At 42.1% G+C, this 52,422-nt stretch overlaps 1 protein-coding gene across 1 annotated transcript; it reads left to right on the top strand.

Moving 5' to 3' along the window:
- The first annotated feature begins 308 nt into the window (after positions 1-308).
- On the top strand, positions 309-52,064 carry MED13 (mediator complex subunit 13). Its single transcript, XM_005525700.3, has 30 exons — positions 309-1,858; positions 3,712-3,946; positions 14,020-14,188; positions 26,292-26,437; positions 27,395-27,592; positions 28,441-28,635; positions 29,450-29,612; positions 29,925-30,035; positions 32,021-32,704; positions 35,225-35,441; positions 36,272-36,356; positions 36,699-36,820; positions 37,984-38,074; positions 38,253-38,467; positions 38,888-39,084; positions 40,258-41,174; positions 42,571-42,738; positions 43,814-44,037; positions 44,583-44,772; positions 45,259-45,724; positions 46,361-46,580; positions 47,154-47,345; positions 47,466-47,689; positions 48,138-48,280; positions 48,403-48,561; positions 48,657-48,842; positions 49,022-49,170; positions 49,394-49,567; positions 50,621-50,721; positions 51,359-52,064. The coding sequence occupies exons 1-30, from the start codon at positions 1,793-1,795 to the stop codon at positions 51,489-51,491; spliced, it is 6,540 nt and encodes a 2,179-aa protein (XP_005525757.1). The 5' UTR covers positions 309-1,792; the 3' UTR covers positions 51,492-52,064.
- The last annotated feature ends 358 nt before the right edge of the window (positions 52,065-52,422 follow it).

Here is a 52,422-nt window from a genome sequence, read left to right as displayed (position 1 = left end):
ACCGACTCCGCCAGCGGCAGCAGCGGCGGCGGGCGCCGCGGCCCTGTGTGTCGGCGGCGCCGGGATTTGCGGGGCTCCGACCCCTTCGGCCTGAGCAGAGCCCGGGGCCCGGCCCCCCCCCCCCCACCCTGCTCAGGAGCCTCGGGGAGGGGGCCCTACGCCCACCGCCCCCGCGGGGACCCGCACCTGAGGAGAGCGAGCGGTCTCGGGGCTCCCCTGCCCCCCCAGGACAGACCGCTCCGGCCGAAGACGATCGTTTTTTATAATCCTCCCCCCCCCGCGCCTTTTTTTTTTTTTTTCCTCCCCGCTGGATTTTTTTTTTTTTTTGTTTGGTTTCTTTTTTTTCCCCCTTTATTTTTAAAGGACCGGCCTCGCAGCTGAGCTGGTCCCTCCCCGCCTCGCCGCCCCCCCGTGCCCAGGGGTCTGGCGGGGGTCGCTTCGCCCTCCCCGCGGTGACTCGGCGGGGTCCGAGCTCCCTTGAAGAGACTTTGCGGGGTCCCTCGGCCCCCGAGGACAGCTGGTGGGGACCAGGCTCCCCGAAGACACTCTGCCATTTACCGCGTCCTCCTCCCCCGAAAAGGCTGGGGATCGGCCTCCCGGAGACTCCTCCATCCTTCCCCGAAGAGACTTCGAGGGTCACCCGCAATTTCCTCCTTCCACCCCTCTCCCCCCCCCTCCTTACCCCACGGAAGGAATTTTTACCCAACGGAGGATATTTTGGTTTCGCCCTCGCTGCGAAGAGTATTTCGTTTTGGGGAGGGGGGGTTTCCACACGGGAATTTAATCCCCCGCTGGGCTGCTAAGGAGACTTTTGCGGCCTTTCTCTCTCAAGGAATACCTTCCCCCCTCCCCTGCCCCCGCAGATGTTTTTTTGGGGTACACCCCCGGAAATTTTTGTTGCTCTGCATTTACGAATTCTTCAGACTGGCCTTGCTTCTGGCCCCTGAAGTTTGTTTTTATGATTTTAAATTTTAATTTATTTGGAATATTTTTGGAGCAGGGGAGAAGAATCTGACCCCCCCCACACCCTGTTGCCCTCGGACTCCGAAGAGACGAGCCTGGATTTTTCTCTCTCCCACGGCCAATCCTTCCCAGTCATTCCACAATTTGCCCCTTTCTCATCTGATGACTAAAGGAACAGGAGGAAGAGGAGGGGGGGTTCTGGATTAATTGCCCCCGCTGGATTATTTATTTTTTCCTGCTTCTCTTGCTTGGCATCTGAGAAGAGAGGAAGGAGGGATGTCAACTGATTTTTACCCCTAGCCCCCTGGATTAATTACCCCATTTTTATTCTCTTGTTGGATCAATTACCCCTTCACCTTACCTCCTCTCCTCCCCTCCTTATGCGAACGAGAAGACAAGAGGAACAGGGAGGATTTTGATCTTAATCTCCCGTCGTTGGATTACTTACCACCTCCCTCTTTCTGTTCTCCCCTTCCACGGCGGCTTTACACCCCCGATTGAGCTCCAGAAGACGAGAAAACGTTCTGAGTTCCTCTTTATTTTTTTTTTTAATTTTTATTTTTTAATTATATTTTTACCCCACTCTCCCACACCTCTCTGTCTCTCCTCGCGGGTTATTCTCCCTGCCACTATTTCTCGTGCGTGTGTCTGTAAATCCCTTATTTAATTGTATTATTATTTGTGCGTGTGCAGAGCCCCCCTCCCCCTTTCCCTCTCGCTGTCTGTCTCTCCCTCTCTCCCTCTCTCTCTCTCTCTCTCTCTCTCTGTCTGTCTCTTTCTTTCTTGTCGGAGGCTGTGGGATAATGGCGTGTGGGTTGTGGCTGTGAGGATGAGTTCCTGCTTCGTGCCGAACGGGGCCAGCCTGGAGGATTGCCATTCCAACCTCTTCTGCCTGGTGAGTGTCGGCCCCCGGCGCACACACGCCCGGGGCCACCGAGGGAAGGGCTCGGAGCTCTGGGGGAGGGGGAAGGGGCAGTGGAAGCAAAGCAGCCATTTTTAGCAGAGCTTCTGCTGGATGAGCCCTCGGAGTAGGCCCTGCCTGGAGCAGCCAACTCTCCCATGCCCCTCTGGTTCCCCTCCATCGCTGTCTGTCTCGCCTTGCCCCTCCCTCCGCTTTCTTCCTGGATAGTAGCCTCCCCGCAACTCGCCTTTTCCTTCCCTTTCCGTGCCTTCCAACTTTTCCTCCTTTCTCCCCTATCCTTGCCTCTGAGCGGGGTATTTCTCGCAGGGGAAAGGAGCTGCTGCTGTTCCCAGCCCCACATCTCTGGGAACTTTCTCTTCCTCCCCACTCGTGGCATCCCAGACAAATCCGAGGCGAAACCTCCCTTCTTCTTCGCTTCTAAACGGATCCCTTTCCCTGCTTGTTTTTATTCTGGTGATGCCCTCCCTGTCTTGTGTTTTGATGTGCTCCATTTTGTAGTCCTTTTTTTTTTTTTTTTTTTTTAACCCAAGTATCAATTCGTTCACACTGTTGAATTTTGGTAGCTCCAAAAGTAAATTCGATATAACTGGACTGTGGTGCAATTTTTTGGTGTCTTTGCTGAGCTGTTTCATCAGCTTTTAATGCAAATGAGCTAATCTTAGCTGCCTGCCTGATATTTATGATTCTAGAGATTGTTACAACAATCCTGTGCCAAACTGTGGCACTCATATTTTTGGATGGAGGGGAATCTGGACAGCCTGACTGTGTCTGCATCCTGCATCAGGCCTGCAGCTCCAGATTAATAGTGCAATTTTAAATCTGAAAGTCTATCTAAAGTAGCAACTGTTGCAGACAACCTTTCATCTAAATTGTTCTCCAGCTGAAGGTAGGGAGGCTGCCATGTTAGGTTTAAATGTTGCAGTAATCTTTTGTGTGTTGTCATATTGGGAAGACAAAAAATAGTAACTTCTTAGCAAATGCCAGCCTGCCTTGCTCTGCCTTCCCAAAGAGAACCCGGGGCAATGCCTCCTGTACCTGCCTTAAGGTGCCTGTGCTCGATGGAAAAAACTGTGCTAAAACTTGGTGTTGTGGTGTAGATAATCCAGGAATTGTCTGCTTGCCATTACACAGAGTAGTAACTCTTTCCCTATGTAAAATCAAATTAATTTCAGCCTAGGAAGGGGTTTAGTGGATCATTATCATTGTGGTTGCAGGTCTAACATATAATTGAATGATAAAGTGAGGGTTTAAATTCTTGAAATGTGGTGTGAGGAATGAAAAGTGTGATAGCTCTTGGTAAAATTAGTGAATACGAGAGGGAGAGACAGAGAATTTTTTACGATGGAGAAACTTGTGAAATTTTCCCAAGTGGTAGATGGCTGGAAGAATGTGTGATTTACTGTATCACCTATTTCCATGGAGTAATCTTGGATGGAAAAGGCAGTGTATGCATAAGTAAGCAAAAAGAAAGATGTTCTTTACTAAGGCAAGTGTTTAGGAGACTGGACACTTGCAGTCTGTGAATAATAACATTACTCACTCCTCTTTCACTCTTTTACTTTAAATCAAATCCGATTTTTCTCTGTGTAATGTTATAGCTGCAGTGGAAATGAGCAGCTCTTGCTTTACTGCAGTTATTTAATGAGCTATTAAACCAGGATGCCTGATTGTTCCCACTTTATCTCCTAAGGCACACAAAACTTACCGATGTGGTTCCCATTCAATTCTGGGGGCTCAATCCTCCCTTTCTCCCTGTGCCATCACCTTGTAGTGGGATGTGCTTGCTGGAGGTGCCTGCAACTTGACTGTTCTTTTCTTTCCCCCAGGCTGATCTAACTGGGATTAAATGGAAGCGCTACGTGTGGCAGGGCCCAACATCTGCCCCCATTCTGTTCCCGGTCACGGAGGAGGATCCCATCCTGAGCAGCTTCAGCCGCTGCCTCAAGGCCGACGTGCTCAGTGTCTGGCGCCGGGACCAGAGGCCTGGGCGCAGGGAGCTCTGGATATTCTGGTGGGGGGATGACCCCAACTTTGCTGACCTGATCCATCATGATCTCTCAGGTAGGAGCTTGGTCACACCTTCCTTTGGTCACTGAAAGGATTCTGCTGCTTAGGGCTGGCTTCTGACACCTGTACCAGATGGAGTGTTGTCTCTAGAAAAGACAAATTTATTGCTGTAACACTCAGCAAATTCTTACAGCAATGAGCAACCATCTACTCTGTGTTCAGCTCACCTTGGACTACTGGATTTTCAAGAAAAAAGGGTTTTGCTCCCCACTTGTTCCCTTGAAAAAACCAAAACACAAGCCTATGAGTTTTGGCAGCTTCTTCATGAGAAAGCTGTGCTGAAAGCTGTGCCTGTGATTCACAAGTGATGCCTTAAACATGTTTTGATAAGATCCCTTTTGTTGGGCAATTAGAATTTTCAAATTCAAATAGTAAAGCTCATTTTATTATGTAATAAGTGTAGAGATCTGGACAGCTCTTGAACTGTTTGGAGTTGTTTTGGTTGGAATTTACACCATCAGTGAGGAGCCCTCAGAAGGAGGCACCTGGAACTAACCAGCTGTTTCCATGCAAAAATCTGTAAACCTTCAGTTTTTATGATTTCTCTCATACCCTTTTCCTGGTGCTCTGAACCTGCTTTCAAACCCAGCCTTTTGAAAGACTGACAATATTTGTATTTCTCAATAATGTCGTACTTCAAATTTGGCACCTTCCTTTGGAAATGTTTGCTTATTGAGCTCAATTCCCCACGTAGATGGTTTCCAGCTGCTTATCAGCAAAGTGACGAAGTTAGATATTTAAATTGGGTGAGTCTAAAGGTGAGACTGAACTAATTCAAGGGAAAAAAAACCCAACAAACACATCACTCTAATTTCCTTTCAAATAATGTACAGTATTCAGATTACTGAAGTGTAAAATGAGACCAAGGTTTGGTGACCTGGTAACCAGAAGTTGTTAATGCTGTCTGTGTGTAAGTGTGTGGATAAGTTGGAGAACGAACAGGAGTTTAAATTGCCACTGAGGAAGTTGACTTGAAACAATTTAATAATGTGTGGAATTTTTATACAAAAATACTGTGATCAGAAAAACAATTGACGCACTGAAATGATGTTTATTTCTTTGAATTGTTGACTTCAAAGATTGGGTTGTTGCTCCTATTCCTGTCTGTGCTGGAACTACAAACTTTGCATTTTAAATGGCACTTGCACTGAACTTTGCTTGATATTTTAGTGCATTTAAGGTTTCCTTATTATGACCTATAAATAACCTCAGTTTTGATCAGCAGGGAACATCCTTTGTGTGGCTGAGATGTAACTTAGACACAATGCTTGGTGGTTTTGGCCTGGGCCTTCCCTGAGCCAAGACCAACACTTGTGGAAGGACCTGTGTGAATTTGGTGTGCTCCTGGTTGTGGGATTATATCAAGACAAATTTTGGATGGGAAATGCAATGAAATTTAAGACATTTGGGAAGTGTGATTTTGTGCTACCTAACCACTAAAATGATTTGTTTGAGCAACTTTCTTTACCTCCTCTTGAATCTGTCTGCTGGTGATTTTTCACAGAGGGACGTTTGAAAACAGCAGTGGTTTGAGCTGGAGTTTTAGATCAGCACCTTGTTTGTGCTTGTCCAGAATTACCCTTTTGCACAGGTAGATAAGCAGGTATCATCCCAGGGACTTACCAACTCTTAACCTCTCTTAGGGTATAAGGGAGAGATAGTGGAGGATTAGAGTCTCCCAGCCATGTCTTCAGGTATTTTCTTTGTTCAGGTCACCTGTGGGTGCCTGTGCTTCCCCAGAGCTGTTCCACACGTGTCCTGTGTAATGCTGGTACTCCTGAGCCTGTCACCTGTGTCTGTGTGAAGGTGTGTCTGACACCTTGGGCTCTGCAAACATGGTTTTGTCCTCTTTGAATGAAAAAGAGAATTTGTGAGTGTGTGTGAGGCTCTTGTGCCCACAAGTTGATACAGATCCTCCTCAGCTGGATGGCAGAGGAGGTGGCTGAGGGGTGCCCACACCTGCACTTTTTCTCTTTGCTGTTACACAAAATCTTAACGTGGCTCTCATAGAAGAGAGAATTATGGCTGAACCCAAACAATGTTATCTGACCTTTGTCGTAGCCTAATGGATTTTTTCATCGGTGGACAATTTCTCCTGGTAATTCACACTGCCTTGTTCTCCCAATGACTGCGTGTTACATTTTCAATAGGAATGATAAATGACTTCTTAGCACAGCCTTGTTACCTGCAAAATTGATTGGAAATTGTTTGCTGCTGGAGGTTGAGGTGCTGCCTCATTTAGAAGTTTGCTGCTGGATAGGTGAAGAATTGTCCTGGAGGATGGGGAGAGGGAAGAATCTGGGAGCAGTTTGTCCCTTAGTGCCTTTGGACCAATTTCTCCTGGGGAAGTGGCCCTTGAGAGAGCCCTGGTGAGAAATCTGCCAGAGCCACATTAATAACTCTTGATTCTGGCTCCCTTTGGTCTGAAACTCTGCCTGTTAAGGAGATATTGGTATTTTGACAGTTTCTGACTTTTTTGATGATGTGGAGTTTCAGTGAACAATGGGTGCTCAGTGACTGGAACATGCCTTGGTTATCAGCCCTGGGGGATTTGAAATATGTCAGCCTTCCAGAACCCTTTTGTCCCCTTCCCAAGATCCCTTCACCAGGGGATGCACAGTGTTGTGAATGTACATCTATGCATACCAGATTGAAGAAATAAATGCTATCTCTGTGTTCAGCTGGACATTCTGGAAGTTCACTCTCTGCCCTGGAGTCACGTTTGAATCCTGCTCATGGCTGTGTCGGAGTTCTCATTCCAAGCCTTGGATAAGTGTCTTGTTGATGGTCAGGGATTGTTGTTGCCTGGAGGCATGTCAAAAGGAGACTTGTTCAGAGATGCTGATTGATCAGGAATATTGACTTCACTCAATCATTTATTTTTTTCCCTTCCCTAGGAACCTACTCACTGTACATACAGCCAAAAAAACAGAGGTCTATTTCTAACCAAACGTAGCTAGAGGCAGACAGAAGTTAGTGAAATGTTATTTTAGCCTCTAACAACCTCAAAGGTTATGTTTTTGTTCTGACAGTGAGGCTTGATTATAGTAATTCTTGCAACTCAAACCCTAAAGTAGGACATCTCTTCCAATTTCAGCAGGCAATGGTCTCTCATGGCTCCGATCAGCAGTTGTTTTATTAGAAAGGTTCTTTCTTATTTTCATGTGGCTACTTCTACACTTGGATTATATTTTTTTAAATTGGCAGTAGATGATTTTAAACCTGAGAACAGTCGGGTATGAATTATGTACAAGACATAGTCCCAAGGAAATGGTTACAATTTGATTAATGCTGGGGTAGGGGAATGCTGCTATATGGCTTTGACCTTCAAATTGCATCTTTTAAATGGTGAGCTGCAAGATGCATCTTTTTCATTTTGGTGTCTATTAAATTTGCTTAATTTACTTTAAAAATTAAAGAGTTGTCTGTCATATATCAAGATAATCAGTTTTTGTTTGCTGAACAATCTTGCTCATGCTTCTGTGAGGGGGAAATGTATAAAAATAATGCTGGTTGGAAGAGAGCTTGGAAGAATCCTGATGCTTGTCTTTGTGGTAAACGCAGTGATGGCAGCAAAGACTAATATGTATTGTGTAGTTGTTGATGCATGTGCATTATAGATCAAATCCTTGTCCCCAAAAAATCAGTGAGATTGTGCTGATGTCAGCACTGAGTGTCTCATTACTCCAGGACAATGGAAACCAGAGCATGAGCCAGTTATCATTCCAAGGGGCTGCAAACCCTGCCAGTTGCAAGGAGTTGGCAAAGGCAGCTTGGAAAAGAGTTCAGCCAGTGATGCTTTTTAAAATAACAGTTGTTCCCTAAGATCATTTAACTTCTACAAAAAAACACACCCCCCAAGAAAAAAAGAAAAAAAAAAGGAAAGGATGCTTTTTAAAACATTTTGGAGCTGATGTGAGCCCGGTGAGCTGCAGCCCCTTGTCTGGGAAGGATCTGTGTGTTCTGTGGCAGGCAGGAAGGCAGGAGAGGCATTCCAAGTGTTCTTGCTGCATTGATGCTTCAGCATTTCTTTAGTCCTCCATGTTAGAGATGTAGCCACTTAAGCAAAACTGCTGATAAGCATTATGCAAAAATTACTGAAGCAGCTTTATCAAACTTCTGTGACTTGCTGTGAGCTCAAAGGTGACAAAGATTTAACTTTCCCCCTGCCTTTTTTTCCTTGACCAACGTGCATGTGAAATATCTGTGGAGTCAGGTGAAAAATGCTTTGTCACAGCCAGTGAGGATTTGGCATTGTGTCATGTTGGTTGTGTGTACAATGTCACATGCATAATGACCTGGATAAATCAGAGCAATGAAATATTTTACTTACACTGTTACATCTACCTGCATATGGAATTACTTGGTGAAGGAGGAGGATATTGGATCATTTAGCTGGGAAGTTTTTCAGCTTTTCTTCCCGCTCTGTAGCCAGACTTACACCAAACAAATGGTGAAGGAAGAAGAGTTACCTTGTTATCTTTATAAACTGCCATGGTTAAACTCTTACAGAAAGCTTCTACTTTTAAATTGTCAGGATTTAGAAAATATTCTGCTGTGTAGAGAGCATAAAACCTCTGTGTGTGATACTGGTAAAGGCCAAGCAGCACAAATCCTACCTGGAATGGTGCTGAACGTTTTCACTGTGGCATTTTGGACAGTTTGGGTATCCAGAGCCTTGGATTCAGATTCTGTTCAGTGAGTGTAGATAACAGATACCATTCCAATAGGAGCAAACTTCGGTTGTCTTACTCAGATTCTTATATTGGTGTTTTAAAATTGTATTATTTTCCTTTTTCCCTGCAAAATCTGTTGCTTCTCACTTGTTTCATAAGGCATGTAGGCCCTCAAAACAGTATTTCAGTAGCTTTGCTGGGTAATTCTCACTTTGAGAAGTTTAAAGTATTTTAATTCAAAAATTTGGGTTTTTAAATAGAAAACTTTTACTCAAAGTGTTTCTTTCATATTGTTACAATATTGTGTACAGCAGCAGTTTCACATTACTTACTTGCTTCCCTTGGAATCTGAGTTTTATATAGGAAGTTTAATTGCGTAAATCAGGTCTGTATCAGTGTTTTTATAACTGGCAGAGTCATATAATGGCAAGAAGGGGAGCCTGTGAAGTAAGAAATGTTTCCAAAAGACAAGTCTCAATCCTGATATGAAAGAATGGATTTCTTTCCTGTGTAATTGAAGTAATTGGGAGGAATTGTAGTCCAAAGTGGAGGCTTTGTTCCTTTGCATAGTTTATTTTAGAGGTTCATTGAGCATTAGGAAGATATTTTTAATGGTGTGGTAAACACTCAGCTTGTGCAAGAACTGGTGTTTACTAGTGTCCTGTGTGTTAAAGGAAGGAAGGAAATCCATATTCTTAAGTCTTCTTAAAAATTACATTTTCAAGGCTGTTTATTTATCTGTTGCAATATAGATTTGTGTATATATATATATATATGTATATATAGTATGTATTACTTCTTAGAAATCCTTGATTAATAATTTTGGCTAAAGATCTGTGAATAGCAATAGGCTTAAAAACCTGACATGAATTGAATTATAAGGTTTAAAGATACTCTTTTGTCAGAATTCACTAAAAATTGCAAGAGTTTTATGTGCTGAATTTGCTCCAATTTTTTTTGCTTCTTCGAAAGCACCACACAGAAGGGCATAATCAGTAAAAATGAACTTTACTGGTTCAGATGAACTACAGGAAGAATGGAAAGGAGAACATAAAAGTTCTGAAGAAAAGTGGCCCCAAATAAAATTGGTAATATTGAGAAGGTGCTGACTGAAAAAGTTTATTTATGTGTAGTGTGCAAATTGCTTTTTCTTGGCTGTTGTTTCCATGAATTCTTCATTTCCTGATAATTTTTAGCTTCATTTGAGAAAAACTCTGTCTAATATGTGATGTAAAGAGAGAGGGAGCAGTGGGATATGGGTATAAATTGTTTAATGGATTGACATAAAAATAAGTGTGCTGGGGAAGAGTTGAGTGCTTTGGACAGCTGAGAGAACTCATCAAAAATAAGGTACTTGTAACCTTCAGGTTGCCAGAGCACTTCTGTGGATAACACTTGTCCAAAGTGAAATTGTGGCTTAGCACCTTTTGAAAATGAGTCAGCAACTTCTTTTGGTTTGTTAGCATTATCAGATTGAATATTTGAATTTATTGTTTAAGAATGATTAGAGGACAAAAGTGCCTCTTCCTCTCCCCCTCTTTTAATGAATGGTTTGCTGTGTACAATTTTCTATTAAGTGGGAGGGGTTTTCTCATGTTGAGAAACAACAATTTGAATTAAGAAGAAAAATAGTTGGCAGATGTGAGCAGATGTCATGTTTGCTTCTCTCCACCACTAAAAATGGGGGGAGGGGAATGACTAAATAGACTTTAGAAAGTCAGAGAATACTTACTGCTGTTTTTTTGCATGGATTTGAATAATGTTCTGAAATGAGGGTTTCTTGTACTGACAGCTTCTTTTACCTTCCCCTTCTGTGGCAAGGTGCACTTCACTCAGAGCAGGTGGTCTGGTGAGCAAAAATTGGAGTTTTAATTGTGATTTCCATCTCAAGCCTTATACTTTCTCCTATACACACTCAGCTAAGAGTTCTCTGGTTCTGCAGTAATCTGAGGGAGGAGAGCTTTCCAGAATTACATCCTGTGGCAAGTTCTTGCATGGAAACTTACTCATAACTTGGTGGTCAGCACAGCTGATCCTGAATGAAGCTTCATCCATCCTAAATGAAGCACCTGACTGCAGAGAATGGAAACCTCTCCTTTGTGTCCACAGTGTCATCATCAAAACACAAGATTTGTGTTGCTTAAGTATCCCTGCAATTTCAGCATCTCCCATGGCATTGCTACACTGATACGCCAAAACAAAATTAGGCATAAAAACTGTAATTAGCTCCTTCCATTCCCTCTTCTAGAAGGTCCTGGATGCAGGGGATGTGCTTGGAATGATTCCTTGAAATGACAAGAGCCGTGTACAAACCAAGTCTGTAACCTTTGAAATGGTGAGGAGTTTATTGTGCAGCTAAAGTCCAATATGAGCGAGCTCTGGAGTTAATGTTTGCTCTGCTGAGCTGCTTTGTGGTCCCGCTCTGGAGCAGAGCTGCTGCCTGTGGGACAGGGCTGTGCCTGGGCATCCACCAGAGCTGCAGCTGGGGAGCAACCTCTGTGCTTGGCACGGGCACTTTACACCCTTTGACTTTGGACTTTTGTTGCTTTTTGTTACAAGATCGGTGTATGATGTTTCTTTAGTGAGTTACTGTGTTATCTTGTAGCTTTACGGTTTTTAAAAATAAGTTTTTGCTCAACTCCAGCTCTGGAGTAGGGTGGTGCAGTGGGAAACTCGTGGTGAAGTCTCTGCTTTGGGAAATGCTGCTCCTTGTTTTTCCTTGTCTTTCCCAGAAAATTATTTCACGGAATGATTCATCTATAATGATGCACACCTCCTCTTTTATAAATGATGGGGCAGGTCTGTTTACTCTTATCCTGTCCCTCAGAGTTGCTGGGAGTAACTTTCTCTTACTCACAATACTGGCCTTGTGTGGAAATGTATTTTTCCCTGTGTGGAATATAGCAAAATACAAACGTGGTCACCATGTTCTGGTTCCAATAGCATTGAAATTCTCTTCTTTGTCATCTCTGTATTAAATATTGTTTATTGAAATAATCTGTAAGATTTTTTTTCCCTAACTAAAACTCTTAGGTGTCTGGTTTTCTAGATGCTATCTAATTTAAGGATATCAAGACTTTAGTTAATAATATTGCAACCTTTTAAGCTTGTAAGTGGCTTCCAGAGAAAGGTGAAGGGGCTCATTTCCAAGGGGGATTTAAAATGTAAGGATTTGGCTGTGTTGCTGAGGTTTTCTGACCATGGAGCAAAGCAGTGGAACCAAAAATGTGAGGGCGAGGGGAGCAGGCAGGGCACTGCTGTCAGGCCTGTGGTGCTGAGACAGAGCTGGACTCCAGCCCCAGTCCCTGGAGGTGTGCAGGGACAGTGGATGTGACAGAGGAGCAACCTGTTCCCACGTGGGGCTCCGTGTGGAGTTTGGAGCAACGACCTCCACAGGTCCCCTCCGACCTAAATTATTCCATGACTATCCAGAGACTGGAGTAAAAATATGTCTCCTTATCTATGTCAGACAAGCTTCCCGTCTCTGCTGCTACCTGGAGTATAAAAGCAATGGCATTTGAAGAGTAACTCTGCTAGGTTAGTCCAAGGAGAACAGGAGTAAATTCTGAGGGACACAAAACCACAAAATACAAGGAATTAGAGCCATAAAGGTAAGATCTGATTGCCAGTGATTTAAGGACAGTATCTCAAGTTTTATTATATTATTATCCTCTATTAGTGTTGCTGTGGATGAATGATATCAGATATATCCTGAGAGACACCCCTGGAACTTTCAGATGTCCCTTGCTCTACCTGCATGTCTTGGTTTGAAAAGACAGGTGTCTGCTAAGCAAGGCAGGAACCTTCTTTGAAATGCAAAAATGTAAACCCCCTCTCTGAATTATTATTATTTTGAAGTTAATGGGCTCTCAGGCAAAGATATGGGAATAACAGTTCTTTACTAGTATGTATAAATAAAAAAGCCCCCCAAACAAAAAAAACCACAACGAAACAAAAGAAAATTCCCTACAGCTTAATAGGAAAATTAAAATAAAGTTCAGTAGAACAGAAAGCATTGAGAGTCAGAATTCAACCTGACACCCTGTTGGTCAGGGTGTTGGTAGCAGTCTCATTAAATGGTGGCTGCAGCTCTCCTGGAGTGACAGATGTGGTTCTGTAGAAGCAGTGACCCTGTAGAAGGGTGTGGTTTTCCTCTGAAGGTTCAGTGGTGCTGCAGATGGGCCCTGTTTTCCTCTGAGGATCCAGTGGGGAAAGGCTGCCTGTGGTGTTCCAGGTCTCAGAGTATATCCAGGTAGGAATGCTGGGTTCCTCCCCTGGTGGAGCATCTCCCACTGGGATGATGGGGTTTTATCAGTCATGCAGGGACACTCAATGGACCATTAACAGAAGATTTCTCTCTGGAGTTACTCGGGATGGGTCATGGAATGGATAAAGAACGCTTTCCCTCACGGTTTTAACAGCAGATAATGGAATACAGACTTTTGGTTACATCTTGCATTGCAGCCTAAGACACTGGGTAAGGGAATTGGAGTGCCAGTGCAGCTCTTTAGACCAGTGCTTGTGCTTTGAGGGTCTCCAGACCCTGTTCAAACACTGAGCAGGAGCCAGAGTGGTGGAAGAAGTTGCAGTTTCTTGTTATAAATCTTGCTTTTCCATTTGGCAAATCAACTTGGCTTGTACAAGTTGGATTCCATGCCTGTGTTTGATTTGTGGGGCACAGAAGATGTCACTGTTTGACTTCAGAATCCCATTGGTAGGAACTGGGCATTGTCTTGCTGATTTTTCTCTTCTGTGTATACATCAGAAAGCAGGGCTAGGCTGCTTAAATATCTTCATTTTTAATGTTGATTTAAAAAGAAAAAGGACAGTTTTGAGTCTTCTGGGGAGAATCAGGTTGCTCTTGCCAGTGTTCTGAATGAGTATTTTTCGTCATCTGTAGCAAATTGTTGATCATTGAGGTTCAGTTGATTGCTGACTTTTGTTCCTGGCTATCTTCAGTCAATGCTACTCAAAGACATCAGGATATATTAAATCTGACTTTGGTAAGTTTATTTTTAATCTTAATTGGCACTATTTCTCCAGAATGAGTAATCCAGACTCCCCAAAACATGAGCCACCTCACAGACGGATCACACAGTGCTCTTGCAGGCTGAAATATGTAACGTGCTGCTTCTGCTTGTTTCCTTCTGTGTACAAATAACTCTTGAATCTTCTTTCCTTGTGGGGGATGAGATATTTTTATAGCTGATCACTTTTAGCAGTTCTATCATAAAGTAAGTAGAGTTATCTGAGCATTACAGACTGGTTTTGGTTGCATGTTATACTGTGAATATCTCTTAAAAGCTTGTGGGGGAGAAAAGGGTATTGTGCTATGTCTGAAATAACAGGATGGAATTGAAAGCTGGTTTCTGTTTCCCCTGTGCCTTGCAGAAGAGGAAGATGGGGTTTGGGAGAATGGGCTCTCCTACGAGTGCCGCACTCTGCTGTTCAAAGCTGTTCACAACCTGCTGGAGAGGTGTCTGATGAACAGGAACTTCGTGCGCATCGGGAAATGGTTCGTGAAGCCTTACGAGAAAGATGAGAAACCCATCAACAAAAGGTAGGAGGCTTTATTTTGCTTTATTGAGGAAGTTAGAGGGTTTATTCTTTGTGCTAGAAGAAAGGTTTAATTAAGAGACTCCTGGGTATGATTTATTCTGGAGCCTGAGTCTCTGCTCACTCTTATTTTGGAGTTCTTCAAAACTTTCTTATGATGCAAGCAGGTAATGCTAAATATGGTAAACATGTGCAGACCATGGATAATGGGTGTTGGGAAAGAAGGTAGAGTCTTCCAGAAAGGAAGAAAAAGATACCTGAAAGAAGAGATACCTGCCCTGGACCTGCAGGTGACTGGAACTAATTCTACTTGCAAACACCAAGAAAAGCTCATTCTAGAGAGCTCTCTGCAGGTCCTTCCTGAGCTTTGGAGAAATTGCATCCCATGGGAGATGCTGAGAGTTTGGAATGTCAGCTCCTGGTCAGAAAAAGGATGGTGTCTGGGAATGCTGGTGTTAAAAGAATCCATGTGGCCTCCATGCTGAGGGGGAGGAGGGTGAGAAGAGAATTTTTGATCTAAATTGGAAGGACTTCTTCTCATGGTTCTAACGTGGTTTGACACGGTCTATGTTGCCTAGCAATAAATAATGAAATGAATAAAAACTAGGTTAGCTGGAACAAGTTTAATCGCTGTTCCCAAATCAGCTTTTAAAATCCAAAGTAATTTAAAGCTTAGATGATGGGGGGTTTTGTGTAGCTTTTTTTTTTTGTGTGTGTGTCTATGTATGTGTTAAATCTTGCATGCAGGAAATTTTGAGATCAGTGGCTTTGCTTTTTGGGCGTGGAGTTGGCCATTGTTGGCATCTTCTGCAATAAATTTAAACTTGAAAGAAATTTAGAAGCTGTTTTGGAGCAAAAGAAGCAGAAGCACATGTTTGTGTGTGTTTCTATTAGTAGTTGTGAACTGCTGCTTTTAATTTATGTATTAACTTGTCCTTTAGTTCCAGGCATTTCTTTCTCCACCCTGGTCTGGGCAAATGTTTCCTCTCTAGGGTGTCCTTGTCCATCCATTTTTTTTCTGCTATAAATCAGGAGTAAAGAGTTTACTTTTAACTATTTTGACCAATATCATGTTGGCACAGTCTGAGCTTTCCCCCTTTGAGCAACTGGTTGACTAAATTGCCATTTTAAACTAGCATTAGTTATGTCCTGGATTCTCTTAGAGTAATTCTATAAAGCACTCTAGAGCAGCTGGAAAAGCTGATGAAAGCTTTTAAAATAAAATAGCAGTGTTTGTTTAATTTGGAGGCTCTGATTCTTTTTTGAAGAAGGTCAGAATGTCAGCATGTTTGATGAAAATAACTGGAGGAATTGTGTGCTTACTCACACAATTTCATCATATGTAGCTCAGAACTACTGGAAGAATATGTAAAAAGCTTTGACAGATCTGTGTAAGATATTTCATTGTTGAGAAATTTCAGTATTTCCTAGCAGATAGCTCAATACCATGTGATTTTCTGAGCACTGGCTTTTATGGAATGAAGTGGGGGAATGGTGAACAGATGTGTTCTCGTGGCAAATTTGGCTCATCCCTCCTAGGAATATCTAGAATTGGGATAATCTCTGCTCTTAGGAAAGTTGAGCTCTTCAGAGGGGTCAGTTCAGGCTTGTGGGAGAAAACCAAACACTGCAATAGGTGCTTTGTGATGGCACCTCTGTAGCTCCAAAGTCTGGAACACTCCTGTAGTGAAAGGAACATTTCTCTCACGGCAGAAGTTAAATGTGACACTGCAGCAAACCCCACATAAAGAGACTTGCAGGCAGCCTGGAAAAAGCACTGAATGTTGCACTTGGGGTGCTGATACATTTCCTACCAGACAGCTGCTCTAAAACTAATAAAAACTAAACCTTAATACAACTTCTGCATATTTTTCATTCCTTAAGATCCATTTAATCAGCCAAACCTATACAAAGTTATAATTTTTTGTAGATGTGGCTGACTTAATTAAAAAAACAAACTAAACCCCCAACAGCCCCTCTTGTGTTTGTGAGTATTGCTGCACATATCTTAAGAATCAGTTTTGGAGCTGTATTTTTGTCTTTCATCCCATATTACTCTGCTGTCTTTGGGACTGTTCTTTGCATTAAGGTTCAGAAACCCTGGGAAGGAATTCCTGTGCCTGTGTAATTTGAGGTAATTTGGTATCCTGGGGATGTGAAGTTTGCTACCAGTGTGCTTTGGATCATAATTTATCTCACCCTGCACTTTGAGGCTTGGCCAACCACTCTAGAGACTTGTTCCCTGTGTTTTACAGCTGCAGATTTCAATCAGGTTGGTTGTTCTTGCTGGAAATCTTTAGTTTCAAGGAATTTGACTGGAAATGGAGCAGTCAGTGCCCTTGGTGTGGAGGTGACTCCTTCCCCTGGGCTTTCTGGGACTGTGGCTGAGTGAGCTGCAGGACCTCAGCCCCACTCTGTCTCTGTCCCTTTGAAGGATGTGCAAATAGAGCTGTTTCTTTCATTTGAAGCTGATCCCATCTGGATTTTTCCCAGTTCTGTTTGAAAGCATATGCTTCCAGAAGGGGAGATTTTCTGTGCTCTGCTCTCCCAACAATAGCTGGCAGTGGTGGCACAGCAGCCAAGAGGGAGGCTGTGATTTCTCATAGGTGTTGGGCTGTGATAACAGCTCCTTCAGCAGCCCTGCCTTCCTGTCTGTTGCTCTGGTGGTTTTTTTTCCTCCGTGTATAAGGTTATATTAAAATAAAAAGTCTGTGTCATTGTACATTTTAATTGTACTGAAAGGACAGTCCCGAATGTTCATAATTGTTTATAATTGATGCTGGTGTGGCGTGTGAGCAGATGACCAGGGAAGTCAGAACGAGATAGTTTTGAGTGTTCACTCTTTAATGATGTGACTCCTAAACAAATAAACTTATTGAACTAATCTCTATTATATGAGACCTCTTAAAATTTTTGCTGTGGGAGCAGTAACCCCTCAGCTGTTTGTGCTGTGCAGTCACGTGCTGAGAGGTAACAACCATGACCTGCTCTTCCCTTCCTCCCTCCCCTGCTGCTCCCAGTTAAAACCAGTTAAAAGTGAGACACTGGTGGATGGGCTGAAATCTGATCTCTAAGAACAACTCACCATTACTCTGCCTGGGGAAATTCTCCAAAGTTTTCACTCCTGGTTATGGATAGGGCAGGGATGGAGCAGCTCCCTGAAGGGGGTATGTGTGTTCTGGGGTCTCATTGCCCATTTTTAAGAAGGTGATTTCAGTTTTCTAGATGAATAAAAAACCACAGAGAGGATTTTGCTGAAGGTCTTTGCTGCAAAAAACAAAAAAATTGTCATTGTATTTGTCACAACCTCTTTCAGTCACTTGGAGACTACAGAAGCTCAATAATGTGGTTTAAATGACTACACATTAAACTAAAATTCGACAAATAGGTGTAATTCTCTTTTCTCCTTTCTAACCAGTTGTTTTGTTGCTGCTTTCAGGAATATGGTTGTATATGTTTTATTCCAAAATCCCCTCATAAATGTGAGCTGGAGACTGTCATCTGCTTCATCCCACTGTGCTGCTTGGATTGCTTCAATAACTATCTTTGGATGAGGCTGTTCCTCTTACTCATTACTGGGGTATACCTGGAGTAAATATGATTAGGAAACCTGTCAGATTAAATACTATTTTAGATACAATTTAAGTAGATCAAATATGACACCCCTAATGAAGCACAAGTACCAAGTGTTTACATGAGGGGCATCTCTTGGAGTTTTTGGTAATAATTACAACTTGCTAAACTTTAACACAATTGAAATAGCAGTAAGCAAACAATTGAGTAATCCAGAATTGGTGGGTGGATCTGATAGACAACTGAAAGTCTAGAATGCTAAAAGCTGCTATATTACTTGTATGGTTGCTTTTTTTTTTTTTCCTTGTAATTGGGAAATAAAGCAGCCAATTGCAGTGGGTGGCAAAGCAGAACTTGTGTCTGACGAGTTCACTTAAAAATGGTGGAAAACACCAGAGAAAAACACCACACACCCAAAACAAAAAACAGAAAACCACCCCACAAACCACTTGGAAATTCATAAGTGATAAGGTTATCATAACTTGCTGCACAGGTTTCAGGGTAATTCTGTTTATGACAAGTCTGGGTTCAGGATTTTAGAATGCCAGGCCACCATTCTCTTCCTTTGTTTTTTGTTTGTTTTTTTTTTCCCCCATGGAAATAGAAAATAATAAGTATATAACTTCATGGGAGGTGACTGCTGAAAAATAATCTACATAGCAATTTTGCTTTATTTTAAACCTTTGTACATGTAGTTATATTGTTTTGAAGGTGTGCTTATCATGGTTCTGTAGAGGGGCTTTTTTTTCTCTACCTCATCTTGCCATGAGGAAGAGGTGGAACTGTGGGTGTGATTCCCGAGTTTGGTGCAAGGCTGGTGGCAGCCCTGGAGTCTGGAATTGGGATGGCCATGGCTGCAGTGTGTGTTTGGGGGATATTTTTCTAGTTTGGGCCCTGGGAATGGTCCTGCTGTGCCATGAGAAATGTCTTTATTAGCACTGAACAGCGTGGATGGGATCAGCTCCTGTCTGTCTGGTCTTCACTGCCCTTAAGACAAAGGGAATGCTGCTTTTGGTCTGTTTTAACCCACATTTCTGCCCTGTTCGCCTCCCTTTTCCCAGTTCCCATGGTTGTCTTTTCACAGGAACACACTTAATCCCCTGGGATGCTGTTGGGAAACATCATTATTAAGGAATAGAACAAGATTTCTGCGTGCTAAAGCTCAAAAATTCCTTCATACTTGAGAGAGTTAACTATGAAAACAAGGTTCACCCACAGGTTTTGGGTTTATTTCTATTTAGTCTGAAACCAAGTGGCTTTTCCCTGATAGTGCTGGAATATTTTCTATTAAGGCTGCTCAACTCTTTGCAGTGTAAATTTCCTCCCTATGTTAATCTTTAAATCAAACAATGTCAACATTTTTTTACAGCAGCTCTAATGAGGCTGTTCTGGCATCATGTCCCGGCAGGAGAGCAGGTGATGTTTTTCCTTTTGCTGTAGACAGCTGGAATTGAGAGCTGCTGTAAGTAGGACAGTGCAGGATAAACAGCAGGAGCTGAGAGCATTGATCACATGATTGTCTCTTTGGAATATTGGGTTGCTACAGAGACTACAAGCAGACAAATTTAGCACTTTACATCACAAAGCAGTTTTCTCTTATTTAGCTTAAATTACACTGGTAGTTGGTTCATCAGGAAAAAGGAAAAAATGATATGGCTCTTGGTTTTTAGCTTTCAAGTATAAATCTGCTCTTTTTGTTCACTGAACAATAAAATAATACAAAAACCATACAGATACTTCAGATTTTGTTAAATGACAATTTTATAATGCATTTCCATTTTGAACTTTGAAAAAATCTGGCTTAATAAAATGTTTGTAAATGTTTCAGGATGGGAAAGAGCAATACAGGAAAAGCTGTTTCCCCTGGCTTTGGAACACAGGGATGTTTAGAGCCATAATCCTTTTCCCAAATACGTTCTGGATCTTTATGCTTTATAGCACACGTTTATTTCCCTGTGAAAGCTCAGATAATTCAGATTTGCAGCCTCAAATTAAAGGATGCTAAAATACAAGGTGACAGGTTTATTAGTCTCATTTAAGTTCTGAAATACAGGAACGTGAGCAAACTCTTTAGTTTTGTAGTATTGTTTATAATTGTATCTGGAAAAATATATACCTTTGTGTGGATATATAAACTTCTTGCTGCCTTCTGAAAAAAATCATTTTTCTTCCTTTTAAAATACTGTGCTGAAGTTTTAGTTTGTATAAAAGTAAAATTGGTGTTATTGGGATGAAGCTAAGCCCGTAAATAATGAAGTTAATTTAAAATGTGGCAGTCTAAAGCAACTGTGGTTTATTCTGGAATACAGATTGCTTGCTACATTTATGTTTGTTTTAGTGCACATAACTCAGTTATGGAATAAATAAATATTTTTAACTCTCAGGTCTAAGTCAAATCAAAACATCCTCAGCCAGGAAGAATGCTTTGGAGAGCCTTTTGACAGGAGTCATTAATGATGTGCTTTGAACTGGAAGGGTTTTTTCTACTTTGCTATTAGCTATGTTTTTCTGCTTTGTGTTATCATCAAAATCAGCCTTCTGCTGTATTTCCCTGCCTGGCCGTGGGGAGTTACTCAGGGATGCTTGGAAGAACATCTCTGCTCCATGGCTTTGTCCAGAGTGAGAGGAGCAGCTGGAGTTCCAGCTCTGGATCCTTCATTTATGAATCAGAATGTGCATCTCCCTAGAAAACGTAGCTGAGCATTTGCTGAGGTTCTTTGCACTGGTTTCAGTGTTTTACTTATTCCCTATTTTGCTGATCACAGCACGAGCACACTGAATTTCCTGTTCCTTTGTAGTCAGAATTAAGTTTGGGGAATCTGGCGGTTCAGGATTGTGGATGGTGAGTGGGAATTGAGGATGCCACGTTTGAAATAGGATGGGCTTTTGGAGCAGCAAAGGTGGGAGGGAAAAACAACCCCACTTCTCTTCAGTACCTGTGCTATTCCAGCTGCACCTGAAAGTGTGAGTAGTCCCAAAGAACTGTTCTGTTGTATCCCAGCTTGGTTAAAGGGAAAAGAAAATAAAAGAATAATTAGGAAGGGTTTAGGGCTTCATGGGGGGCGTGTGTCACCTTAAACCTTTTTTCCTTATAAATTTATATTTCCAGAAGAACCTATTTAATTGTAAGACTGTGCTCTTCATTCTAGGAATTTATTATAGGAGGGAACTGTCACATTTTCAATAGGAGGTTCTCTGATGTTTTGGATTTATTTAAGTGGCACCCAGAACTTTTGTGTGGTGAAGGGCAACTCTTGGGAGATGCTTCACTTTGGTGGCTGAGGGTTGGGAACTCTCAATTATTGTCAGCCACTCCTGGTATTGATTCTTGGGGAAAATGCCCCACACTGGCCAAGATATACCAATTTTTGGCAATCATTTTATAACAGACTGAAATAACGGTGCAAGTTAATTATTTAATGAGAGCCTTACTCAGCTGATGAGTTTGTGCTCCTAAACCAGGTGTGTTGGGCCCTGCTGGGAGGGACATGGTGGGATCAGAAGTGGGACAATCATCAGTCCTGGGACAGAAACTGCTGTGAGCGTGCTCCCTGTGCAGGGAGTGGCACTCAGAGTGTGCAGTTTATAAGGATTCAGTAAATATTTTGGTTGGGTTAGCAGCACTTTGGCAGAGTAAGGTGCTCCCACTTCAACTCAGAAGTAATTCACAAAGACAAGCTAGGAAAACAGGAGATAGTAATTACATAAAACAAACATTTTCTCTTTCAGCTGAAACATTTGGTTTTCTTTTTTTTTTTATTTACTATTAAAATGTGCTTTTAGTTGGAGCCTTCCTTGTGCTGCTGCTGTCATGAGGAGGTGATTTGAGTGTGGATTAGGGATTTGAGTGGGGTCCTAATGCAGCCAATGTTTGGGAAGCACTTTAAAGATCTAAGACTCTACAGAAGTCCTAATGTGAAGACAAAACCAGACCTAATTACCTTTTTATCAAGAAGATATTTTCAGATTTGCTAATGGAAACCTCCTGTAGATGTGGACTATAGTGTGGTTTCCCCTCCTACCCTTCAGTTATTCTTAAAAAGGTACAAGTAGAAATTGTATTGGATTTATCCACAGCAGCTTCTGTTTTTTCCCCCCCATAAAATCATAATCCTTTGTCTGTGAAACAAAAACATCTTTATTTTGTATGATTAGAGTGGAGAGGGAGCATGGGGGAATGGAATGGTTTTACACAAATGTATTTAATGGAGTGTAGATGAGGACTGAAAGTTGCTTGAAATAGCATTATTCCCAAGGAGTCTCTTTTTATTTTATTTTTTATTTGTTTTTAAAGTTGCTTTCAGGATTGGAGCTCAGTCTAACTGCCTTCTGGTGTGTTCAGATCAAAAGTCATAAAGAAACCTTGTTCTGATGGCCCTTCATTGATTCACTGATTCAGAGATCAGTTGGAAACTGTATTATTGATACCTAAATTCTGTGATTGGGACTTTAATGAAATTAATTAGAAATATTAATGGAGCAACTTGATGTTCAGAGTCAGACAAGAAAAAAGTTGTTTTGAATTAGGATTTTGTTTTCAGAATTTTCTGAGTAAAATATATGCAACAATGAATGATGGCAGTAGTAGAAGTACTAAAAAAGGAGGTTATCAATGCTGACTTTAACATCAGCTATTTTTCTTTCTATATCTGACCTTAAGGATATCACTGATTCTCTCTTCATGCAGAATAAAATTTCAAACTGTTGAGGTGTAGGGATTTTTTTTTTTTTTATATTTCAGCAGTGAGATGCTCTGCACAAATTACCAGTGATCTTCTGAGCTATCTAAAATAGTCTGCAAATAAAAATAGGATGAACTCTCCGTTAGCAGGCAGGAAACCACCAGCCTGATTCTGTTACTGTGTCCTTGACTGAATTGTAAAGATAATTTGCCTATTTACCCCAAAGTGATACATGGTAGATTTTTTGCTTGATTAGGATTTTTGGTTGTGAGGTGACTTACTTAGAAGATCAGAGGTGGATTTAGAGAAATGTGGAAAAATCTATATACATATATATATATATCTCCACCTTTTTTTTATTAGATTATGTTAAAGCTTGGAATATTCCTCCTAAACTGAGGTTATGCACTGACAGCCAGGCTCTAGAATCTTAAAGAATTGGAGGATGTTCAAAAGTATTAATTTAAACAAAACAATAATAAAAAGTATGCATGTTTGTAGAGTTTTTTGGTAAGTCAATAAAATAATTAGTGTGGGACATCCAGTAGAGCTCTGGTTCTTCATGTTCCTTCCTCCTTTTCTTTACTCCCTCCAAAGAGCTTCCCTGTGGTTTTGATTTTTTTTTTTTAATTAGGATTCTTTATTTGTATTTCTTGTGATTATTTCCACATGCATTGATATTTCTTAAGTTCTGTAGGCTGAAATAATTTGAATGTGAGAAAGCTGTTTCTGAGCACGATTGGCTCAGAAGAAACAAGCTATTCGAAGTCCATGAAGTGTTAATTTTGACTTTCAGGTTAACCTTTGTTTTAAAGCAAACTGGTGCTTCCAGGGGATAATTTGTGTCCCAGGTGGGATCTGTTTCCCTTATCCCGAGTTTCCAGACTCCCTTTTTTACTGTGTATTTCTCCTGTGAAACATATTATCCTACTGGCCTGAAAGTGCCTCTGCTGCACCTCTAAAGAAAACCCTCCGGTGCTGCACATCGTTCTGCTGTTTAACGCATTTATAGCCAGAATTAGTGGAAATTGGGTGATTTTTGGGTTTTCCAGGATGAACTGTAGCAGTGGATCCTCTGTCCATGCCATGGAGGCAGACCTGGGAGCAATGGCAGTGGCAGCGCTGGGTGTTCACTCGCTGGATTATTTTGTTGGAAACCTCTCCCCTGCTGAGTTGGGGGAGGAAAGAGATCTGATTTGGGGTGGTTTTTTTGTATTTTTGGATTTGGCTTTTGCATGGTGACCTTGAGTTTTCCTTGCTCCTCCTTAGGACTGGTTTTGCAGTGTGATGAATTGAAATGCTTCTGTTATCATGCTGATGCCTCCCTTTGTCTTGGTTTATCTGAATTCCATCAGATTATGCTGTGATTGTTTGTCCTTTATCTGGCTAACAATGGGGTGTTTACAAGAGGTGAAGCTTAATTGCATTTAAAGTGTATATAGGGAATATATGCTTTTATTTTTAAATTATATCTTGCTGATGCTGAGCTTCTGAATTGTGTCTGTCACTGGGAACCAAGGCACTGCCACCTCCTTCGCCCTAAAACATCCAGTATGGTTTGGAAAATAAAATTCAGTTTGAAAATCAGTCTTCCACCATTTGCATAAGGATTAAAGTTTAATCAGATTTCCATACTGGAATTTAGTGGTGTGTCCTGCCCACGTGACTTGTTACACTTGAAGTCATCAACAAGATGCTTAGCTCCATCCTCACTGCATTTTGGAAATGTAACTTCCCTGGGATTCCTGAGCACTGTGGGGTTTCAGCTGTTATGAAGCAGTTTATAATTCATTCAGATCTTACCTTTTTTTGCTCCTAAAACACAATTAAAGCTGAAAGCTGGAGAACTGTTTTCCCTCAGAGCAGCTCCTCAGTGGGGTCACACCAACTCTTGCTTTAAGGTGCTGGAATAAAAACGTGCTGTTCTTCCTGCTCCTCCATGAGCACTCTGACGGTTCTCTCATCCTTTTTGAGTGGTTTTGGTCCTCAGTTTTAAATCTGCTGTGTTTTTGTCACTGTTCCACCTTCTCCATGACTCTGAGGCTTTGGGCGTGAGAGTGAACCAACCCATATCCATTTCCAAGGATTGAATGGACTGTGCCAATTCCAGGAAGTTTTCCTTCCCCTTGCTGCGCCACATCCCACCATCTCCCTCTGGGAAAAAAGCATCTTGAAAATGGCACTGAAAATGTTCCCAGTACCCTCAGCAGTGGAGGTTGTGTTTTAATGGGGTTGTTCCTGTTGGTTCTCCCTGCCCTGGAGCTGTTTGTGTCTTTCTCAGGAATGCCAAACTGGCTTTTAGACTAAGGAACACCAATGTCCCAGAGCCTTCATGCCATCCTGGGTGGTGGGATCAGGTTGTATTTTTGGGGCACAGTGGTGTTGCATTCATTTTTAGGCTGCAGCAGTTCATGGAGTGTCTTTTCCATTGGATCATGCAAAGTATCTGCTGTTTTGACTGACTAAGACCAGTGTTTCCTGTGACTTGATATCTTTATTCCCTGAGACTGAGCAGGGTTTTGCTGCTCCCTCCTTACAAAGGAAGATTTATTTTCTCACCAGCACTTTATAAAGTTCTTCTCAGGTTCTCCTTGACCTTGGTCCTTCTCTGGCCGTGATGTTGGACCTAATTTAAGGTCCAAATGAGCAGCTTCTTCTGCTTCTAAACATCTGCTGTTTTCCTGCTGGAGTGCATCAGTCTGGCAGACACTTGGGATAACTTCTAGCCACTGTAACTGAGGAATGTTGTACCTGTACAGCTTCTTTAAAAGGGGGGAAAAGCTTTTCAGGCAGGTGTGAGGATGTGCCACTTCTGACGGGGATCTGCTTGGTTTTGCCTTCCTTTCTTCCTGCCCTTTAATTAAAATTGGTGAAATATGTTTCACATAAATCATGGAGTTGATGTGGATGCAACATGAAATGTTTTCCTGGTTGTTCTTGCAGGGGTCAGCTGTATATGTAACAACAATAGGGAGCAGAGCCCCAAAAATTAGAAATTCTCTGCAGAGTGATCATGAGGAGTAAAAGGTTTCATGTAGCTGCTCACTAATAACTGTACAGGGCACTGAGATACAGCATTTAAACCAGAGTTGTAGGAAGGAGAAATGTTCATTATTGGGGAGTTATTTGCTGTTCAAGTCTGTTGGTCTTTTTTTCCCCTAAAACTCTGGACCATGAGAGACACTGTCAGTGAAACATCTGCTATTAAACATTGACACTTGCCTTAATGACTTTAATTAAGAATGTCTCAAGCCTGGTTTTTTTAAATTGATTGTATCTTCCCTTTTGTGTGTAGGTATGGGATTTCATTTTTAGTTACTTGATTGGCTTCAAGAACACGAAGATAAGATTCAATTTAAATAACAAGACAAAACCACTTCTCAAAGCTGTTGCCATTCTTCTTGCTCTTAAATAAGTGACTTGTTGGCTGATATTAAATTCTGCTTAGTGGAGCTGTGACAGAACAACCTAGATATGACCTCATTAAAAATAAAATATGTTCAGAGGTATTTCTAGATATTTTAAATAAATGCATAAGGTATAAAAATATTAAATTACAGGTTTTTGTCTTGTAAAAAATGATACAAGTTTTAAATTTCCTCAAGACAGCAAAATATAAAGTGTCAGACTGAAGAAATTGAAAACTTAGTGCCTGTTGTTTTTCAACTGATTTTTCTTTGGGTTTGTAAAGGGAATATATATTTAGCATTTTATTGCTATTTACATAGAAGGGTGTTTTGGTTGGTTCCTTTAATGAGTATATTGTCAGGGAATGCCTTCAAACTACCAAAAAAGAGACCAGCTTACTGAAATTCTGTACTTCAGACTTATTTTCTGCTGTTGCCTTTGCAGTGAGCACTTGTCCTGCTCATTCACCTTCTTCCTGCATGGGGACAGCAACGTGTGCACCAGCGTGGAGATCAGCCAGCACCAGCCCGTGTACCTGCTCAGCGAGGAGCACCTCACCCTGGCCCAGCAGTCCAACAGCCCCTTCCAAGGTGGGATTGCTGCTTGTGGCACCTGCAGTCATCCTCTGGCTGCTCCCTGAGGGCGTGGGGCAGGCTGGCAGTGGGGGCAGAGTGTGTCCTGCTGTCCCCAGCTGTCCCCTGTCCTCACACAGTCAGGTGCTGTGTCCTGGCCCTTCTGCAGGTGGAGCGTTTGCATATTCATCTCTTGGCATGTAGTTGAGTCATTTGTCCTCATGACACCGTTTCCAAGTACCGTCCTATTGGTGATTTAAATATTTTGCTGTTTCAACCTTATAACCCCCACATACCTTCACCAACCCTCTATCAGAAATCCATTTCTGGCTCGGTGTATTTAACCTGTTCACACCCCCTCCCCTTTTCACTTGGCTCTTCCTTGCCTGTGAATCCCTGTGGTTCCCCCAGCAGATGCAGGTTGTGCTCTGGAAGACAGAGGAGTGCTGGGGCCTGAGTCTGGTCAGTGGGGCTGTGTGATCCCTCCCTGCAGAAATCACCTCTCCTGCATGGCCACACACCTTTAGTAATGTTCAGTGCCCAAACTTGCTTTTTTCCCTGAATGCAACTTAACAGCAGCTGTGCTTCCCCACTATGGACAAGACTAAACATGAAACAGATGATTCCCTATGTATTCCCTGTAGTTGTAACACCTGAATGAAAGGATGAGGAAACACCTAAACTCTGCCAGGATTTGGAAGTGTTTCTTTATCCCACCTATACCTGAGACTCCTTGCAAGCCAAGATGAAAATTTGCCCATTACTTGTTTGAATTATTAATTGGTAGTAGTTGTGGTTCCTCAATTCTTACAGCACCTATAAATTTAACCATGTGAACCTATTACCAAAAACTCAGGTAGTATAAATCATTATTGAGCTGCATTTTGACTTACCCATGGTAAGTTGTTTATTTGATGTGGCTGAAATATTTAGGGGGTTGATATCATCTCCAATGGATTTTTATTTCTGTTCTAGTTATCCTGAGCCCCTTTGGGTTGAATGGCACACTCACAGGGCAGTCCTTCAAGCTTTCTGATTCATCCACAAAAAAGCTGATTGGGGAGTGGAAGCAATTCTACCCTGTCACATCCAACTTGAAGGAGGGATCTGAGGAAAAACAAGAAGAAATGGATTGGGAGGATGATTCTTTAGCTGCTGTTGAAGTCCTTGTTGGTGAGCCTGATTACCTTTAATTACTGAAATAAGCTAGATAATTAAACCTGCAAAATTCTGAATGCAGAAGTGACCCCATTTGATTCCTTTGCACCAGTGGTTGTTGGGTTTGGTTTCCCTGTTTGATGCTCAGGACTATCTATGATGAGTTGCTGCTCAAAGTGGATTTTGCAGACCCATTAGTAGGAGGTCTTTTTCTTATGTGCAAGATTTAAAAAAAAATAAAAATAAGAGAGTAAAAAAAAAAACCCTGGATGCTCACTGTTGACGTGTGAGCTGCATAGAAATCAGGTTGTGCTGTTTCAGAGTCCGTGCAAATTCAAACAGAGCAGATTTGTCTTTTAGGGATGTCTTCAAAGCCACAGTCCTGGAGAACCTGATGTACTCAGGCACTGCCTTTATCTGCTGTTTTTCCAAAATCCCAGCCCCTGGATGGCAGTGGTTTGTTCTGCTGTGGGCTGGTGACCTCTGTTTTGCCAGCAAATGTGATCCCTTCTCTGTGAGAAGCCTGTAGTGCAGTGATGGCTGGAGACCCTCATGCTGCTGGGGATGTTGGCAGTGTTACATGATACTAAAAAGGATTTTTGCAGCCTTTATAAAACAAAGTGACAGAGGCAGGTAGCAGCATGTGGGTGTCTCTGCCTGTGTATTCAAAACCCTTTTAATTCATTCACCCAAATCTTCTGTTTAAAGCAAATCAAGTAAAGGTGGAGGTGACAACAGAGGCTTTTTGTCCAAGGAGATGCTGCAGTAGGTAAAAAAGGGTCTGTCAGCTTAGGAGTGACTGCTAAAATGATGCATTTGATGGTTTTGAGTGTAACTAACTGGGCAATGCCCTCTCTTGGCAGCTGGTGTGAGGATGGTGTACCCGGCGTGCTTCGTGCTGGTCCCTCAGACAGACATCCCTGCTCCCAGCTCTGTGGGGGCTCCCCACTGCTCCACTGCCTGCCTGGGGGTCCACCAAGTGCCTGCTTCCACCAGAGACCCTGCCATGTCCTCCGTCACCCTGACTCCCCCCACGTCCCCGGAGGAAGTTCAGACAGGTGGGAAGGAATTGAATTTTGATGAAAGAATTGTTTCCATGGCTTCTCCTTCAAACACAGCAGTATTTGCAGGGGATTCAGGTGCTCTGTGTGCAGCTGGCTTGGTAGGAAAAATCACATTTCTTTAGACCTGAGTTTGTTGTAGTAAAATCAGTGTCACCAGTTGTGGGCAAAATGATCTCAAACTCTTCTGTTAGCTGCTGTTGTACTTGGTCTTGTTATTGTACTTTAGATTGCTCTGGGGAAGGTTTTGGGTTTTTTCCCCTCATGCATGCCTGTGTTCTGACACAGGTCCATAGCCCCCATTGTGCCCATGGTCATTAGTGAAAGGTGATGTTTTCTCCCAGTCCAGGAAGATTGGCTGTAGTTAAATTTCCTGTGTGCCCTCTGTCCTGGGTGTGAGCAGTGGTTATGGGGAGCTTAGGTCACAGCAGGTGAGACTCACTGATTAATTCAGGTGACTTATATAAATTTTATTGTGCAGAAGAGGTTTTGGTTTTTCCTTCCATCATCTCCTGTTACTCAAGCTTAACCCTTTTTTTAAATCATAATGTTTGCTTTGCTCAAGTTGTTTTCTATTTCAGGTCACTTCCATCAAAGATAAAGAATATCCAGCTCACTTAGAACATAAACATAAATGGTGCTTTTTTAAATCTCCTATAATAATCTGCTACTATTCCTGAATTTTCTGTATTTTTTTATTTCCTAACACTGAGTCAAGAAGATGCTTTTCTTCCTATGGTGATTGAATTGGCGTGAGAGACACTGCATCGTCTCACTGCCTGAATGTGTTTCCTCTGGTGCTGCTTTTCAGTTGATGCTCAGTCTGCCCAGAAATGGGTGAAGTTTTCCTCGGTTTCGGACGGATTTATCTCGGACAGTACCAGCCATCACGGTGGCAAGATCCCCAGAAAACTGGCCAACCAAGTGGTGGACAGAGTCTGGCAAGAGTGCAACATGAACAGAGCACAGAACAAGTATGTACTCATCCTCTGAAGCCAAAAATACCATTATTTTTTGTGTTCCTTGTAGCAATTAGTTCTCTTAAAGATGCTGTGACTGCTGGTGGAATGTGCTTTACTCTTCTAATAAACCATTTCTAAAGAAGTTCATTTTCCTCCTAACTATTTAGGAATGATTTACTTAGTCCTCAGTTTAATATGTCAGGAAAAGGCTATTTATCCTTTCTTTGCTGAATCCCTTGTCACCAAACTGCTCTTGAGCTTTGCCAGAAGATAAGAGAAGAGCATATGTTGCTCCCAAATAACTCTCCTGGTATTGAATCCTAGGAGGAAGTATTCTGCTACATCAAATGGCTTGTGTGAGGAGGAGACAGCTGACAAGGTGGCATCCTGGGATTTTGTTGAAGCCACGCAGAGGACAAATTGCAATTGCTCAAGGTACAGCACTTGGCAGAGGCGCAGCCCGGTGATGTTTGCGGGGCTGAAGTGCTCAGGAGAGGCTCCTGATCGCTCCTGCAGGAGTAATTAAGCAGTAGCTGCTTGGAGGAAAGCTGGAACAAAACTTGTATCTCCTCTCCTAAATGTCATTGGAGGTCTTGAAATTCTGCCCAAGAAGTTAATGCAGAGGTTGGAGTTGAGTGAATTGGCTGAGGGGGCCTGCTGGCAGTGCAGGGACAATTCCCGAGTCCTGGGCTGGAATTCCATATGGATATGGGCAGTAACATCTCATGAGCAGCTTTCTCAGGGAATGGGAAGGGAATGCTCTTTATTTAAGATTAAAGCACCTCTTCTAGAGGGCTGTGGCTTTAGCCTTGAAGGGAGAAAGCTGTTAATCATGAGCTTGAGAATAAAAGCTCCAAACCTGCTGTCTGGGAAGGGTGGCATTCCAGGGGTGGCTGTGTGGAAAACTGCTCCTCTGGGAGTGGATGCCAGTGTGTGTTTTTCAAATTAGCTGGGGAAAAAAGGGATTGAAACAAAGGGCAAAAAAGTCTGTGATTAAATATCTATATCTATATGTATTTATAAGACAGCCTTTTTGAGGCTGCAATGCCACAGACTGTTAATACAGGTATTAAAAATAAATGGAAACATTAATTTCATTGAATTCTCAATTTCTGTACTTATGGCAGAATATTAATCTTTAGGTGACTGAAGTGTTACAATAGGTTTAAACACTTTCTCTGATTTAAATGTTACACTGATTACTTTGCTGTGAATATTCGTATCTTAGGAAAAAAATTACTGTCTGGAGGATGTAGCATTTTGAGAGAAATGCATTTTTTTAACTCCCTTATTGAAATGGTTGGTTAAAGTTCTGTGGAAATACTTGTGTCCTGAGAAGAGCTGGGATGTGGAGGAGGATTAAATGTTCTTTTCAAGGAGAATGTAGCTATGATAGTACTAGTTAAGAGCAAACCAATCACTTAACTATGTGAGGTGTGTATTAGAAATATGTAATTGCCTAAAGAGAAATTGCAAAGACCTAAACCCCCTTATTATTCCATGTGTTTTGAATTCTAAGTGGAGAAAAACATGTGGATGTGTGTGAGAGTTTAAAGTAAAAATAGATTTTGATACCTCTTACCTTTTATCCCTACCTAATCCTGTTTTTTCAATACAAGTGCTGCTTAACTTTGCTAATGGAAGAGTGGCAAAGAACTCCCAGGCACTGAGGATATACGTGCCCTTCAATGGCTTAATCATAAACATTTCATTCTACACTTCAGTATTTCATGTGCCTCATTCTGTCAGATGATCCTGAAAGTTGGCATCTTGAACTTGCAGATGAAATGTTTAAGCTCAAGTGCATTTACACAGAACAGACCCAACTGTATTAATGCAGTTGAGACACTGCATTTTTCTTTTTTCCCACACTTGCTAAATTTGTAAGTAAGCAGCTACAAAAGCCTTGTAATAGCTTGGAAATAGCTATTGTAGGAGTGAGCTTGGCTTCTTGGTTCTTGATGTTAATTTTCCAGTCCTTAACCCAGTGAGGCTTGGGCAGCTCTCTTGGCTGGTGTCAGTGTTTGAATTCCAGAAGCCATTCACTAATTCTTACGTTGTTCTACTGATTCATCAGTGCTGGCACGAGTTAAAAGTGATGAGGTATTCATGTGACAATCTATTTCTGCTAAAGCAGTTATAAAATACTGTCTTAATTCTGAGGATTCTTTGTGTGTTTGGCTCATAGGACAGATGTAACGATTTTAAAAACGGTGTTCTAAAATGGTACAGTGCTGCTCAAGTCACTCAAATTCTGGTCAGAAAGAAGAGGCAGGTTCACTTCGTAATGGTTTCAGTTTCAGACGTCTCTCATGGGCTGTTTAATGGCCTAGAAGCAGGTTCTTATCTAGTGAGAAAGAACACCATAGACATATTTGAAAGATTAATGTGGAGTCTTTTCCCCTGTATTAATTCTGCAGGCACAAAAATCTCAAACCAAGAAATTCAGGTCAACAGGGGCAGGCCCCACCTGTGGGCCCCCAGCAGCCGGCGGCTCCGAAGCACAAGACAAATGAGAAGCAAGACAAAGGGGATAAGCCACAGAAACGCCCTTTGACTCCTTTTCATCATCGTGTATCTATCAGTGATGATGTTGCCATGGAGGCAGATTCAGCGAGTCAGAGGCTTGTGATGACTGCACCAGACAGCCAAGTGAGGTTTGCCAATATCCGAACTGCGGACGGAGCGAAGCCCCCGCAGCTGCACGGGGCCGAGCTGGCAAACTCGCCGCAGCCGCCGCCGCTCAGCCCCCACCCCTGCGACGGCGCCGACGAGGGGGTGCCCAAAGCTCCCTCCACGCCCCAGAGTCAACATTTCTACCAGATGCCAACGCCAGACCCCTTGGTCCCCACAAAAGCAATGGAAGACAGGCTCGATGGCCTGTCCCAGCCTTTCCCAGCCGCGTTCCCTGAGGTTATAGAGCCCACCATGTACGTCGGCACTGCCGTCAATTTGGAGGAGGATGAAGCTGACGCGACTTGGAAGTATTATAAAGTTCCAAAGAAAAAGGATGTGGAGTTCTTACCACCCCAGCTTCCAAATGATAAGTTGAGAGAGGATCCAGTAATACCTGCTGGACAGGAAAATGTAACATCAGTTACAGAGTAAGTGGTACTTGATCCTGGAGTAACAACATGTGAAGTGAGGGAATGGGAAGGCCAAAGGCAGGAGTTTCTCAGTATAAGGAGCGGTAATGCCGAGGGTGTGAACACAACTCTAGGTACAAGAAGTCAGTCCTTGTGAAATGGGAGCACAGAGCACAGTCAGATCTGTAGCAAGACTTTCCAGCTTTTTCTCATTTCAGCTCTGATTTAGCTTACAGCAACGATATTTATTTTTATAGTATAAAATTAATCTGCAGACAAATGATGCCTATTTGGGACTTAAGTCCCTTCCTTCCCCCCCAAAAAAAAAGAGAAATTATTTTTTCACTTTGCTTTCTTCATTATTTGAAGAAAATATGGGTGGTCTCAGCTGCAGAGATCCTGTTAAAGTTTCTTCTCCTATTTCTGCTCTTGTCTTCACTTAAAAGAGCTGATATTACAAGCCCCAGCTTGTAAAACATTCTGCTCTGCTGCTTGTTTCCATTGGGATAAAGGAGTTGGTTACTTTGGATACTGTTTTAAGTTTTAATAAATTCTGGAGCTTAGAGCTACCAGAGGAAATAAAACTGGTGGTTTCAGTGGTAAAATTTAGGTTTGAGCTCTGTCTTACTGCAGTATGAGCCAAGATGAATTTGCTTTACCAGTTAGAGGGAAAACAAACCCCCCAGGAAGGATCACCACCACCAAATCCCCAAACCATAAGAACAAAATCCCTGAACCGGACCCCCTTGGCCCTGTGGGCTGTGTCCCTGTGCTGTTGGAGTGAGCAGGGAATTGTTCCTGTCATCCCTGTTTCACAGCACTTCCCTGTGAGCACACGCTGCCAGAAAAGGATGGCACTGGGAATCAACAGGTGCTGACAGGGCTGTTAATAGCAGGGAGAGCTTAACAGGATTGGGACGTGCATGAAGAGGTGACAAACTTGGGCTCAGGGCTGTGATCGAGGAATTAAGGGCTGCACCCAGAGCTGCCTCTGTCCATGCACTGCTGTTGATTATTTTTGGTCCAAATTTTCTTATTCCTGTTCAGGTAAAAGGAGACTCTTACTGTGATCAGTATCAAATTATTGAGAGCTTTAGGTTTTATTTTAGGAGCTGGGGTGCTGAATTTTGGGGTGGAAGAGCAGCGACTCACAAGACAGAAGCTTGGAGTTGGTTTTTGTCCTGTTGCTGGCAGTGGGAAGCCACTGGTGGCAGCACTGGAATAGCTGTGTAGGAAAGCTGGGAGTAGGAGTAAATGTGTTGTAGCTGTTGCTCTGCTCACACACAGTTTTAGGTGTTCTTTGTGGTCACTGTTTAAGAGACTCTTTCAACGTGTGCATTTATAGGATGTTTCAGTACTTTTTTTTCCTCTGCCTTGAATTCACTTCAGCCAATTAGATAAGGAGAGGTGTTTCCTTTTTTCTCTTCAAGACGTGGTCTTTCCAAGTTTGTTTTGACAATTTACAAAAAAACCCTAGGATATCTGGCTGTTAACTTCTCTTCCTCTGTGCTGGTCAAAAATACAACAGAGGTGTTTAATTTAATTCCCCACTCCTAGATAGTAGTTTCCATCTCTTCTTTTGCCTTTTTATTTTTCCTGATGACAATTTTTGCAGGATTTAGAACACTGGTTTATTGAGCATGGAAGAGCAGCATGGATGGATTTGCCATTGTTGTTGGCTGTGAGATATTTTTTGGGACAGTTTGTGTCTAGGGAGTGTCTGTGACAAAGTCAAACTGTTTCTATAGTTGAGAGGAATGTGCAGGAACTTCTCACCTTGTTTGGGGGAGCACCTTCCTCACCTGGTGCCTTTTGTATGCTAGGATACAGAAAATAAAGCTGGTTCAGGGGCACATCTACAGCTCATAATCAGAACAGTTTTTTCCTTGCCGATATTTTTCTTCTCCTGATGCAATATTAGATTTGTGAAACCAGTACTCCTGTGAGAAAACCCTAATTTCTGTGTACTTACCAGCTCCAGTTTTGGCTCAGAATGTTAACAAAAGAAAAATGCTGATAAAGGCAAATGTGGTTTGATTTTTCTCATTAGTAAATTAGGTACTAGTGTGCTGCAAGCTTCATTTGTATTGATCTGAGTGATATAAATGCCTCCTGAACACAGTGGCATTTGTGTGCTTTACTTGTGATTATTGCTTGGGTTTTTTTTTGGGAATGCAGTGAGTAATTCTTTAGCCTGGTGAGTTTCTTTCAGTGGATGTAGAGAGTTGAATCCATTTGTGCCTTATAATAAATGACAGCCATGACCTGGGATAAATTACTAATCTTTATGTGAATTGACAGTGCTTGAGGAGAGAGGGGCAGGATGAATCACAGAGCTGGATCTGATGTGTGGAAGGTGGTGATATTAAATGAGTAATGATTTATTCTTCATCCCTAAAAGTTTTCTGAAGCTGGGGTGTGAAGGAAAAAAGTGGAGAGATGAGGTTGTTCTTGTAAAGGCTGTGTGATAGCAGAAATAATTCCCCATGATAAATGCTAAGTAAATGATCTTGTGATTTTTATTTTTCTTCTGTTCAGATTAATGGTGCAATGTAGGAAACCCTTGAAGGTTTCAGATGAATTGGTGCAACAGTATCAGAGTAAAAACCAATATTTAACAGCTGTAGCAACGGAAGCTGACCAGGAACCTGAAATCGATCCTTATGCCTTTGTGGATGGAGATGTGGAATTCCTATTTCCTGACAGTAAAAAGGACAGGCAGAACATTGAGAGGGAAGTGGGGAAGAAACACAAGGTGAGTAAAAGAGTGAAGCTACAAATCAGTGATGAGATTAAAACAAATTGCTTTAGGCACCAGATAGAATTTAAATCCTCTTCATGTATTTAGAAGCAAATTAAAAAACAAATTATATTCTAGCAGAAATGATCAATGAAATTAAGCAGCATGTCTGTAACGGCACCTAAATTTTTTTTTGACACACTGGTGGTGCCACTGTATCAGGGTTTATGAGGAAAAAGCTGCTGGATCAGTCTGGCTCAGTGGCTTCCCTGTGGAAATAGGTGCTGGCAGGTGCCTGGGGAGAGAGGAGGAACAAGGCCAGTGCTTTGTTCACGAGTGGAAAGGTCTGGGGGTAGGTGAGGTGAGCCCTGACTCGTTCCCTGGCCAGTGAATTGCAGTTTTTATTCTTTTTTTTTGTGCTTTAGTGCAGCTACGTGAGTCTTGTACTTAAAGCAGAAGGGCGCCTACAGAAAAGGAGAAAATAAAACTGCACTGAGGGCTTGTCTATGAAATAAATTTGCTTATTAGAATTAGTTATGTGTGAATACATTCCATTTAGGAACAGGTACAGTTAATGTGTAGCATCTGATAGCAAGGGTTTTTCCTTAAGGTGTTGTAGCAGGAATACACAACTTGCTTTGTAAATTTATCCCCAAGACAAACCCTGTGTTGGCAGCCCAAGCTCTGCTCCCCCTGAGGCAGCAGCAGTCCCCAGGCTGTCCCTGCTGAGCTCACAGGGTAATGAGAACCTGATTCTTCTCCAGACACAGAATTCCCACAAGTTCATCAAATACCTCCCACCCCACCCATTAATTTAAGCAAACTTGACTCTTCTTTTTTAATAGGCTGAGGATGGGACATCCAGTGTAACAGTTCTGTCCCATGAAGGAGAAGATGCAATGTCTCTGTTTAGTCCTTCTGTCAAACAAGGTAAAGAGGCTTTTTTTTTCCTCTCTATCTTAATTATGTTATATTAATGGTGTCTTGAATAGTCAATAGGTTCTAATAGGCTGCTAAGTTTTGTGTTTTATGGCTTGTATTTCGCTTCAGTCTGCTTGGAATATTTTTTTGTTGCACCTTGCAAACAAATGTTGGCTATAAAATCCAAATGCTCTAAAATGGAAGGGCCCTTGCCTCTGTAAGATGGATGAGTGGAACCAGGACTATCTGACCCCCTTGGTTTCCTTTCCCCCCAGCTGTGGAAAGAGCTCTTTAATGAAGTTTTTAATGAAGATGCAGTGCCAGTGTTGTGATGTTGGTCTCTCTCCACAGATGCCCAACGCTTGGCTGCCCACGCCCGCACTGCCTCGACCAGCCTGTTCCATGAGACAGACCTGGTGGTCTCCTACACTGACCTGGACAATCTCTTCAATTCTGATGAAGATGAACTCACAGTAAGTGATGTGCAAAAAGTCCCGGCAGGTGCCAGCCAAAAACCAGCAAGGAACAACCCTTGTCTTCCTGTGGTTTGGGGTTTGATTTTTTTTTTTCCCCCCATGCGTGTGTAGGAGAGGTTCCAAAACATTTACACAAACAAGAGCTGTGGCCCCTCAGTGGCAAACGGACTGTTCTGGTTGACTCATGCAGGCAGATTTTTGATGCAAACAACCTCTTGGTGTTACTTCCTTACAATCCCCACAATGTGTGCTGCCTGAACATACCCTTAGTTTGAGTTGTACAGATTCAGCAGGTGTGTTCTTTTCTTGTGGTTCGGGCTCTAGTTAACTGCTTCATCAAGGTAATATTGAAACAAAACAGCAGCTTCTGAAAGAGAAAAGGCACTTAAACACTGGAAATTCTGCCAAATAAACTGCTTCTCTGCAGCAGCTATTATCTTAGAACAGTTTCTCTTGCAGTCTCTGATGGCTCTGAATCCATTATCTTTCTAGTTTCTATTTCAATACTGTTTGTAATCAGTTGTCTTTTCTGAACTGTACTTTGCTCCATGCTTAATCCTAAATCCCCTTACCCAGACAAAATGCCCATCAACTTTAGTGGGAGCTGGAGCTGAGTAAGGGCTGAAGGATCTTAACAGCCCTCAGAGGTCATCAGTCTATGTAATGAAGTGTGTTTGCTCTTAAACATGAACACTTACAGTCTATAGACATCTGAACTGTTGAAAGATGGTAAAATATCTTATTCTTTTACTTTTGACTGTTTTTCTTTCCTGTATTTCTTGTTGCAGGATTTGTGTTTGTCTTTTCTGTTCCTGTGGTAACACCAGTGATGTTAATCTGGCTCTGGGGGTGTTATGGTTTGTTCTGGTAGTCTGTGGGCAGCCCTCATTTAGCTTCTTTTACTGTCTGCTAACAGGCTGAGGGTTGTTTTGTAACTGCTTTTTCTCTTCAATAACATTGTGACCTGTTGGGAGGGGTTCTCTGGGTTCCGAGAATTAAGAACAAGTATAAGCCCAACCTTAGGCTTCTGAGCTACTTTAAGTTTTCTAAATATTTTATAATGTCTCAGCTTTGTATGTGCAGGTAAGATTTCCTGTTAGCAGGAAACATGATCATGTGTTTATATCTGAAGTGATTTTATGACAATATTTCTTTCTTAGCCTGGATCTAAACGAACAGTGAATGGCACTGATGACAAATCCAACTGCAAAGAGGCAAAAACAGGAAATCTAGACCCACTGTCATGCATAAGTAAGATTTATTTGTGTTTTCTTTTTGCCTAAAAAGAATACTAACTCTAAATATTTGACTCTAATATGTTATGGCAATTTGGAAACGTATCCTTCATTTGCCTTTGTGAAATTTTGAGACTCAGGAAACACTTCAGAAAGTTTTCATGCTCTAAAGTCTGCTTCTGATCTGAAATTAGGCACTGCAGATCTCCATAAAATGTATCCAACTCCCCCTTCACTGGAACAACATATTATGGGGTTTTCTCCCATGAACATGAACAATAAGGAGTATGGCAGCATGGACACTACACTTGGAGGAACAGTGCTGGAAGGGAATAGCTCTGCTGTGGGAGCTCAGTTCAGAATCGAAGTAGATGAGGGTTTCTGCAGCCCCAAACCTGCTGAAATCAAGGTAGGTAGTGCTGACAGCCCTAATCAGTCCTTGTGATGATTATTGATCAGTTTATTACTTAAATCTGAATCAGAATGGGGGAGATTAAGTACAGTTTATAACTTGTCCTGCATTATTTTGGGGGAGGTAATACACTTTGTAGTAAGTATATAGTGTTTTACCATCTAAACTTAAGAGAGAGTAATATTTGAGTAGCCATTAGAAAGCTGCAGAAATGCTTTTCAGTCATTGTAATCCACTGAGGTTTGTTTTGATGTATTGTGAATATTGTATGTACACATCTCAGCTTTCTCTTGCATCTGTGTGAGGATTTTGGGTTAAAGAGCTGCTGCTTGAACTCCATCCTGGTTTTTGGAGAAGCATTTAATTGCTGCAGTGATCTTATTTACACACTAATGCTTTCCCATGTCTGACTTCCAGGATTATTCTTACGTTTATAAGCCTGAGAACTGTCAAGCTTTAGTGGGATGTTCCATGTTTGCACCACTGAAGACTCTTCCCAGCCAATGTCTTCCTCCCATCAAACTGCCCGAGGAATGCATTTACCGCCAGAGCTGGACTGTGGGAAAGCTGGATCTGCTTCCTCCAGGCCCTGCCATGCCTTTCATCAAAGATGGGTACGACCCTGGGGGGTTCAGCTTTGTGAGGTGTCACTTTGCCACCCCTAAATATTTATTTTGTCAATCAGTAGTGGGAATATTTGTTTATACTCTGTTTATGCAACTGACAAGAGCCTTTAAAAACATCCTTCTGGCTAAACCTACTGCAGGAGACTCTTCTCAAAGAGCTTCTTAACTGTACATACATTTTATTTGTTGTCTCCTTTAAAGGTTTCTTGGGGAAGCTTAATGGTGCAAGTCCAGGTTTAATAAGTAATGAAGATGGTAACAATCAAGATAAATGTAAACTTGGGACTTTGCTTTTGTGGTGATGTACTTGGTGCTGGAAGGGCTTAGTAGGTGGTGCTGCTGTTTCTTAAATTACTTTCTTAAGTAGCAGTAAACTCAGCTGTGCTGGGAGTAGGAAAACATCTGTGCCATGTGATTGGGCCTGGTCACAGCAGAGCTGCAGGGGACATTTCTGTACCCTGCATTTGATAGGGATGCTCTTGCTGCCAGCTCTTCTTGAGGAAAAGATTTCTTTCTTTTTCTCTGCCACATTACCAGCTGGTATAAATGGATTGGGTAGCAAGAAGGTGTTATGTATTTCTTGATAAAATTATATGAATGTTAAATTTTGGATTAAATACTGATGTTGCTTCTGTTACTCATTAGCAATATGTTTTCAGGTCTCATTAGCCTTACAAGGCTTTGGAGATACTCAGGTGCTTAGGGAAGAAAATGTTAAACCTTTCCAGGTGATACTTTCCTCGTGGATTCAGCTTAATCTGTTGTCAATAGACCTCTGGTCTATTTTCTTAGTGTGTGTTAACACAACATGTAAATAAAACATGAATGAAAAAGGTGTCCTTTAGACTCCATACATGCACAGAATTTATAATTTATTCTGACCACACTTGTTTCCTGGGAGCTTTGTGCAAAGGAAAAGACAAAAGGAGGCAGGGAGAGATTCTTTAATGGTGCTGTCAGTGGGAATCCTGCAAAGTCATTTAAGAACAAATGCTCTTGAAGTTCCTTAGGGAATGAAAATCTTGCTGTGGATTATGAAAGACTAGCTTAAAAAAAGCAAATATTAATTAGGAAGGTCCTTCTTTAGAAATCTGAGTCTTAAACTTCAAACCCAGTATGTTGTATACTTAAAGCCTTTCCTTCTCTTGTGGCTGCTGTCAGTGACGGGAGCACCATGGATCAGGAGTACGGCCCTGCCTACACCCCCCAGACCCACACTCCGTTTGGGATGCCCCCGAGCAGTGCCCCTCCCAGCAACAGCGGGGCTGGAATCCTCCCTTCTCCTTCCACCCCTCGCTTCCCAACTCCCAGAACACCAAGGACTCCCCGAACGCCCCGTGGAGCTGGCGGGCCCGCGAGCGCCCAGGGCTCAGTGAAATATGAGAACTCGGATTTGTACTCCCCAGCTTCCACACCCTCCACGTGTCGGCCGCTGAACTCGGTGGAGCCCGCGACGGTGCCTTCCATCCCCGAGGCACACAGCCTGTATGTGAATCTCATCCTCTCCGAGTCCGTCATGAATCTCTTCAAAGACTGCAACTTCGACAGCTGCTGCATTTGTGTTTGCAATATGAACATCAAAGGTGCTGACGTTGGAGTTTACATTCCTGATCCAACACAAGAGGCCCAGTATAGGTGTACCTGTGGTTTCAGTGCTGTTATGAATAGAAAATTTGGCAACAGTTCCGGGCTGTTTCTCGAAGACGAGTTGGATATTCTGGGGCGAAACACGGAGTGTGGCAAGGAAGCAGAAAAACGCTTTGAAGCTCTCAGAGCTACTTCCATTGAACACGGCAGCGGAGGGCTGAAAGAACCTGAGAAATTGCCCGATGACTTGATACTGTTGCTGCAGGATCAGTGCACCAACCTGTTCTCACCCTTTGGAGCAGCAGACCAAGACTCCATGGCCAAAGTTGGTGCTGTCAGCAGCCTGGTACGTGTAGAAGAAAGGGATTGTTGCAATGACTGCTACTTAGCCTTGGAACATGGACGGCAGTTCATGGACAATATGTCAGGAGGGAAAGTTGATGAAGCACTTGTGAAAACTACTTGCTTGCACCACTGGTCAAAAAGAAATGGTAAATATTGAAAACAGCTTATTTTCCACTTTTCTGCTTGTTTGGGTTTTTGTTTATGAAGGGTCTTTTTTTGTGGTTTTCCTTTGTGGATTTTGAATGCTTTTTTTGCCACCTGAGTGCTTGTACAGACTTCTGGTTGATGGTGTTCAGAATAACCAGCCCTTCTATGTCTCGTGCTGATCACCAAGCAGAGTAAGGCCTTCGCTGCCCCCAGTTGTAAATTCCCAATATATATATGAAGCGTAACTTGAGACCACTGTCTGTGTCCACAACACTTCACTGGATTTATCCTTTAAAGAGCTTTTGGTGAGTGGCTCTACAGAGGCTCTGGAATGATTGATGCCTGTAGGAAATGCAGGGGGTTTGAGTGGTGACCAAACTGTCAAGGCTACAAGGCAGAATTAAACAACAGCTCTGATTCAGTTGGCTTCCCCGTTTCTTTAAGGAGGAGAGAGGGGGCAGTAGGTTAATGGCACATGTGGCAAAAAAAGCATTATTGTAGCCTTCACTGTATGTTGGGTCTGCCAGTTCAGAAATCCTTGGATTTTTCCTTCGAGGGCCTGAGTAATGATGCAGTGTCTCTTGGAATACCCTTCATTGTGTGTATTTGCTTACTTCTCTCTAATAGAATTTTCAAGTGGCAACTCTTAACAGAGTTAGGGTGAAAGATAAAGTTAGGAATCACAGGTAGCTGCAGTTCATAGTTGTAAGTGAAGATGAGGAGAACACAGCCAGGTTCCTGTGACTTGCTGGGGGATTAACTTGGAAAGCCCAGACTGTAAATAAATTGATGTTTTTAGGCACACAGGAGAAGACTCTGTGTTACTGTGACTCTGGTGTTTGGGATAAAAAGATGTAAAGATATTTTAAAAGAGAAGACTTGGAAATTGTAGCCATGCCAAATTTTGTGTCAGATTTAATTCTAAAGCCCTGTACTTGAAAAATGGCCCAGTGGTGGCTCTGGATGAAATGGGCTGAGTCTGCTCAAGGCTTCCCTTGACTTCACTGAAATGAGCACTGGGTGGCAGCCTGCAAATGTGCCTTCGTTTGGGGGGGACAATCTGGGAGTTTCAGGCTTCTACGACTTGTTTGGAGCTTTTTGGATTGTTTTTGGTTTGTTTTTATTTTAGGGTGTTTTCTCTTAGTTTAACTCATAAGAAATTTTCCCCTTTCAGTGGGAAAAATTCTAGAGGAAAGAACAAAATTAAGGAAAAAAATCCATCTGTATATTTTGTCAGGGGAAGAGGGAGAGCTCTAAATCCATGTATGCTCAACCTTATATATCCCAGCCTCTGGGTGGCCTGCAGGTGTTTTTTAGAAGAGAGTGTTTACAATGGAGGTGCTTTGGGATCGTGGCTGTCGTGCAGCTGCCCTGACCATGTTTGTGTTCCCGCAGTGGTGGATGTGAGCATGCAGTGTTCCCAGGACATCCTCCGCATGCTGCTCTCGCTCCAGCCCGTGCTGCAGGACGCCATCCAGAAGAAGCGAACGGTCCGGTCCTGGGGTGTGCAGGGACCCCTCACGTGGCAGCAGTTCCACAAAATGGCTGGGAGAGGCTCCTACGGTAACGGTTCCATGCACTCCTGCTTCATGGAATCTCCTTCCTCTGCTCCATCCACCCCAACTTGGTGGCTGGTGATGCTCAACCTATTGGGATGCTGAACAGCACTTGACCTTTCTTTAAACTAACGAGAGCTTATTAGACAGAGGAGAATTCTTCTCTTTAGAAAAACAGAAAATATTTATATTCCTTAGAACAGGCAATGAATTAAAGATGTGCATTTAAAATTTACAGCTTCAGTTGCACTGTTTGTATACACCTGACACTTCACCCAGTGAGGGACTGAAATTGCAAAGATGGGTTTAGTGTTAAAAACGGAGCAACTGCTCAGGATTTTATACTCAAAATTTTTCTATTCACCCCATTTGAATTACTGTAAAGGTAGGGAATTAAAAATACCTGCTTTTGAAATTCTTGAGACAGTGTGTTTTATTGCTCAGTACTGTCAGAATTGTGTTCAAGATCTAGGGTTACTCAGTGTCTCTGATAAATGTTTGGAGTGGCCAACAAGTGATGCATTCACAGATAGAAGGTGAATTTTTTGCACTCATGATTTAATGACTTCATTAGCATATGAGATTGATTTACCACTGTGTTACAAGAGTGACCTTTCACCAGCAGATATTTTGTAGCTGTATTTAGAACGTGGCAATTATACATTTACAGTACATGTAAATGCATGCTCTTAAGTTTGTTTCCTTCACTGGCCCTTTACCCATCTGCTTAGAATATTTACATTTTTTTACCTTACTTTGGTCCCTGGTTGCTTTGGCTCTGTGGGAAAAGGCTTCCTGGACAGGGCAGATCTGTTCTCGATTGCCTGTGTACTGATGGAAATATAAAACACTGTGGAACTTTTTCCTGAGGCCCTGAGATATTTCAAATAAAAACCAATCAGCTGATGGGTGTTTTTCAGAGGGTTGGCTCCTACACTTTGGATCTGTAAAATGAGAACTATTCCATTGATAGCCAGTGCCCCTTCCTGTGAGATGCTGGGAACACCAGAGGCTGTTCTATTCATGTTTCCTTGAAGTTAATTTTAAGCTTTCTGCTTAAAAAACATGCCTTGCTTTTCCAGGAACTGATGAGTCCCCAGAACCACTGCCAATCCCAACATTTTTGTTGGGATACGATTACGATTTCCTGGTGCTGTCTCCATTTGCATTGCCCTACTGGGAGAGGCTGATGCTGGAACCTTACGGATCTCAGCGAGACGTCGCTTACGTTGTGGTGTGCCCGGAGAACGAGGCTCTGCTCAACGGAGCCAAAAGCTTCTTTAGGGATCTGACTGCAATATACGAGGTACAGGATTTGTGGCAGTTTGCAGTGAAATGGATTTGGGAAAGGCTGTTTCTAATACGTGCTCATAAGGACTTATCAGGCTTGTCGGAGCTGATAGCGACGCCTGCTCAGAATGCTATCTGGGAAAGCTGCTCGGAGGGATTTTAGGAATGGGCACTTGGAAGATAAGGGCTGTTCGTGCTGCTTCCCCGTTCCTTTCAGTATTCATCGTTCTCATCCGATAAACGCCACCCGGTGGCAACGCTCTGCATTGCCACCTTAATTGTGTTACCTCCATTTAATTCATTAATTACACGCTTCTGTTGCTTGGATTGAATGAAGATTAGAGTAGATTCATATCAACCTGGTTTTCTTGCATTTAGGAAAACGCTGACAATAACCCATAAAATCACTATTCAACATTTCCTACTGGTGGAATTCTAGAGTTAAAAGGTTACTTTGGAATATTGTAAATAAACTGAGAGTTCTCTTTCTCTACCTTTCTGGGATATATCCTTTGTGTGATATTTAACAGATTTTAAGGCTTTTTTTTACCTTCTTTGCAGTCCTGCAGGCTTGGTCAGCACAGACCTATCTGTAAGTTACTGCCTGATGGGATCATGAGGGTTGGACCTACAGCCTCCAAGAAGCTCTCGGAGAAGTTGGTCACAGAATGGTTCTCACAGACAGCCAATGCCAACAACGATGCGTTCTCCAAGCTCAAACTCTACGCTCAAGTTTGCAGATATGAGCTGGGTATGACCTTTTTTAATGTTCCTTATTTCATACAATTGTCACTTACTACTTTGCAATAGAGAAGAAGGAATTGTGGCTTATTGTTTTATTGATTTTAAACCGGTTTTCTGGTTTTAAACTGGATTTGAATATGTGCTAAAATGGCCTCTTACCTCCCAGCAGTGCCTTTAGGGGATAGCAGCATGCCTGCCTGACAGGGACTTCGGTTGTCTTCTTGTGTTGGTGACTTGGATTGTGAGGCAGTGATTTCAAGCAATTCAACACATCTGGAAAAAAGTTATATTAAAAACAGATTTCTTGATATTTTTGAAAGGCTTTTATGAAAATACTAGAGTTTGAAAATTTAATACAGGTATTTTAATTTGAGAGCTAAAATGTGTGCTCAAGGTTTGCTCTGTTTTGTTACAACTGTTGATTTCCATAAGTGACATAAGCATCAAAACAGCTCCAATATAAAATTTATGCTTTTTTTTCCTATTGTTTTAGGTCCTTATCTTGCTTCTCAGCCTTTGGACAATTCTCTGCTTTCCCAAACAAACCTGGTCCCTCCCTCCAGCCAGGCGGCCTCTGCTCTGCCCCCAGTGACAGCCCCTGCTGCCAATCCCAACACTCCGTCATCCGCTCCTGCAGCTCCCACCAGCAGCACCATCACAGTGACCTCCAGCAGTGCCATGTCCTCTGCAGCCACTACAGCCAACTCCACCCTGACCACCACTGCCCCATCCTCCTCCTCTGCCAGCCTGGGCAGTGGCATTCCAACGAGCAAGCCTTCCTCGTTCCCACCTTTCAGCAATATGAACAATACCACTCCTGCCTCCCTGCCCACCCAGGCTGCGCCAGTCCCGAATGGGCAAACTGGGGGGCAGCAGCAACAGCCAACACTGCAAACAGCAGGGATGTCTGGAGACACGGCTGCAGCACCTGCACAGCCCCATCCAGAGGTTTCTGAAAGGTAGGGAACTGCAGTCACACCTTCAGATGAAAAATCAGCTCAACTAACATGAACTTATGAATGCACTTTCACCCCTTCAGTGAAAATCCTGTATTTATTTTCACCAAGCTGCTTTTAAGGGAGAATGAGAGTTAAATTGTGGTGGAGCTGAACCTTTTGGTTCCAGTTGTAGCTGCAGTTCTAATTACATCTCAGTGTCTGCTCTGGTACAAAAATAAACTTCCTTTTTTTTTTTTTCCTTCTCTCTAAAGAGAGAAAATTCACCAAACTACTCACTTCAATATTTTAAAGGGCTGGGGAAGGAAGGGGAGATAGCTAATTGGCACCATCTTAGAGTTCTATTTTCTGTAATCAAAGTTAGAGTGGTGAAGACAGCTCTTACTGTAGATATTCTTGTTCCCCAGTTAAGCAGTAGTTGACCTGCTGTAATAAAAAAGGCTAAAGAAAGAAAAAGAGATTTAGAGTTACTGGTAAACTCTTATACAAAAATGACATAAAAAGACTGTTTCTTACACCACAGTTGACTCAAAGATCTTTCAGATTAATAATTGACCTAGTTTTGATCTAGTTTTGAAGTTAAACCAAATCTTTATAAAAGTCAGCTGTTTGTAACTGGTTCCAAAATTTCATTTCCAGCACTATGGATCGTGATAAAGTTGGAGTCCCCACAGATGGAGATTCACATGCTATCACCTATCCACCTGCAATTGTAGTTTACATAATTGATCCTTTCACATACGAAAAAAAGGATGAGAACAGTAGCTCATCCAGTTTGTGGACACTTGGACTTCTGCGCTGCTTCCTAGAGATGGTTCAGGTTCTTCCTCCCAACATCAAGAACATCATTTCTGTGCAGGTGAGCCAACAGAAACAAACAGAGTGTTCTTGGCTTTGGCTGTGTTTTGGGGGCAGTAACATCCTCAAGGTGGGAGTTACATTTCCTTCATAAACATTACTTACAGTTCTCCAGCTGTTAAATCATTAGGTTAAAGTTTCTAGAGCAGTTTGGGTGCTATTAACCAAAGCTGAATCCTTTTGTACATTCCAAACTCATCAGTTTTATCTCAGAGGAAATGTAGTGCCCACTACAGTGATGAGTGAAGTATGGGAAAGCTGTTGGTCCTGTACTGGAATCTGCCTGACCCTGCTGGGCTGGTAGGCAGAGCTCAGCCCAGCAGCAGCTGCAGGACCAGTTAACAGAGGACAGATTTTGGAGGAATCATTAAGATTCTCTTCTGAGCAATTATTTTTTCCTCTGAAGAAAATTTCAGTGAGAATAATTTCTTGAAACTCCGCAGGCTTTAGAAGTGGAAGAAATTTGACTGCAATGTAAAATTCAAAAAGCAATGTACCAAATACTGTGTCAGAAGCCATTTAATCTATTGATAAAACAATGATTTATTTTTTTTTCTCCTCTTTTCTGTTCTAGATTGTCCCATGTCAGTACCTGCTCCAGCCTGTGAAACACGAGGACCGGCAGATTTACACTCAGCATTTAAAATCTTTGGCATTTTCAGCTTTCACTCAGTGTCGGAGACCTCTCCCAACTTCCACCAATGTGAAAACCTTAACTGGCTTTGGCCCAGGTTTAGCCATGGAAACTGCTCTTAGGAGTCCTGATGTGAGTATTGTTAATGAGATTGTGGAATTACCCAGATCAGAGGAAGGTCCCTGCTTACCAACTAACCATCTTTTGTGTTAGGAATAATTTCTTTCATTGTCTGTTCTGTTGTCTTTCTAGAGACCTGAGTGTATTCGACTCTACACCCCTCCTTTTATACTGGCTCCTGTAAAGGACAAGCAAACAGAGCTGGGAGAAACCTTTGGAGAAGCTGGCCAGAAGTATAATGTGCTTTTTGTGGGCTACTGTTTATCTCATGACCAGAGGTGGCTGCTTGCATCCTGTACAGACCTCTATGGAGAGCAGTTAGAAACTTGCATAATTAATATTGATGTACCAAACAGGTAAGAACCAAACTTCAACTCATTTTTACAAAGTATATTTTCTTTCATTCCCCTGAAGAATTACAGTGGGTTTGGTGCTGTAAGAATAACTGACTTTTGTAGACTCGCTGTGTTGCAAAAGTGGCTAAAGCAGATGAATGGTTTCCTTATTATGTGCATACTGTTTTGAGTTAAATTTTTAGAAGAGCATAGTTTCGTTTCATGGGATTCTTGAATGTTAATGTGTGTGTTCATACTTCCCCATCTCACTTATGGGCTGTTAATGTCAGTTTTAAGAATGTGATTAATTAAAATACCCAAACCCCTGAAGCTGCAGCTGATGGACCTCAATACCAATGCTCTTGGGTCCTGGGAGTGTTCAGGTTAATACAAAAAAGTTCTAAATGTGGCATTGAAAACTTGTTACAGATGGGTTTTAGCTTTGTTTTCTCTTCTTTCTTACTTCTAGAGCTCGCAGGAAAAAGGGTTCTGCCCGCAGACTTGGTCTCCAGAAGCTGTGGGAATGGTGCTTGGGACTTGTGCAGATGAGCTCTTTGCCGTGGAGAGTTGTCATAGGCCGCTTAGGAAGAATAGGACATGGGGAATTAAAAGGTAGCAGCAGCATTTTTTTAAGAGTCTAAAGCTTGATTTGAAGGTTTAATTTTTCGGTAGTATCAAATGTGTCCATCCCTGTTTCTGGAAGAAAACCTCACCAATGAGATTTCCTTCCTCAGACTGGAGCTGTTTGCTGAGCCGCCGGAACCTGCAGTCGCTGAGCAAGAGGCTGAAGGACATGTGCAGGATGTGTGGGATCTCTGCTGCAGACTCCCCCAGCATTCTCAGTGCTTGCTTGGTGGCCATGGAACCCCAGGGATCCTTCATTATTATGCCAGGTATTTGGGAAACTCTCTCTCTCTCTCTTTTTGGCATGAGAACTAACAGTTCAGGCTTTGCAAAACTAAGGAACCGCTTGATTTCTCTCCCAAAGATTCTGTGTCCACCGGCTCCGTGTTCGGGCGCAGCACCACTCTGAACATGCAAACGTCTCAGCTGAACACGCCCCAGGACACGTCCTGCACTCACATCCTGGTGTTCCCCACCTCTGCATCCGTGCAAGTGGCATCATCCACTTACACCACTGAGAACCTGGACCTGGCCTTTAACACAAACAATGGTTTGTATTTGGGATTTGTTCTTGCCTTCTAAAAACTGCTCGTCACTCCCCCTATCATAAGAATAAACTGCTCATTCTAAGCAACCATTTCCATTGAAAATCACTTCATTTCTGAATGTATTGTCATATCCTGCACATGGTGAAATTGTAGGAATTCACTGGTCTTGTTCTTTTTCAAGATGGAGCAGATGGAATGGGAATCTTTGACTTGTTAGACACTGGAGATGATCTTGATCCTGATATTATAAATATTCTTCCTGCATCTCCTGGTGGATCCCCTGTGCATTCTCCAGGGTCCCACTACCCCCATGGAGGTGATATGGGCAAGGTAATTATTGGAGTAAATACAGTTTTGTGTGTGTGTGTTTTGTCTGGTTTTTCTCCATCTGTTCATTTCCTTTTTGCGGAATGAAAGGTTTTAGATCCACCTGGATATTGAGTTGTCATGTTGTGCTTGGATATTTCAAAATGCTTTGTGTTTCAGAAGCTACAGATAATTTCTATTAAATTTGTGCTCTCCTAATCCAAAACCATTGCCTGTTGTGTTCCAGGGTCAAGGCACAGATCGATTGCTTTCCACAGAATCTCATGATGAAGTAACAAATATACTGCAGCAGCCACTGGCCCTCGGTTATTTTGTGTCAACTGCCAAAGCAGGTCCATTGCCTGACTGGTTTTGGTCAGCGTGTCCTCAAGCACAAAATCAGTGTCCCTTGTTTCTTAAGGTACTGTCCTGGCAGAGACTTGTGCAGCCTGAGGGATCTGGGGGTGAAAACTCTTCTGGTTAAACCAAAGTCAGTGCATGTCTCTGGGGATAGCTCTGCTTTTGCTTCAGGAGAGATCAGGTGTTCAGTTTTTGAGATTTGGTTGTTTTGAAGGTTCTGACTTGCTCATGTTCCTTCCTGATGGTCTGGACTCTTTCTTTTCTTGGCTACATGCTCCAGGATTTTGTAAGAACAGGTTGAGTTCCTGGACAGAGTTCAGGCTAAGGCTGGACTCCTGTGGGGACTGGTGGTAGAGAAGGAGGTACATAAGTACAGCATAATAACTCAGCTGCCCTGGGTAAAATAAGGAAAAATTAATCTCTTTCTGTATTGCACAAAGCATAAAAGCTGTTTTTTCCATGTTGGCTTTGCGAAGTTACAGCCATTGTATCATCAGTCTGGGTGCTGTCTGAGCCCCTTATCTCCTTATGACACAATCAAGACACACCTGGCATATTTAAGGCCATACATTGGTATACAGAGAAACTTTCTGTATTAACAAATCAGCATCTCTAATACTGTGATTTGTTTTCTAATGATTCAGATATATCTTCTGCAGCCTAGTTTGTGTCTGGATTAGCAGTTCCTCGTGGCCTAAGCTCAGCTGTGGCTTTGTATAGGATATTATTTTGAAGAGAGGATTTATTATTTACGCTAGGCAGCTCTATATATGAAATATAAATAGACCAGGCCTATAGAAAGCAACTGAACTTCCAAGTTTTATTAGACATCTTGGGCCACTTGAGTTATTTTTTTAATAATCACTTAATGTAGAAAAGGGATTTAAAAAAAAACCCAATATGTATTTCACTATTAGCACTGTGCTTTTAGCAGAGATCTGTGTGAGAGAATATAAATATTCTGATAAGCCCTGAACTTGTTGATGGCCTATGGATAAGATTTGTTTTGGCTTGTATGTTAGAGAAGGTGACTGCAAGCTATAACAATGTGGGGGAAGGAAATATGTTGTAGTTGATCAGGCAGTAACTTCTGGCTTCCTTCTTCCTTCCTCAGGCCTCTTTGCACCTCCACGTGCCTTCAGTGCAATCAGACGAGCTACTCCACAGTAAACACTCCCATCCACTTGATTCTAATCAAACTTCTGATGTGCTCAGGTATTTGTCATTGATCAGTTGCAAAAATATTGTGCATTTAGTTTTTAATGCTGCTGCAGTGAAACTGCATGTTTGTTCTTCGTGCTGTTGGTTTTTTTTTTTTGCACAGCTGATATCCTTAGTGGAGATAAATTGCTGTGCTTTAAGTGATTGTCATGGAACAGTGAAATTAAAACCAAACATCTCTAAGCCCTTCTTTAACTTTGAAAATGTTTGAAAAACAATGAATTCCTCAAACTAGAAGAAAGTTTGAGGTCTAGCAGGAAAGACAAATAGTTGAGACAGAGTATTGCACAGCAGTCTTGTGGAAAATCTGAAGTGCTGAAAGACAGGAGCCCAGACCTATGTAAACATGGGACACTAATTGAGAAAACATCAGATTATTTTTCCTTTTCTGTTTTTTTTTAATGTGAACCTCTTGGTATGAATTAAGAATATGCAATTAAAATTACAGGTTTCCAGCAAAACCAAGTTTAGCTCTGAACTGCTGTAATAATCTTTAAGGCATGTTATTTCTCAATGTTGGCAAACCTATTTTATGTTTCTGATGCCAAAGAAGGTGGATTGTAGTAAATTAGGGCTGTAAAATCCTGGTGAGGAAGTGTGTTGGTCTGACAGAAGGCTGTTTGTTTTTCAGGTTTGTTCTGGAACAGTACAATGCACTCTCCTGGCTAACCTGTGATCCTGCAACCCAGGACAGACGGTCATGTCTCCCAATTCATTTTGTGGTGCTGAATCAGTTGTATAACTTTATCATGAATATGCTGTGATCTTCATCTGAATTTTGCAAGACAAAAATGAGGAAAAGGGATATTTCACTGCAGGACTAAGTTATAATTCTTCTCAGTGCAAGTTGTTTGTGATGGGGTATGAATCTTGTTACTTCCAGCAAATATTGTTTTGACTTGTGAGAGGGGCACCCATCGCCCGGCTGTCTTTGAGTCACTGACTATGGGGGACGCTTCAGAATGATGATCAGAAAGTGTATTATAACATTTTTAGTAGCAAAATTAACCATTTTTCCCCAGCCACAGTATTTGTGAAGAGTAATGAGCCATAGTACCCAGTAATGGTTAATGAATTTTAAAAGCATGGAGATGAGAAGAAACATGAGGAACAATTAAGTTTCAACCTATGGCTTCAGAACATCAAGATGTTCTTGTATTGGATTATAGTACTTAGTATTCAAAAATGCCTGCATCTCTTATTTATTGTAAGTTTTTAAATGTATAAATTGTCTTATATTTCTTAACCTCTTTTATAAAAATTTTCCTAGAAGGTTTATACTGCCTTCTTGCTTTAAAGCAATTGGTCTAAAATATATGTAATCGTCTTAATTAAAAGTTGCAGTAGGTTGCTTTTAGAGTATTATTTTTTTGTAAGGGGTGGGTGGGGACAGTAAATTTGTATTGTCTTGATGTACAGTTTAATGGGGATAGAGGGGTTAATGTCCATACCATTGTGTGTGGGGGATTTACAGCTAAGCTGTAGTTGCAGAGTACATGTACAGTAATGAAGTTCACTGTGTTTATATAAATTGAAAAGGTACCGGGTCTTACAGCATTTTATATCACACCTTTACAGAGTAACAATGGCAATATATAAGTGATATCGTAGGTGGTTTAACTTGTAGTGAGAATAACATGAATAAACTCTTCAATTGAAGTTTGTGTTATGGTTCAGGGCTGTGGCTAGATTCTC

The sequence above is a fragment of the Pseudopodoces humilis genome, chromosome 23 (genome assembly GCF_049639895.1).
Source record: "Pseudopodoces humilis isolate 2021_Gansu_Grassland_sample_001 chromosome 23, ASM4963989v1, whole genome shotgun sequence".
Classification (NCBI taxonomy): Eukaryota; Metazoa; Chordata; class Aves; order Passeriformes; family Paridae; genus Pseudopodoces; species Pseudopodoces humilis.
This window is presented reverse-complemented; position numbering and strand designations above follow the sequence as displayed.

Bases quoted from the DNA above. Each gene is read 5' to 3' on its own strand.
- MED13 (XM_005525700.3), top strand. From the start codon at position 1,793: ATGAGTTCCTGCTTCGTGCCGAACGGGGCCAGCCTGGAGGATTGCCAT. The intron at 36,357-36,698 runs GTAAAGAGGCTT...CTCTCTCCACAG, and splicing joins TAGTCCTTCTGTCAAACAAG to ATGCCCAACGCTTGGCTGCC. The intron at 44,773-45,258 runs GTATGACCTTTT...CTATTGTTTTAG, and splicing joins AGTTTGCAGATATGAGCTGG to GTCCTTATCTTGCTTCTCAG.